Source organism: Pseudorasbora parva, chromosome 19 (genome assembly GCF_024679245.1).
Source record: "Pseudorasbora parva isolate DD20220531a chromosome 19, ASM2467924v1, whole genome shotgun sequence".
Taxonomy (NCBI): Eukaryota; Metazoa; Chordata; class Actinopteri; order Cypriniformes; family Gobionidae; genus Pseudorasbora; species Pseudorasbora parva.
This window is the reverse complement of record NC_090190.1, coordinates 9,936,455-10,008,543: the sequence shown is the minus strand read 5'-3', so window position 1 is coordinate 10,008,543 and position 72,089 is coordinate 9,936,455. Positions and strand designations below refer to the sequence as shown.

At 40.7% G+C, this 72,089-nt stretch overlaps 1 protein-coding gene across 1 annotated transcript; it reads left to right on the top strand.

The window, feature by feature from the left end:
• The first annotated feature begins 19,668 nt into the window (after positions 1-19,668).
• Positions 19,669-69,745, top strand: angpt2b (angiopoietin 2b). Its single transcript, XM_067426089.1, has 9 exons — positions 19,669-20,326; positions 39,420-39,566; positions 40,971-41,092; positions 46,956-47,188; positions 47,394-47,518; positions 51,439-51,540; positions 53,363-53,529; positions 65,448-65,578; positions 69,221-69,745. Exons 1-9 carry the CDS (start codon positions 20,045-20,047, stop codon positions 69,379-69,381), a joined length of 1,470 nt encoding a protein of 489 aa, XP_067282190.1. The 5' UTR covers positions 19,669-20,044; the 3' UTR covers positions 69,382-69,745.
• The last annotated feature ends 2,344 nt before the right edge of the window (positions 69,746-72,089 follow it).

The window sequence follows — 72,089 nt, the reverse complement described above, 5'->3', positions numbered from 1 at the left end:
GCCTTTGATCTAAGGCAATTCTAAATGGCAAAGCATTACAATGCTTCAACTCATAGCATAGTTCGTTTCGGACCAGTGCCCAAAGTTGACCGGCTGAAAATTTAGGGTGAGAAATCACAGAATAAACACAATATATTCCAGCGGGATGCTTGAAGAGAGGGTTTGGCCTTGTTTGGACAACTGGATAAGCGCTACAGCGCTGTGAACGCAGCCCACATGGTCTCTGAACCGTGGGAGTTCCAGAACCAAATGTCCTTAAAAACAGATTCATATATATTTATGGTTTACTTTATTGGCTAACTAAAACCAAATCTTAGTTTCATGTTCTAATAATTGTATTATAAGTGTTTTATAAGTGTTTTTACTCATGCACAAAAAAAAGGAATTTCAGCTGGATCCACAACAACATTGATCTGCCCAGACCTCAAGGGCTTTCCACACAACCACTCCTACAGCCATTTGTCATTCTTTACAAATGTATCCTTTTGTTGTCTTTTACATAGACTTAGATTAACGTTATTGCCTATTTTTATGTAGACGCCATTTAGTGCATTTCTATAAACTAATTCTTCTGTTTATTTGATAAGAAAACTAAGAAAAATCAGCTTTAATTTAGAAATTTAGCAAAATTTAGCACATTTAGCGAATGAGACCCAAGGAGTGGTGCAGAATTAGTTCAGGACACTGAGATGTTTGCAGATTGTTGAACACTTTATGATAGTGCTCAGTGTGTATCGCTATCTGTGACAGCACCCCACCGCTAAATATATTATCAGTCTGCCTCAATTCCTCCCATGTCTCCAAAACATGATTATCCCTTTGACTTGATAGAGCTATTAGATACATCACACACCTACCACTTCTCTACAAGTGCTTGTCATGTGTTTGATGAGAACCTCAGGAAATGGATGGATTTAAACAATGTTTGCAAATAGAAATCGATCTTGTAAATAATGTTTTCCCAAGAATTTAGAGGAAGCTGAATGCGCACATCAAACTAATCTAAGACTTTGCCTATACAATGTAATGAAAGCCGGGCTTTAAAATGAATAGTTCTGACCGACAGTTTATCATTGCAAAGCGCAGATTTTACATTTACTTTCCATGCACTGCTCGGACGTGAATGTGAACTCACTCATGCACACAAATTGACTTTCACATACAGCTTGAATGTAAATGAGGGGCTTTTCACGTGTTTTCACATCTGCTGAGTGGAATGTTTTCTGGGCAAACTCACTCAGAACCACAGTGCATTAACGGAACAACATCTGCATTCATTCAAGTAGGCATGCATATTAGCTATTACCAATTACATTTAATATTATTGCATTTTTTTGTTTGTTCTATTGTCCCCACTTGTAATGGATGGATGTATTTGTTGAAGGAGACATATAAGTTCAGTTTCCCCTTTGTTACCCAGTTGATGCAGTAAGGTAAAGGCTCCCTGTATTAAGTCCTGTCATGTTCGTGAGTGAGTAGCATGTATTGAGAAGAAAATATGTTGAGTGTGTGGTGACCCCTGACCTCTAAATATGTTTATGCAACCGCAAAGACCCTAATGAATGCCAGGGACCGGTCTGAAAGATGAAGGCAGAGGAAACATTTGGTTAAGTCACTTCTGAGCTTGGTCATTAGCCTCATCCTGTAAAGTATTACAAGAATCTTTGGAACAAGATTTTCAAACCTAAGCATGGCAAGAAACTAATTATTTATAATTAGTCATGTGAAAATGTTAGGACACCCTATTGAATTCCATGGTTTTCTGTATCAGGACATAATAAGAAAATCATCTCTTGGCAGGTCTTAATGTGGAAAATAAAATCCCAGATAAAAACAAATGACATATCACACCGTGTCATTATTTATTTAGCAAAATTAAAGCCAAAATGGAAAATCCAGGTTAGGACACCATTACTGTTAACATAGGAGTTAAGAGGGTAAGTAACGGTCGGACACCGCTAATCAAATGCCTTTGAATGACAGATCGCCAGTAAGTGTGATCCCCTATAAAAGCAGTTCTTGAAGTGGACGTTGCAGTAAATTCACCTCAAGATCAGACTGTGTAATGCTCATAAAAATTGCAGCCAACCCTAGAACTATACCTCTACAGGTTCATGACAGCACAATTAGAAATAGATAGGTCAGACATTTTTGCAAGGGTTGCAAGGGTTGCTCTTCTCTCTCTAAAAAAACCCCATGAAAGCATGGCATAGGTTTGCAAAGTTGCACCTGAACAAACCATAAGACTTCTGGAACAATGTCCTTTTGACAGACGAGACCGAAGTGGAGATGTTTGGCCGTAATGCACAGCACCAAGTTTGGTAAAAAGCAAAAGAGCAGATCAGACCAAAACCAAAGCACAAACATACCAAAAGTCAAGCTCGCTGGTGGAGGGGTGATTGATTTTGGGCTTGTTTTGTAGCCACAGGACCTGAGCAATCATTGAGTCGACCATGAACTCTGTATACCAAAGTATTCTAGAGTCAAATATGAGAAATCTGTTCGACAGCTAAAACTTGGCTAAAATTGGGTCATGCAATGGGACAATGGTCTGAAGATCACCAGCCAATCTACAATAGAGAAAGACTAAAAAAAGAAAATAACGAAGGTGTTGCAATGGCCCGGTCGAAGTCTAGATTTCATCCTGACTGAAATGCTGTGACAAGAGCTGTGCATTAACTAATGTCCACAAACCTCAATAAAATGAAGTAATGTTGTAAAGAGTGGACCAAAATTCATCCGGAATGATGCAAGACTGCTAATATACGCAGAAAATTATTACTTCAAGTTATTGCTGCTAAAAGTGGATGTAGAAGCAACTGAATGATAGGGTGTCTAACTTTGTCACCCAGAGTTTTTATTGTCTTTATTTTTGGTAAATTAATAATGACAGTGTAATATGTCACGTGTTGTTGTTCATCTAAGGTTTTATTTTCCACATTTTAAGACCTGCCAAGGACTAGATGATTTTTTTTATGTCCTGATACCCCCCCCCCCCCATGGAATTCAATAGGGAGTCCTTATATTTTCTTATTGAAACTGCTCCCTTATCTTTCTTACTGCATTCTCCTTTTCTGAGAATGAGTCTTATTTACAAATTAAATTAAAACACCCACCTGAAAATGTTAGATTATATACCTCCAAGCCAAGCGTTTTTAAATGAATAATTGCCATGAACTAACCCGTTTCATGTAAAGAGGTTAGTCATTCTTTCTGTGTACTTTTATTACAGGGTTATTTCAGACAAGAAGAGCGTGATATTTATTAGTCGGTTCATTTTTTTTTTAAGCCATAGTAAATCAATAACATTTTCAATTTTGGAGGCTACATGATTCGCTTGACGAAAACCAACAAATAATTTCACAGATATCAACAGCACATCGATTAAAGCAGCTGTTGGAATAAACAGACTCATTTTGTGCGCATTAAAATCACGGCGTTGTGTTCTTCTGCAAATATCTGCACCAGCCTGATGCCTAACCATAAAACATGCTCTCATATCTGGCAGAAATACCCAAATGAATGGCCTTTAAGGTGTATGATTTATGGTGTCGTACAAGCTGATGATAATGAACAGGCCTTGAATGAGTTTCTCTATTACTGGAAACCATTGTACTGAAGCCTAACCCAAAGATTTCTTTTGTTTCCTGAACTCTGGTCCAAACCATTAAACCAGCAGGACATGTTTCCTGGGAAGTGATAACACCCACGTATTACAATTAGAGAGATCTGCTCCTCTTTCATCATCATCAATCCGTCTAAATGATTTCTTGCTCATTTTCTCTCCGCCTCTCTCTCTCTCTCTCTCTCTCTCTCTCTCTGCCTGATGAAATCGTCTTGTGAGATTCCACAACATATTTGAGGAATGGGCTGTTTGCTCCAAATGGTACATTAAAAATGATAATTCACTGGGACATGATGTTCCCTAGAATTCACGGCAGAATTTTTTCTCTGTCAGAGCTTTGTGATTATTATAGAAATGTATACTTCTAATATCGTAGTCCATGAAAGAAACACCTTGGAACGTTTTGGTCCTCCAAACTTCCTTGAAACTACGAACTGAGATATTTTGTTCGTTTTTCAAATGACTTGGCCAATTAGTTCACATACATTCCTAATTAAAAATTAGAAAAGGTGTGGAGGTCTTGATTACAGATTTTTACTTACATTTCCAAAAGAGGTCCAGCTTTCTTTCCCAGCAGGTCCGGTCATACACTATGGGCCAGATTTACTAACAGCTTGTGCCAGTGCAAACCCTTATTTTGGTGCCAAAAAACAAATGTCAGACATTTTTTGTGGCTGACATTATTGCATGCGTATTTGCAGGAGTTTCACTTTTAGACTCAAAATTTATGAGAGGAAAGTATTAAATAAATCATGCAACATGATTTACTAAGGTTTACAGAAGTCAATTTACTGGTATTTGTGCCATTATTAACCCATTTTTCGCTTGACATGCTGCGATAGTTGCTGCTAAAAACAGAGAGCATGTGATAGATGGAGATCATTTTCTCCACTTATGTTCATTTATTTGGAATGCTAGAGATAGACGTCACATTATTCGAGCAAATCGTTTTCCAAGTCATGTATATATATATATCAGGCACTTTTTGTGTTTCTTCGCCTCTTTATGACGGATCGCTTTCTATACTCCTTAGTTGTATGTCACTTTGGATAAACGCATCTGCTAAATGCATAAATGTAAATGTACACGTCATTTTTCGACATGCGGGGTACTCCATTGATGAGAAACCTTTGATGTCATACACAGATGCCTTGGGCATGGGAATGTTATCATCATGGTGAAATTATATATAGGGTTATAATTTTGCCATCTTGACATGTTGGATTGTGATTCTCAATTTAATCAGCCAGCATAATTTTATTTACATTTATTTTATGCATTCTATTTAGACACGTTTGAACATGTAACCATACCCAACCCAACACTATCCCATCCCAGATTTCATAGTGAAATTGCATTGGCTCTTGTATATCTCATGACCAATTGTGTCATTACATCAGCTTTGATTGTAAAATGTCATTGGCTCTCGTGTGTCTCGTGACCGATTGTGTCATGCGCAAGAGTCAAACGAGTGTGTTCATTGAGCGGCGAGATCATCATTTTAGCTATTAAAACATTAAGATCAGCTATATCATAGGACTTTAAAAGACTTGGAATGCAACATGAGTTAATACTTTTAAACAGTTTTGGGTCAGTTTTTGCTATAAATACCTGTGTCTGCACTTCTATTTTCCTGTTACATGTTTTACATTGTTTAGAAGTGGGTAGGATTAGGGTAGGAGTTGGGCTAATTGTCCAAAATATAAAAGTAGCCTATAAATCACGTCTGCTTTTACAAATGCAAAGAATGATATGCGTCTTGAGCTGACGCATTGGGCAAACAACTGATAGACCTTAAGAGTATGTAATGTAAGTGAAAGTATGTATGTAAGGAAAAGGAGACATTTGCAAACAGAGACATTCTGTTTTACTATACGATTTCACTCAAATAGAGAATATTTGCATTTTATTAGACATTTTAAGGGGTGGCTGAGTTAAAAAACAGAGACTGAAGTGCTATGATTTATTGTAAATGTTAAGGTTGGCAGCCACAGTACCTTGTAAAAGTAAGAAATAATCAATTCAAGGGTTACTTCAGAGATTAGCATTTGGCTTTGTATCAGTAGAAACCCGGGAGTATAGTCGAATGGTCGTGCTTCCTTCCCTCATATCCCCCTGAGATGAGAGAATTATGTATTTTATTTCTGGAAAAAGTCATTCGAGGATTTTTTGGCCAGAGGTTAAAGACTTCAGCCAGTAGAGGGCGCTACTTCCGCATGTTTTCAACCTGCGCATGGGGAGTGGGATCGCACTCTCAGCACTCGGATTGGGCAGCCGCGGGCATTCATGTAAACGGAGTGGTGCGGAGTGAGTATTTCAACTTCTCAAATTAATTCCTATGAAGGTTAAGCTTCCAAAGGCATGAACTGAAAATGCGCCAGACTGAACACATGCCGAGAATGTATGCCGCGGCCGCGTTTACCTCAGCTCATATCATCTCATTCAACACTGTGAATGTAATCTGACTCCTGCTGCGTTTGTGCCGTGACACTCGCTCAGCGGTTCACTCACATTATATTGAACAGACACATTCAGTTTTAAATTTTAGTGTCTGTACTTTTAACTGAATTGATTTTATGAAAATGAATGAGGTGGGAAAGTGATCCAGTAATCAGCGGTGGCTTTGGGAGTGGCCTCGTAGGGCAGCGAAGCATTCTGGGAGTTGTTGTCTTTCATCCACATGAGACAAAAATACCTTTTCTGTCTTTTCTCAGTCTAGAAGGCACCAAATAAAAAATAATTTCACATACCTACTACATTAATGACCTAGAATACAAAACTTAATGCTAAATCACTGAAGTAACCCTTTAAAAATATCTCCGAATGCTGCTTTGTGCTAGCCTGACAAGCCAGACCCACATCAAGATGAAGTTGTGGGATAAACGGTTGTCTTTTAAAGTTCCTCTGCATGCAATAGGATAACGCTACAACCAACCACAGCAACGAAGAAGGTGAAGTGGAGCTAGTTGATATATTAAACTTTTGCCGTATACAGTCGGCAAAACTCAGGACACATCTTCCTTTTTTAAGAAGGACTTCAGTGCTGTTCTTTGTTCTTTTCTCAAAGAAAAGCTTAACTCCAAGTTTTCCAGAGCTGATTCGAAAGACCGCTGTTCGCCAGCGTCACAATGCGATTGGCCTGACCAGCTTGCTAGCCAAAAGAGAGTTGCTAGACGCCCTGGCTGCAAATTATATTTGCTGCTGCTATGGTGCGTCTAGATTTCTACGCCAGTTTTGTGCAGAGACTGTAAAAAATACTTTTATTCATAAATAGATGAAGCGGAATACAGATACTTTGATTTTATGTAAATGAAGTGTTGATTAAACCTTAAACTTTGTTTTTAAACTTTACCAAAAGTTTGCTAAAAAATTGTGCTTGAGATTTGTGTATACAGTATGTGTACCTGCTGCCTATGTGGCATGAAGTCTCTGCTATGGCATATACTGTATGTTGCTTCAGATGCCGCTTCTGTGTCGTTTTTGCAGTATGAAGTTTTGCCTTTTGTCTGTATGTAACACTTTCCCGGCAGCTTATACAGGATGGAAAAGAGAGAGCAGCTATGTGGGAACAGAGGCATCATGAAACAAACCCCAGCAGGATGCAAGACTGCACTTGCTCAGGAAGATACATTTGACACCATTAGAGGAAACTAAAAACACTTGTTAACATCAGAGTAAAAAAGCTGACTGGGAGCTTAGGAGTCTTTTCCCTCGGACCTGTAGACTTCCTTGGCTGTGAACTCCATGGCGCTTGATGTTGCGTGTTGCATGGTAAAGGAAAAGAGCGTGTTAATGTTTATTTTCAGAGCTGAATTCACATGTGTATTACACAAGAGTGTTATGTGTATTCAGTCACTGGAGAGCCTTGATAGGCTACCGCTAGTTGGTTTGATATTTATTTGAGACTGTGCTGCGCACATTTGCACTGGAATATTCCTGGAATCTGTGTTTAGAGATGTTTTGTTTAGTTTCATGTAAAAAAGTTGTTTTATACTTCAATTTTGTCACTAAACACCTACATAAAGGCTTAAGTGCCCAAGAGCTATTTTCCTAATTGAGTGTAATAACAAAGTAAATCTAATTGATGCAATTGATTGCAATTTATAGAGGAGTTACTTGTGCAAGATCTACAGTTATACATTAGGCAATTGAAGGTGTTTACTTATTTTTCTCTTAGCTAGCACAACTCATTATATCAAAGTGGAGGGGAAAGGATGATGTTTGTTATACAAGGTGAAAGATGGGAATGTATTACAGTATGGAGCCCCAATTCCTCCAGAGTACTCCAGACAATGTTGGCAAGATGCTATGGTCAAATGAGGCCAAGAAAATCATCCTTAAAGATTTGACCAACCCATAAGTCTTTTGAGAGTAAAATTAACAAATCTGATCAGCAAATTCTGCAGAATGGATTTGCAGAAATGGATAGTAGCCATTTATTCACACAATAGTAATAATCATTCTTATTCATAGTTTACAATGCATGTCTTTAGGCCACTATACATACAGTATGCAGCGTCCTCTTGTGATTGATGGAAACACAGAGGACAAAGTCTCACTATACAAAACTAGCTCTCAGTCTCTAAAGAGTTCTGATGGGAGTCTCATAAAAACAGTTGCAAACATTTCAGCCCCTCTTGAGCTGGACATTTTGGTCTGAAGGAATAAAACCCTGCTGTGTTGGACCCTCTTTGTGCTCCTGTCTATAGGGCAGGTGTTACAAACTGCAACCAGGCGCTTTGCTCGTAGTCAGAAAGAAAGTACTGATGAGAGGTCAAAGTACAAAAACACAAGGAGCAAAATGCTGAAGGCATGTATAAAAGTACATACAATTCTACCCGAAACAGAATGACACTAAATACTCTTATATAATACTTATATAATATTAAATACTCTAAGAGGTTTTGGTGTGACTACTGTACCCTATCTCAAAATCTCATTTTGCTAAATTGCAATTTCATAAATATTAATTATAAACCCTTACCCTATCACAGAAAAAAAAATTCTGCAGTTTTACTTTTTCAAAAAACATTACTTATTATAATTTATAAGCTGTTTTTCTCATGGAGTCTCTCTCTCTCTCTCTCTCTCTCTCTCTCTCTCTCTCTCTCTCTCTCTCTCTCTCTCTCATCTCTCTCTCTCTCTCTCTCTCTCTCTCTCTCTCTATATATATATATATATATATATATATATATATATATATATATATATACATATAGCGAGTTAGACAATGGCCAAATTATAATGGCTAGTCAGAGGATCTCCAAAACTGCAGCTCTTGTGGGGTGTTCCGGGTCTGCAGTGGTCAGTATCTATCAAAAGTGGTCCAAGGAAGGAACAGTGGTGAACCGGTCATGAGCTCATTGGTGTACGTGGGGAGAGATCAAACAGCGAGCGTCGCTTACCTGGGGAACACATGGCACCAGGATGCACTATGGGAAGAAGACATGCCGGCGTAGGCAGCGTGATGCTTTGGGCAATGTTCTGCTGGAAAACCTTGGGTCCTGCAATACATGTGGACATGGAGGCCTTAATTCACAACTTACAGGACTTAAATGATCTGCTGCTAACATCTTGAAGCCAGATACCACAGCACACCTTCAGGGGTCTAGTGGAGTCCATGCCTCGATGGGTTAAGGCTGTTTTGGCAGAAAAAGGGCAACCAACACAGTATTAGGATAACTTACATAATGTTATGCCTGATCGGTATATATAATGTCGTCATCCTCTTGCACGATATCACATTATATATGTACTTTAAATGTTTTATATTAAAGATGTAAAAATACATGTATGCATGAACTACTATGTATATATTTATATGTGTGTGTATATGTACAAAAAATACACATGGATGTGCATATATTGTATATTATAATATCATTATTATGAAATATTTTTTATATAAATTCATATATTCATACATTATAATATATAACATTCATATATTATACATATAAATAATATGATATAATACTTCTATAACACACACACACACACACACACACACACACACACACACACACACACACACACACACACACACACACACACACACACACACACACACACACACACACACACACACACACACACACACACACACACACACACACAAATGTGTTTTACCTGTTTTACAACCAGTAAATGTGTGAACGTATAGATATATACCTCTTCAAGCATCACCCCCTGGTTGAACATGTATGCTGTTGTCCCCTACGGGCACACACATCAAAATGAGATAGATCTTTGAACACACTCCAGGACATTGTGTAGGGAGGGTAAAGGCTATGAAGGTGGGGGGCTACAACTTCCTGATTCACACACAGTATAAAGAGAAAGACAGCTGGCTCTAATAAGCTCTCTATCCATAAAATGCTGCGTATTACCCAACCACCACTGCACCAACCATTCGTACAACATGTGAACCACATTAAAGTTCATTATGCCTTAAACATGACACATATGTCCAGGGCCACTGCAGGTCCTCAGCGGGAGGAATATCCAAAATAGATGAACATGCTACATGGTTTAGCATGACATGCAGTGTGATTATGTTTTACTGCCTACCTCCTCCAGTTACGACAGCATAATCGAATAGAATCACAACTATTTAAAAAAAGATTAGCAACATTAGCATTGACGACTCCTTTTAACTTCTTTAACCACCTGAATTAGAAATAGCATAATTTAAGTTAAATGGTTAGCATAGAGATTGTCTATGCAGATTAACACGTAAACACTAAAACATTACGACTACATTTCACTTATTACTTTAATTGCTTAGAAATCACTCTAAAATGGTTTGTGGGGGCAGTCTTTTACAAGCGGCTTGCTGTGACTAATGAGGATTTTAAAATGGAGCAAACAGCGATATTTTTACAACCCACCGATCAGAGCAGTTTTTGGTCGTAATATAAAAAAATGAAAAACAGATACGCTTACAGCATCTTGACAGGAGTATTGAATAAAGGAGTGTATGATATATGTCTAATATCAGCACTGGCCTCAGTTAAACCCCTTAGTTTCAACAAAAACAGAAACATTCAGTTTTGAGAGAGAGAAAAGATCACTGTCAATGTCTGGAAAATCTGGATCCCGTTTCAGTAATATCCTGTTTTATTGACACTATTAAACCTGTCTATTTGCTATTAGATGATGTAAACTTCAAGATAAGGGTGCATTTATCACTTTTTTAAATGCTCTTCTGGGGGTTCAAACAAGTTCAGGGGGCATTCACGTTATCTTGCTATAATTGAAGCAAATGCATTTTTTGGAGGAGAATCAAAGTTCTCTACAGGACTCTTTGTGTGGCAAGATTTTTAGATCCTGTAATTAAACACAATTTTTCACATTTCATTTTCAAAATTTTTTTTCCATAGACAAGAAAACGGATCACAGAGGTTTTTCCTAGTATGAACTGTCAGATGTGAAATTACCCTGGCTCTGGAAATCATAGCCTTTGTGTATGCGTTGTCCTGTCCCCATGGAAATAAGCGCCTGTTTGTGTAGAGACATTAGTGGGGTCAGAGGTTAAAGGCGTTGCATGACATCACCATTGCTATAGTTTAGAAATATGTTTTACATGTATTTTTTTTCCTGTAAATTGAGAACTGATGCTGAACATGCACTTCTCTCATGACATCATGGAATACTGTGATGATTTTAAAGCTTGTTTCATCGGGTCAGAACCATTTCAGTTCATTTTCCATAGAGGGCAATAAATGTTTACAATACCATGATTCACACTCACACGACTGGCTTTCATAAGAATAGTTTATATATATATATATATATATATATATATATATATATATATATATATATATATATATATATATATATATATATATATATATATATATATATATATATATATATATATACTGTCATTATTTGCTCACCCTCAAGTTTTTCAAAAACAATACAATTTTACAGAATTTACGGTCCGGTACATACCTCAGTTTTGTGGTCACTGTACCCCGATCAGCATAACATCATGACTACTTTCCTAATATTGTGTTGGTCCCCCTTTTGCTGCCAAAACTGACCAGTCAAGGCATGAACTCCACTAGACCCCTGAAGGTGTGCTGTGGTATCTGGCAACAAGATGTTAGCAGCAGATTCTTTAAGTCCTGTAAGTTGTTTTGGTGGGGCCTCCATGGATTGGACTTGTTTGTTCAACACATCCCACAGATGCTCGATTAGATTGAGATCTGGGGAATTTGGAGGCCAAGTCAACACCTCAAACTCATTGTTTTGCTCCTAAATGCTTCTAATGGCAATGACTGTTGCTCTGTTTTTGAAGTCCATAAAAAGTGCATATATCCATCAAAATGTGCTACACACGGCTCAGGGGGGCGGGGGGTTTAATAAAGGCCTTTTGAAGTGAATTGATGCATATGTTTAAAGCTGCAGTCCGTAACTTTTTGCACTCTAGTGGTTAATAAACAGAACTGCATGCATCTTGCGGAAGAACATTGCAGCCGGAGCAACTGTTTATGTCTATGGCGGATCACGCAGGGACTGTGCTCCTCGGCAGCGGTACCTACCAGTCTGGCCTGAAATAGTCCCAATATAAATATTTATTATAAGTGTACCGTAATGATTCAGGGTAAGACAAAAACACGGTTTGGAAAATGGATTCATGTTGTACATTCTCATTATTTTTGTAAACCTTGAACACAAAAGTTATGGACAGCAGCTTTAAGAAGAACATCCATATTAAAACTTTTTAAAGTAAAATATATAGCTTCTGGCCGAACGCTTCTGAGTTAAACCTACGGAAAAAGTGTAGCGCCCACGCCTCTTGCAGTTCAAAATGCTTACGCTATGTCTGACAACATTGCACACCAGTTATGCTCGTCAGATGTAGCGTAAGCATTTTGAACTGCAAGAGGTTCAAACACTTTCCGTAAGTTGAATCTGAAAGGTGATTAATTGAAATACTGAACAAACTATGTCTGTCTTTAAATTAAAAAAAGTAAATATTGCTCAAATATAAAAATACGTATCAGTTACACCCCTATATGTGGTATACAAATCAAGTTATTTAAAGTAGAATTTCTAAGCTGCTCTTTTCCACTGAAAATGACTGGTACTGTAGCCATTGCTGTCAAGTAAGAATAGCAACTTGTATTTGAGTCTTTAAAGCTATAAAAATGACTCTAATGCTTGAAGTGCTTTTGCGCTTTTTGTAACTTGACGATCCCTGGTCACCATCATCCACTTTTATTTTTTCAATTGTCTTTTTTCAAAAATCCCTTTGTGTTCAACTAAAGTAGTCATGCAGGTTTTGGAATGCTGAAAAGATTTTATACAACAATGGGGAAAGTGGGCAATAATGATTTGTTGCTCTTAAAAGGACTGTTTTCTGTCATCTTTTCATGCTGTGAGAGCTGGTTTGATTTGCTGTTCATAGAGTGACAAGTCGACTAAAAGAGACATTATATGGCGATTGGTATTGCCCTTGTTTCTTTTTTCCCGGCTAAAATAACACAGTTTTCCCCACTAGCCTGTGTTTTGACAGGCCCAAGAAAGAAGGCAAGCCCTTTTTGCCCTACTAGAGAGGCCGGCTTGTGTCACTTTGCAAAAGGACTACTTTGAATGATTTAGAAATGTTGGGGAGGTTAGTAAAATACTGGGCTGTTCTCTATACTTGCAATTCTCTTGCTCATCAAGACATTCTGCATGTTTTTTTTTTTTTTTTTTTTTGCTTATGGTTGACAAAGACTTTTATGGGGCTTTCTCATTGGCAGCTTAGTTCGAAACAAGTATACATGGAACACCTGTTCAATTTCTTATTAATGCATTATCCAATCAACCAATCACATGGAAGTTGCTTCAATGAATTTAGGGGTGTGGTCCTGGCCAAGATAATCTCCTGAACTGCAAACTGAATGTCAGAATGGGAAAGAAAGGTGATTTAAGCAATTTTGAGTGTGACTTGGTTGTTAGTGCCAGACAGGCCGTTCTGAGTATTTCACAATCTGCTCAATTACTGGGATTTTCACGCACAACCATTTCTAGGGTTTTTGCCCCGATTTCCCCCCGATTTAGAATCTGAACAAGTTGACACTAGTTGACAAAAGTCAGAGCCAGGGTTGAGATCTGGTGTTAATATATAAATGTTAAATGTTATATGTTACATACTGTATGTTAAAATCCATTTATAATAATGTTTTAACCCTTAAATGCATACCTCGGTTAGCGTCCCGAGACGTCATTCACTATACCCTGCTCCTCATTCATTTTTTAAAGTTAGACATCAACCTTTTCAATCAATCCATTTTAAACAATATAACAAGAAAAAAAATAATTGAATTATAATTGAATGCCTGTTTTTTCACCAGTTTTTTTGTCAAAATTGTATAGGGTCGCTAATGACCCGAGGTGTGTAGGATTGTACGTATATATTTTTTTTGCACAATGATAAATTAATCTATAATGGCGAAATAGGACGCAATTCACCTTTATTCCACAAGGTGGCAATGTCTGATAAGCGACGATGAAGTGACGTTTCACTCATAGTTACCTCTGACAGAAAACGAAACAATAATAATCATAATCTGCAAAACTTGAAATGGCTCAGTGATTTACTGCAGAGAGCAAGTACTGAACACAATCAAATATTAGTGTCACTGTCTCTTGATGATGGATGTGGTCAAGAAGCTGTCAGTGATCAAAATATTGATTTTGAAGACATTGAAAATGAGTTTGGAGAATATGCTCGAGATCGCGAATATGAGGCAGATGCTGATATACTGGTTAACAAACACTGATGAGGACAGATGATGATGGTATTAAAAATCTGCTCAAACTGAATCCTTCCAAGCTCCAAAAGGTAACGAAATATGTTTTATTTTATTCTTCTGTAGCTGTTACTCTAACGTCAGGAGTTTTATATTTTATCACGACAGGTAGAGGTCTATCCATGTTAAATATAGATCCGGGTCGCTAACGACCCGAATATGTAAGAATATTTGGTGAAACAGTCATGCATTTAAGGGTTAAATTAAATATGTCCATTTATGAACGCATGCACGCACACACTCTCACACGCACGCACGCACGCACACACGCACTCATGCCCTCACACACACGTAACTCATTATTATCATTTTTTTCAGTGCTAATTTCAACTTTGAGCACTTCGAGTCTTTACAGTGGCCATAAAACCATAATGTAGTAAAATCACTAGAAAAATGTAATATTAAATAATAATATTAATACCGGTAATAATTATTATTATTTAAATATGAAATTATTATTAGACCTCAACACATTAATTTAGTGTGATTCTTTGTAAAAGAAAAACATTTTCGATCATAAAAAAAATTATACTCTCTGATCTGTATGTACTAGTACTGTATGTTCTGTAATAATGAATTCAATCAATTCAAGCTCAATATAATGCCATGTTTGGCATAATGTCATTTTAAAGCTTTATGACATGAATTCAATGCTTTTGTCTGCCACAATAATGCAATGTCTTTGAATCTTATCCTTCATTTTTAATTTTTTTCCATGTTCATGATTCATTAAATATGAATATCAACTAAAAATATAGTATTTGTTCTGTCATTTTTAATATCAATCGCTACAGTATTAATGTTGTGATAATCACTTCATTTTTTACTCGAGCAAAGCATCAGAACATTGTTCGCAGTGTGAAAGTGAGTTTGGAAATTATGAAACAAGGCTATTTTCCCCAGACAGAGTTAAATGAGTGGTATGCTCTGTTACGATGAACTATTGAACCTAAACAGACCATATCATATTCTGAAGTTTCTCCACACACATCTGCACAATTGATCATAGCTTTTAGCTTTGGCTGTGACCCTGCCTGCCCCCTCACGCCGCTATGCATACTTTGATCACTTTCTATGATGGACTCTGTGACAATCTAGGCATTCAGAGAATTGCAAAACATCGCCCACTCAATCTTTAGAACACCCTGATCCATGAGGCATCACATCATTACCAGCAGACTGCTCTTATTTAGCTGCTGCGCTAAAGAATTTAGCAAGACAAATGAACCTGGTTCTGTTGGTACAGACGTGACAGCAGATAAGGAGAGGGAGGGAGAGGAGGAGACAAGCTCTTGTCGAAGAAGAGCCTTGTATAGACAATTAATTTCTGTTTGTGTTGGCAACTTAATCTCATTATATACCCACAGGATTTTTATAGCTACTAACTTTCCATTTAGTGTAAACCATTTTTGAATTATGGCAGGGAAAAGTGTAAAAGGAAACAGTTTAAGTGAATGGGATTGACTGTGCTAGATTTTGTCCTGTGTCTGGCAAAAGCAAATGAAAGGAGGGAGGAAGATTTAGGCTCTCAGATGTTCCCGAGAGCTTGTGCTATTCATACCAGTTGATGGCATGCAGTCTAAAATAAAATACCAAGCTGTAATAGTCAGTGGGAACTAGTAATGGAAAGATGACTTTAATAGAACACACAAAGTCTACATTGTAAACAATGAGAATAATGGGGGTTATGTTGGGTCAGAGCGATCTGGAGGTTCCATGTTTGATTCAAAGAAGAAGAAAAAAAGAACTTGCAGATTTTTGTCAATCAGTTCCTTTTCATATGCAGCGCAGATGTGGTTTGATTCACTACACGTCTTCCAACTTTGGAAATAACATTTTTACACAAAAGAACCCTCTTAAAATGAAATGGTTAACAGTAAGTTACCTTACCATATAGAGTAAACAACATAATTTAATTGTAAAATACTGGAAAATTTATGTTTTTTAACACATAAAAACTATGATTTATATAATTGATTTATATATTGATGGTGAAAAACAGCATAAGGGCATTCCCACATCAGATACAATTTTTATTTGATATAAATACTTTTGTTTTTGAATACATTCTTTCCTTTTTTGGTATGTTGTCAGTAATGCACATTAAGGTGTTTTGTGTTACAATTTCTGTAAAAATCTGATTTTGGTTCAGTTTTTGAGGTTTTTTTCCCCCAGAGTTTTTGTTTCAAGTTTGTTTTCATGTCTTTTATGTTGTATGTTGTATGCTTCTCACAGTCATGGTTCCTGTTTGTCATGATTCATTGCCCTCATGTGATCAGTGTCAAGCGCTCCCCCTGTTTATGTGTCATGTTACAAGCATATTAAAACTGCTCCATGTAACTTTTCCATCCGCTAGAGGGCGCCTATTCAAAACAAAGCGTAGTTTGATGATGCCAAGTTTGAGCGCAGAATCTTGGGACATGTGGTTTTCACTTTCAGTTGGAAAGAATCGGGCTAGTACTCGGGCAGAAATCATGTTCATAGAAGTGGTTATTGACGTTACTGTAGTATGAAGCAGAGCAGGACCGAGTATTAAGGGGGCTGAGCAAGGCCGCTGACGCGATTGTTACGTAACACATGGCTCGCAAGCAGCGGGACTTTTATTATGATGCCGCCATTTCTACTTTTCCGGTCATGAGTATGAGGTAACGCTGCTCTGAGCTGTAATCATATAATTTTTTACCTCAAATACAATGCTATATCCAGCAGCCTGGAAAGCGCGTCACTTCTAGTAAGGTCAATATCCACGCTCTGGCATATATCACATGTGATAGCGTATATCACATATCCAGAGTGTGGATATTAACCTTACCGGAAAAGACACATGTTCCAGGCTGTTGGATATAGCGTTGTATTTGAGGTAAAAATAATGTAAATATGGCTTGATTTCTCACACAAAGTGATCGTTTTGTGTCTTAAGATATCGGTGTGTCGTCCTGAGTCACAGGGCTCTGTGTTTTTTTATTTTGCTCTTATACAACTTTACCCATTCACATGATTATATGATTGCACACAGCAAATGTTGGAGTTAAAAATCTTCATTTGTGTTCTACTGAAGAAACAAAGACACCTACATGTTGGATGCACTGGGGGTAAGCAGATAAACATCAAATGTTCTTAGTTGGGTGAACTAACCCTTTAAGGCGTCCGACACACAGATGCGCGGGCGCACGGGCGCACGAGCACACACCCGCTCGCTGTCTTTGTAGTCTCTGTCATGTGTCTGTATAAGGACCCGAACGCATAAACCGTCACTTCATGAGAATTTACCGTTTCTTTTGAGAAAACTAGTGATATGAAATGAACACACTCAAAGTTCTTCCGTCATAATAAAAGTTCGGTTGAGAAAATTTTCAGAAAATATTAGGCTACGGTTGTACAGTAGATTTAACTTCGTCTGTATGTAACGTTAATAATATTTAGTCTCTACTACTAATAATAATTATGCCTATAGGTGGTTTATTTTTTTTACTTGATTTTTTTATAAACAATGTTTACTTTTAAACAGCATTCAGCCTTTGAATGTTAATGTAATATTTACTTATAATCATTATCATCATAATTAATAAACATACTTAATTGTATTGAATAAAAAAAAAAGTTAAGTAAAAAAAAATTGGTACACTGTAAAAAAATATTTAGAAAAAAGTTACCTGGTTGCCTTAAAATTTTGAGTTCATTGAAATTAAAATTTTGAGTTAATACAATGAATTTTTTTTGAGATTCGACAACCTTTATTAAAAGATTATTAAAAGATTTTGTAAGCATATTGGGTAATAATGTGTGTGTTATTTCTGATAACGCAGTGAAACATGCCAAATTGTGCTATTTTCATGATTTATCAAATTTTTTATGTGGTTCAGATACAATAATATTTTGAGTTTCTATTTATTAAACTAATTTCCTTCATTGTATCAACTCAAATTTTTAATTTCAATAAACTCAAAATTTTAAGGCAACCAGGTTACTTACTTTTTTAAGTTAAACCAACAAAAACCAACACACATTTTTTACAGTGTACGGAGTACCGCAAAATTTGAATAGTATTGGTACCAACTACTGGAATCGTGACATCCCTATTCCCTGATTCACAATATCCATTCCTTTATTAGCAAGACACCTGTTTTCATTTCATTAAGAGAACAAAATGTTTAAAACCAAATACGTTACTTTAGGCTGTTTATATTTTTATTTAAAGAAGGCCATTACACAAAAGGATTGTTTTGCCTAATACTGAAAGTATTGTCAGTACAGTGTGTGTTCCAGTTTTTCATGTTCTCTGCATCTTGGGTGGCATTTAAGAACCAATGACATTCAAGCTGAATTTTTCAGGAGGTTGTATTATAATTTATACAACGCAATATATATCGTTATCGCAAGAGGCTGCAATGTATATCAGAATATGGATTTTAGTCTATATCGCCCATCCCTATATAGGTTATTCTGTGTGTTTGCTCAAAATATTATTATATTCAGCATAACAATTAAAAAGTGTAAAGTTGAATTTCAGATTTAATGAAATAAAGTGCAGAATTTTAACTATTTCAATTTTAAAATAAAATTTTTTAAATAAAAAAAATAAAAATAATAATAAATGTTATTAATAAATATTGTACTATTACCATAATAAGAAAAAATACTGATCCCAGATTTTCTCAGACTTTGATCTCAGCCTTTTTACCTTAATGCATGTCTGTATTTTCAATCACAAAGCAGCTCAGATCAGATTAAATCCCCCAAACCAGTTTAACTCCTGATAATGTCTTACATCATCATGTTCATCCTTTTTTCCTGTGTAGCAGTGTAGGTGTGGATTCATAAACCATTGCTATGAAGAAGAGATGGTGGGGGGTAGAACGTGAGAGAAGGAGGGGGTTAATGAAAAGTGAATGTTCTCTGTTTGTTTTTTTGTGTGTGTGTTTTGGTTGCTGTGGGCATTTTTGCAGCTTCCATCTCAAAATGTTGAGACAACGAAGGGGGGAGTATGCAAGAGACAGTGAGAGAGTGAGAATGAAGGAGGGGGTGAGTGATTATGTGTCAAAAAAGGGATGTTAGACTCAGTCCTTAAAAAGCTCTGGCACTGAGTTCAGAAGTTCTCAAACTCCAAGCTTCCAACCCCGGACAGTCGCAACAGATAGATAGAGAGAGAGAGAGAGAGAGAGAGAGAGAGAGAGAGAGAGAGAGAGAGAGAGAGAGAGAGAGAGAGAGAGAGAGAGAGAGAGAGAGAGCAGGAAACTGAAAAACTGTTCAGAGGATAAATAAACAGAGAGGATGTTTCTGGTTCTGAACTGTCCAGAGCATAAAGTGAGCGAGGAATAGGAAACAATCTCCCCCCTCCAGGCTGTCGTCTGGATAGCGTTGCTTTTAAATCTACTGCATTTTTTTTTTGTTTGGCAAACACCACTACAAGTGTGCTGTTGTAGAGATCTCTCTGGAGCGATCCATCAAGCAAAGAAAAAGGAAAGAAGCTGAGAACAAAAACTCTGAACTTCAGAAAAGTTTGCTAATCCCTGCGAAGCTCTCTCATCCGACCTGCTTCCAGAGGAGTGCCCACACTATTTCATCCGTCTTTGGATTATATCTTTCCTACCGTCAGCGTTTTCCTGGGATGGGCTGGCTGCCGTGTCTGTGTTACCTGACAGCGGCAGTGGTTGTGGCGATTGGCTCGGAAAGACGGCAGCACCAGGTGCAGCATGGCCCCTGCCGCTACACTTTTATCCTTCCAGAGGTGGAGCAGTGCCGGCCTGCGGGGGACTTCCAGGTGACTAATTCCCTCCAGCGGGACTCGCCTTCAGCCCCGGAGTCACCACATGCTGAACCCACCTGGCAGGAAAGGAAGCTGGAGACCCTTGAGAGTGCCACAGAGAACAATACACAGTGGCTGCAGAAGGTAGTGAATTGGCTTCATCCACCTAAATCTCATTCTGTCTGTTTCTTATTCATCTTTTATAGCACCAGTGGTTCTCAAATTGGGTTGTGGGTTCATTATAATCAGGGAAAGCAGGGAACTAATATATAACTAATAATATGCTGGCAAAATAAATACATAGGCACTAGTGCTCTTAAAGCCAACTGCTTGGCCAGTCGATCTGTTCTATGTAACCTGTGGTGGAGCAAGTACAGATACCCTAATAAAATATTACTAGTTTTAAGTACACCTTTCCAATTTTACTTTAAATAAAATAAAAATACAAAAGTACTTAATTTATAATGTTAAAACTAAAAGTACAGATCAATAAATGTGTAATTTAATACATTTATATTACATACATTTTATTTATTTTTTGGGTCTAACATGATGAATTGTCAGAAGCCAGCACTAGTCATAAGAAAGATTACATCATATGTAATGTGTGTTGACAAACAATAAAACAGACGTCACATAGGGCTAAATGCATAACATTCTAAAATGAACAATATTCATACAGTACTCTTTTTAAATCATTTGAAACGGCAGAGAAGAATGCAAGTGCAATAATGTGTGTTATTTTTTATTATTATTTTTTTGTGTGCTTAAAATCTACCCCATTGAGATGATGATATGGACATGCCTCATGCATTCAAGCATTACAGAACACCCTTTTAAAACGGCAGATTTATTTCACAAACAACCGAAAGTCGTGACCTATATGGGATTTTCATTTACAATAATCAGTCCTAAAATTTAGCATTTGTAATTTATCCTTCGCATCATCGGGCACGCACACACTCGAACTCCAGGGATCTCGCGTTTTTTTGCTCACTATGAGTCAGAATTGTGAATTCAGTTCACTGGAGACTTGCTCTGAACAAATCATTGAATCAGTGAAGACTTCCAAGTGCGTCTGACTTTTTATTTATTTATTATTAAGCATTTTTGTCAGGCTCCTATGTATAGGTTTCTACCTAAGTACCAGTACTTCTGAATGGGCTGAGGCTGGGATTTAGTGGGTTTGAAGTGAAAGTTTGGTAACACTTTATTTTAAGGTTCAGATATTAACTATTAACTAGTTGCTTATTAGCATGCATATTACTAGGATATTGGCTGTTTATTAGAACTTATAAAGCACATATTAATGCCTTATTCTGCATGACCTTATTCTACATCCCTTAATCCTAGCCTAAAACCTAAACTTAAATGCTACAGTAAAACAGTACAAGAGTAAAGTAGGAGTTTATTGAGGCAAAAATCGTAGTTAATAGTGAATATGTGTTCCCCATACTAAAGTGTTACCCAATGTTTTTTATGAACGTATACTATATGCGGAGAGTATCGTTATCTTATTTTTGACTGAAGTGGCTTTTAGATGCTTTTGCATCTGAACTCTTCCGTTGTTGATTTGAGAACAGTCGAATTCGCAAATGAACCATTTTGGTGTGATTTGCAAATTGTTTTAACATTTACATTACATTCTTCTACTTATTTTTACTCTCATTGAAATTAGTGGAGTACCTAGAATGTCGAAAAATGACGTCTACATTTACATTTATGCATTTTGCAGAGGCTTTTATCCAAAGTGACTTACAACTGAGGAGTACAGGAAGCGATCTGTTATGAAGAGGCAAAGAAACGCAAAAAGTGCCCCAAATACAATGATTTGGATTTTACTCAGAGTAGTAGAAGCCAGAAAAGGGAGGGAAAGGAGAAAAAAGAGAAGGAAGGGTTACAATTATTTTATTTTTTATGATAAGATTAAGTGCTCATGGAAGAGATTAATTTTTACTTGTCTTTTGAATGAAGCAAGTGATTCTGTAGTGCGTATGGAGGACGGAAGATTGTTCCACCAGCCAGGAACAGTGAATGAAAAAGTTCTGGAGAGGGATTTTATGCCTTTTTGTGATGGTACCACAAGCCTTCATTCGTTAGCTGAGCGAAGGCTTCTGGTGGGGGTGTCGACTCGTAGGAGTGAGCCGAAGTATGCAGGTGCTGAGCTTGTGGTGGATCCATAAGTAATAGTCAGAGCTTTGAATTTGATGCGGGCAGCGGTAGCCAATGCAGAGAGATGAAGAGGGGTGTGACATGAGCCCTTTTGGGTTCATTGAAGACAAGACGTCCCGCAGCATTCTGGATCATTTGCAGTGGTTTGTTTGCACATGATGGAAGTCCAGCCAGAAGCGCATTGCAATAGTCAAGTCTAGAAATTACCAGGAAGACAACAAGAAGCTGTGTTGCATGCTCTGTAAGGAACGGTCTGATTTTCCTGATGTTGTGCAATGCAAACCTGCATGACCGAGCTGTCTTTGAGATGTGGTCTTTGAAGGACAGCTGGTCATCAAAGGTTACTCCAAGATTTCTGACCGATCCTGAATGGGTAATCAAAGATGAACCTAGCTGGATGGTGAAGTCGTGTTGTAGGGTTGGATTAGCAAGGAAGACAAGCAGCTCAGTCTTTGCTAAGTTGAACTGCAGGTGATGTCGTTTCATCCATGCCGAGATATCCCCCAGTTTCCGCCAATGCCGAGCAACTGCCAATTTCTTCAGTTCAAAATAACGAGTAGAAATGTAGTCGAGTAAAAAGAATATTATGCTGTGAAATAAATGTGTAAAAGTAAAAGTGAATGTTTCTCAAAATAAAAATACTCCAGTAAAGCACAGACACTTGAAACATTTTCTTACAGCAATGAAGTAAAAATACTTTCTGTGCACCACTATATGTAGCCTATTTATTTGGATCCCAAATTGGCTCAACTTTACCTAGCCCTTCCCCTTCCCCTTCCCCAGCACCACCTGCCTAGATCTGCAAGGGGTTTTCTTTTCAGCAGCTCGCATTCTATTCACTGTATTTATGTGCATAGCCCTTACTCATGCAGCAGCTGTAGGAGCATAGCAGATCTAGTCCACCAAAACGAAGCCTATGTGAATTCAATTCTTATCAACAAATGCTGTTTAAATCCATTCAGTTTTCATGATTGAAATAGACTTATTTCAATCATGACAACTCTATGAAACTAATGCAGAATAAAAAAAATTAAAAAACGAATTAAAAAAATCGCGTCTTGGTAGAAGCTATAGCCAAATTAGGCCGATGATAATGGGTTGTGTGACATCCTCGAAAACTATGAACAAAGTTGTGAAAGGATTTACAACCCAGACTAACATGGTTTCTATCGACCACCTCGTTTTAATCTGTTGAATTATAGGAGGCAGAGCATCAGAATTTTGACATTTAGAAACCAAATTGTAATTATTTGTCTGGTTCAGACTGTCATGGATAATTTGGGAGTTCATGGAAAATATATTTTATATTTTATATTTCAGAGTTTGATTATGAGGGGATTTTCTTTACTTCTCTATGATAAATAATTTTGATACTTTGTTGGGTCGCCACTTTGTTCTCAAGTGGTTTTGCTTCAGAATCCAGAATTTACATTGGACAAGTTTATGCACACTATTTATGTTTGTGCACTATATGTGTCCCAATCTGAATTACACATTGTCCTCATATGGTTATTGAATTTGGGAAGGAGACCAAGAGAGAGGTAAATCCTGAACATGTTTAAACAAGATTTTGGATGTGTAAATCCTTTAAGGCCGGTGGAGTTTGTCAGTATCTGAAAGTGTTTCAAAACAGAGAAGACAAGGATTTGAGCTCCATTAAGGGCCAGATCCATTTATCTCTGTCATATTTTTCAGAGAAAAAGCTCTAAAATAAAACATCAGCATTGATTCGGCACTGTAAAAAGTAGAAGAGTATCTGTTTCTACCTTATCTAAACCCTTTAAAAATGACCTTTGCTGATGTAATTGATTTTAGGTTGATACTTCATTTACATTTATTAGCAGGCCCTCTTATACAAAGCATGGATAAAAAACAATCTTGTCATATTAAGTAATATTTTGACTTTGATAAGTCCATTTAACTTAGATGTCACCATTTTTAGGTTCTCTGACAAACATTATTACAGTGTGTTTCGGACTAACATAATTCAGGCTTATCTCCAAAACATTCTGTTTAAAAGGGATATTGCTCTTTTTTAGAGATACCAACAGTTAAAACCTGCAGATTATTGTGTGGATGGTTGAGATAATAATGTTTTTGCAGTGAAGGTTATTTAAAGGCTGATAACATTATGGCACATTCATTTCCCACAGTAATTCAAATAAACTGTGTGTTTTGAGACGGTTTATCTCTGTGCCATTTGCGCCATGTTTCCACGAGAAGGTCATTACTTGTCACATCACTGCATATTCTGTTATTTAGGTCCTCTGAACAGCAAGAACACTTCTAATATATGCCTTGTCCTTTGCTAAAAGAAAATCACATAGCCTCTATGTTGCATATCGCAGCCAGGCTTTGGCCTGCTCTGTTTGTCACTCAGACTATGGGCCGTCTAGAAAGTCTGTCTGCTTTTTCAGACCTCCCATTGGGTCGCTCCATAAATATGGAGACAGAGGGGGCTTAGTATCGTACGTGCACACCAGAAATGCTCGTGCATGCCAAAGCAAGGGTCGAAAACACTTAGGAGTCGGCTCACTTTCAATTTTACCGACCCTACATCTGGCACAAGATGCATTTAACTGACAGTAGGAGGTAAAGCGACTACTATATCTCAGAAATAGCGGTCCAGACAGACTCTCTTGACATGCCTATATGCACGCTTTCACCAGCAGGCCAAATGTTGTATAAATTATTATTTCAATCCCTCTCCGGTCATTGAGTGCAGTGCACGGTAGAAGCAGCAGCTTCCTGAGCATTGGAGAGCGTTGACCTTTGGCCTGCTGCTGAGTGGATTGTACTGGGTTTTCAACACCACAGATGTTCTGCTTTGCATATGCATTACTAGACTTTCTGGCCAGAGGCCACACAGGAGACGGTGTATTCGTATCACACACCATACTCCCAAATGAATATCGGATCTTTGAGAACCCCCGTAAAGAAAACATGAGCTAATCCTGTATGTTCTTCAATGAAATTCTAATGAGGGAACAAGCATGCCGTATTACATGGGACAACTTGTATTTTTTTCAAAGGGTTTATTTTTGTTCAGCATCCTGACATGTGTTGAATTACATTCATCCTGTGGGTGGTCATTATTAGTTAGTTAGTAGTTTTCATAGTTCTACTTGTTAACTACATTAGACTTTATTGTAGTGTGTTACCAAGATTTATTTTAAGTTTTTTAAAGAACTCTCTTATGCTTACCAAGGATGCATTTCTTTGGTCAACATGACATTGAAAACAGTAATATTGTGAAATATTATTACAATTAAATATTTTTTAAATTTTTTTTACATAGTGTAATGTTAAAGCTGAATTTTCAGCATCATTACTCCAGTCTTTAGTATCATATGATCCTTCATAAATCATTCTAATATGTTGATTTGGTGCTCAAGATTTTGAGATTTTGTGTGGTATTTATGAGGATCTATTGACAGAAATGCAATATAATATGCATAACTATGTTTTCAGTGGTGTATAAAGACCTTACATAATGTACCGTTATGTTCCCTTTCAGTCGGTCACGTTCGACGTACGTCAGAACTGAACCGACGAATGGGATCTTACTTTAGAGACCAATCCTACTTCGAGCATCTAACAACGAGCCAATGAAATTTGGCATGCGATCACGCATTCCACGCTCCGCCCCGCAGCGCGGGTATAAATAGGAAGTGGAATGGTAGATCAGCGCTTTTTCTACTTCGGAGCCGAACAGTCTTCATTGCTGTTTCTACGAAGAGCTTTCTGACTACGAGTCGTGAATATCCTGTGAAAGAGTTTGCCAGTGCGGGTGATACGGCGCGTCAGCGAGAGACCGTCACTTCAGTGATAGAGTGTACAAAGAGCTTTGGTTCGCTGAGCGTTTCCTTACACACACACATTACAGTTGGTTCGCTGGGCGCTCACACATACATATCACTGAGAGCTCACGCAGGCTTGCACTATCGAACTGCGTGGAGCCGCGGTCATCTCCCTGAGTGCTTCAGCACTAAAAGAGCAAAACTTCCATTCACAAAAGAGCAACACGGTTTGACCCTGCGTCTTTTTCAAGATGTCATTCAAGCCGTGTGTTTCTGGGTGCGGTCGATTTCTGTCCCCGCTTGACGGACACGTTCGTTGTCTCTCGTGTCTGGGCGCACAGCACGCTGAGGCTGCGTTCGTGGATGAGACATGTTCCCATTGCGGGAATATGTCCATTGCAGTGTTGCGGTCCCGTCTCCAGTACCTCAGAAGAGGTGGAACACCATCGTCCATCCCCCGATCTAGTGGTCCTCCAGCTGCAAAGCAGAGGGCTACTACTTTGGCTGATGACCTTGGTGGGGACCTGAGGGTGTCGGTCAGGGTAAACCCGACGGGTCTCACGGCTCCTCGGGCCCCTCCCCCCTCCACTGTACCGGTGGAGCTTCCGGAAGGGCGCGCTGACCTCCCACGTGGAGCGCCAGTCGTCTCTTTTGGGGCTCCGGCGGAGGACCAGATGTCGGTTGCTGCATCGGGGGATGAGCTAATGGGTTCCGAGGATGAAGACTCGGCTGCGTTGCCCCCTTCGGGTGTGACAGCGTTGCCCGAGTCTGACCCGGAACTTACGGCTATGCTTGCCCGGGCCGCCGCAAGTGTCGGGCTTGAGTGGTACCCTCCACCACGTCCCGAACCTTCGCGGCTGGACGATTGGTTTCTCGGGACGGGTCGCGCTGGTTCTCAGCGTCCCGCCCCGGTGCCTTTCTTCCCGGAAGTGCATCAGGAGCTCACGAAGTCCTGGGTAGCGCCGTATAGCGTACGCCAGCGATCGACTGACTCCTCCATCCTCACCACTCTCGATGGTGGTGCAGCTAAGGGCTACGAGGGGATCCCTCCAGTCGAGCGGTCGGTTGCGATGCACCTGTGTCCTAAGACCGCTGCGGACTGGAGGCACGCCCCGCGTCTCCCCTCCCGGGCGTGTAAGTTCTCGTCCGGCTTGACGGGCAAGGCTTACACAGCCTGCGGAGAAGCTGCATCAGCTTTGCATGCCATGGCGCTCCTGCAGGTCCACCAGGCCAAAGCGCTCATGGAACTGCACGAGGGTGGTTCCGACCAGGCAGTTATGCAGGAACTGCGAGCCGCGACGGACCTCGCCCTCCGGGCGACGAAAGTCACGGCCCGCTCCCTGGGTCGGGCGATGTCCACCTTGGTGGTCCAGGAACGCCACCTGTGGCTGAACCTGACAGACATGCGGGACTCGGACAAGGTTCGGTTTCTAAACGCCCCTGTCTGTCAGGCCGGCCTCTTCGGCGACGCCATCGAGGACTTTGCCCAGCAGTTCTCGGTGGCCAAGAAGCAGACGGAGGCCATCAAAAACATCCTGCCCCGGCGGCCCGCTGCTGCCTCCACCCAGCCGCCCGGGGCAGCCCCCCAGTCTGCTCGTCGCCGAGGGCGTCCTCCAGCGTCCGCCTCCGCCCCTGCCAAGCCCAAGCAGCAGCCTCCACCCGCGAAGCAGGGCGCCGGACACAAGGGGGCCGCCCAACCCGTCCAAGGGCCCGCCAAACCTGCCGGCAAGCGTAAGGGGAAGCGGCCCTGAGACGGGCAGCCCAGGGAGAAGAGGAGCTGCTCTGAGGGAGATGATGTCCGCATCCCTCCCACCCCCCCGGAGGAGGACCGGGGGGGCAACACTGGTCACAACATCTCTGCCGCTGGCTCTCCGGAGTCCAGCGGTACCCACATTTTCACCAAAAGAGCAATTTCCTCTCTCTCTGGGCCCCAAGAGGGTCAGGTTGGCAGTGTGCGACGCCCACGGGCCTTGTCACTCCTTTCCTACCCTCCCGTCGCCAGGGGGCAGCTGTGTGGGCCTCGAGGACGCCCCCGGGCCTTCTCACCCACACACTGCCTCTCTTGTGAGCACTCAGTCAACACTCCGGGCCGCCCACGGGCCTTCCGGGTCGGGGCTGAGTGCTTCACTTCCCTGCCTCCGGGCAGTGGACAGCAGAGTGGGCTCCGAGGACGCCCCCGGGCCTTCTCACCCACTCTCTGTCCAAACCAGGAGTGCTCAGGCAACACTACGGGCCGCCTCCGGGCCTCCCGAGTCGGGCCAGAGTACTCCGCTTCGCTGCCCCACCCCGGGCACGTCTGTGGTGCCGTTGGTCCCGCTTGTACGGTCTCTGGGGGCCTGGCTAGGTCTCCCCAGGCCGTCTCGCTGGCTCATCCGTACCATCAGACTCGGCTACGCGATTCAGTTCGCACGCCGGCCACCCAAGTACAAGGGCATCCTCTTCACCTCCGTGCGAAGCAGCGATGCTCAAGTCTTGCGGTCAGAGATCGAGGTCCTACTGGCGAAGGACGCGATCGAGCCGGTTCCTCCAGCCGATATGAAGACGGGGTTTTACAGCCCCTACTTCATTGTGCCCAAGAAAGGGGGTGGGTTACGGCCAATCCTGGACCTGCGAGTTCTGAATCGGGCCCTGCACAAGCTCCCGTTCAGGATGTTGACGCAGAAACGCATTTTCCAATGCATCCGTCCCCAGGATTGGTTTGCAGCGATCGACCTGAAGGACGCGTACTTCCATGTGTCTATTCTCCCTCGACACAGACCGTTCCTACGCTTTGCGTTCGAGGGGAAAGCATATCAGTACAAGGTCCTGCCCTTCGGGCTGTCCCTGTCGCCCCGCGTCTTTACGAAGGTCGCGGAGGCAGCCATTGTTCCACTCAGAGAACGCGGCGTTCGGATTCTCAACTACCTCGACGATTGGCTGATCCTAGCCCAGTCGAAGGACCAGTTGTGCGAACACAGGGACCTGGTGCTCAGTCACCTCAGCCAGTTGGGCCTTCGGGTCAACCGAGAGAAGAGCAAACTCTGTCCCACACAGAGGATCTCTTATCTCGGTATGGAGCTGGACTCGGTCAACCGGACGGCGCGCCTCACCGAGGAGCGAGTCCAGTCGGTGTTGAACTGCTTGAATATGTTCAAGAGCAGGACAGCGGTCCCACTGAAATTCTTTCAGAGGCTCCTGGGGCATATGGCATCTGCAGCCGCGGTCACGCCGCTCGGATTGCTTCATATGAGACCGCTTCAACGCTGGCTCAATGGCCGAGTCCCGAGGTGGGCGTGGCAGAGCGGTCAGTACCGGGTCCCAGTGACTCCTTACTGCCGCCAAACCTTCAGCCCGTGGTCCAGCACTTCGTTTCTCCGGGCCGGGGTGCCCCTAGAACAAGTGTCCAGGCATGCTGTGCTATTCACGGATGCCTCCACCACGGGCTGGGGGGCCACGTACAACGGGCATGCAGTTGCTGGTCTGTGGACGGGGCCGCAATTGCATTGGCATATCAATTGCCTCGAGTTACTGGCAGTACATCTGGCACTCCGCCGCCTCAAGGGGCCGCTGCGTGGCAAGCATGTACTGGTCCGTACGGACAGCACCACGGCCGTTGCGTACATCAACCGTCAGGGTGGTCTACGCTCCCGTCGTCTGCTCCAACTCGCCCGCCACCTCCTCCTGTGGAGTCAGAAGCAGCTGAGGTCGCTTCGGGCCATTCATGTCCCTGGTGTGCTGAACCAGACAGCCGACGAGCTCTCTCGTCAGCCGACACCTCCGGGAGAGTGGCGACTCCACCCCCAGGCGGTCCAGCTGATATGGGACCAGTTCGGAGCCGCACAGGTCGACCTGTTTGCCTCTCCGGACTCGACCCATTGCCAGTGGTACTATTCCCTGACCGGGGGTACCCTCGGCACAGATGCACTGGCGCACAGCTGGCCCCGGGACCTACGCAAGTATGCGTTTCCCCCAGTGAGCCTTCTTGCACAGACTCTGTGCAAGGTCAGGGAGGACGAGGAGCAGGTCTTGTTAGTTGCGCCGTATTGGCCCAACCGGACCTGGTTCCCAGAACTCACACTCCTCGCGACAGCCCCTCCTTGGCCGATTCCCCTGAGGAAGGACCTTCTTTCTCAGGGACGGGGCACGCTATGGCACCCGCGTCCAGACCTCTGGAATCTTCATGTCTGGTCCCTGGACGGGACGCGGAGGTTCTAGATGGACTACCACAAGCTGTCGTAGATACCATCGCTTCAGCTAGAGCCCCCTCTACGAGGCGCCTCTATGCTCTGAAGTGGAACCTGTTCGTTGAGTGGTGCGCTTCCCGCCGGGAAGACCCCCGAAGGTGTTCGATCAGTGTCGTGCTTTCCTTCCTGCAAGATGGGTTGGAGAGAAGGCTGTCTCCCTCCACCCTCAAGGTATATGCTGCAGCAATAGCAGCGTACCATGATGTAGTAGAAGGTAAGTCCGTGGGGAAGCACGACCTAATCGTCAGGTTCCTCAGAGGTGCGAGGAGACTAAATCCTCCTCGTCCATCCTCGATACCCTCTTGGGACTTAGCTCTAGTGCTCCGAGCACTTCAGAGCCCTCCCTTCGAGCCCTTGGCGTCTTGTGAGTTGAAAATCTTGTCAATGAAGACAGTGCTCCTGACGGCATTGGCCTCGATCAAGAGGGTAGGGGACCTGCATGCACTTTCGGTCAACGAATCGTGCCTAGAGTTCGGGCCAGGTAACTCTCACGTCGTCCTGAGACCCCGGCCCGGATATGTGCCCAAGGTTCCTACCACTCCCTTCCGGGATCAGGTGGTGAACCTGCAAGCGCTGCCTTCGGAGGAGGCAGACCCAGCCCTGGCTTTGCTGTGTCCGGTCCGCGCTCTTCGCGCTTACGTTGACCGGACCCAAAGCCTTCGGACCTCAGAGCAACTCTTCGTCTGTTACGGAGGCCAGCAGAAGGGAAAGGCTGTCTCCAAGCAGAGGTTAGCCCACTGGATAGTGGATGCTATAGTCTTGGCCTACCAGTCCCAAGACGTGCCTTGCCCGTTCGGTGTAAGAGCTCACTCCACTCGGAGTGTTGCTTCTTCCTGGGCGCTGGCGCAAGGCGCCTCGCTGACAGACATATGTAGAGCTGCGGGCTGGGCGACACCTAACACGTTTGCTAGATTCTATAGCTTACGTGTAGAGCCGGTATCTTCCCGCATCCTCGCCCCCAGTGGCCAGGAGCGCTAAGTGCCCGTTCTAAGTGTCGGCTTGCGAAACGCCACTCCCGCCCTCTGGGCCGGATACGTGCGTCTATTGTCTCCAGTTGTGTTCCCCGGGAAACCGGCTAACCCTGTCGAGCTCCTCCGTCACCCCTCCGGTGTCAGACGTTGCGGACCGTCTGACGCCAGGCCTGCACCCGTATGCTTGTGAAACGTGGCTGTAGGCTGGGTTCCATATGTAGCGGTTCCCTCACGGCAACCCCATATGTGTATTCTTCCACGGTATCAGCTACCCTTCGGGCTAGCCCCGTGTCTTTCCCTCGACAGAGCCCGCTCTGTCGTCTCTGGGCGTGTTCTTTCCCCCCTTCAATCAGGCTGGAACCACCCCAGAGACTGCCATATGTTGCACTACCCTGCCAGGTTAGTCCTTATGTGTATTCTGCCACCTCTCCTTCCCTGAAGGACGTGGCCCCGCAGCGTACCCTCTCTCTCAAGTACGAGGTAGGCACGCTTTCCCAGCGTTATCCAATAGTCATTCTGAGTGGGTCTTGCAGAAACAGCAGTGACTGTACTCCCTGCTTGGAGCCCTGACTTCCGTACCATACTAGACGGTGCAGTGCGCTCAAGCAGGACGCTGGAAGGGCCAGCATCCTGGCGTTTTCCATAGGGATCCCATTCGTCGGTTCAGTTCTGACGTACGTCGAACGTGACCGACTGAAAGGGAACGTCTCGGTTACGTATGTAACCCTCGTTCCCTGAAGGAGGGAACGGAGACGTGCGTCCCGTCGCCAGATGCTGTGCTTCCGCTGGGAGTCCGGTCACCTTTCGGCTCCTCAGTAGGAAAAGCGCTGATCTACCATTCCACTTCCTATTTATACCCGCGCTGCGGGGCGGAGCGTGGAATGCGTGATCGCATGCCAAATTTCATTGGCTCGTTGTTAGATGCTCGAAGTAGGATTGGTCTCTAAAGTAAGATCCCATTCGTCGGTTCAGTTCTGACGTACGTCTCCGTTCCCTCCTTCAGGGAACGAGGGTTACATACGTAACCGAGACGTTTTTATTACATTAGAATGAAGCATTTCTATCTGCATACACAGCAGTCCCCTACAATGTAATTGCCATAATGCAACGCCATGTCTTATTTTTTTCTCTCACATAATTGCATGATATTAAGTTAATTCTGACTTTATAATTTGCAATTGTAACTTTATATTGAGCAATTCTGACATTATAACTTGTGACTGCGACTCTATATCATGTAATTCTCACTTTATAGCATGCAATTGTAACTATATTTCGCAATTCTAACATAACTCATGATTGTGAAAAGAAGTCAGAACTGTGAGATATAAATTTGCAATCGTGAGAAAAAAGTCAGAATTGCTGGTTTATATCCCTCACAATTGTGACTTTATATTACACAATTCTTATAATAAATAACATGCAATTCTTCAAAGGAAAAAAAGGCAGAATTACACAATTATGAGCATTTTTTAGAAACAACCTTCCATAGAAATATATAGTTAGTAGTGTCTCTACTTTAGTTAGTAAATCCCCATTTCTGATTTTCACTCACAATCAGATGTCACACATTATTTCCCATTCATATTCAGTGATTATGACATGCAACTCATGCCTGTGTAAAACTTAACAAATCTCTTATGTCATTTGTTACATTTGTTTTATAAACATTTTTTGTTATACTGGTTGAAACTCTCTTCACATCCTTTTAGAAATCAATAATAGAAGTGGTATATTATATTAAAACATGTACATCTTCTGTGGAAGTCTAAGGACAAAAAAATGTTCGTCCAATCATTGCATTCAGTCCATCATGATGTCTGACCTGCCTGTCAATGTATTTCCATACCTCCGCGCACTTGCTCGCGCAGACTTGATCTCACAGTTTACACTTCTTCCTGAACCAAAACAATGAGCTTAAGCTGCGTTCACATAATGTCATAACCGTAATTACGAGATGGCAACCCGTGACGTTCTTTCCAGAGTTTTCACATCCTCAGCCTCGGAATTATTTTGCTAGGCTATCACCAGACCAAGCTCAATTTAAGATTAAAGATTAAAGTGATCAAAGGCAACGACCCATCACTTCTCTATCCGTCATTGCGTTAAACCCGCCAAAAGCGCGCCAGGTGGATAAGCCAGTCTGCGATTGGTTCCCACAAAAGTGTAACAGAAGCTGTAAAAATGAATGTACAGGTTTCCAGACTGAGTTGCCGAGTGAAATCAAATCGCCGGCAAATCAGTCTGGGTTTACCCAGTCTAGGATTTATGTGTTTCTATGTCAACACTTTCAATGCTGAAATGAATCTGCAGCTGTCAGGTGGTACAGCTAGAGCTCTTTAAGTTGTTTACATTCATTATTGTTGTAATGTTATATGTGCTTTGAGACATGAGGTAATTTAATGCTGTCTTTGTGACACTTTGCAGACTCTACTATTATCTTTAGTATTTTGAAGGAGGCTTGGCTTGGGATCTTATGCTTTCAATGCTAACTTGCTATTGCTAACTGCTCTGAAATTGCTACCCTACCTTTTATAAAAATCTTCTTGACCTGAAACATTTATCCAGGCTCTATTCAGAAAAGAGAGAAAAGCAAATATGAAAAATCACAAGCTTATTGTGTCATAGTAGCCTACTGACACACACACACACACACACACACACACACACACACACACACACACACACACACACACACACACACACACACACACACACACACACACACACACACACACACACACACACACACACACACACACACACACACACACACACAAATCTTTTGTATTTGTTGTTTCAGAGGTGAAAATCACCTCTCTTTAAGGCAAGAACACGTCTCTACATGGAATACAGGCAGTAGCTGTAACAGTTTCTTGGCTCCTCAACATCCTTTCTTAACACTGCATTCTAATCCAAAAATAATCTCCTACGATAGATCTTCTGCCTGCTTACGCAGCCTCTGTCTCTCAGTTTAAAACAGCCAAGATGCACTGACGCATCCTGCTAAAAAAGGATAGGAAAAGAAAAAGACTGAGAGATAGAAAAGTAGTGACTTGAAGAAATACTTCAAACCAAAATGAAAAGTCTGTCATTATTTACGAACCCTCATGCATAACCGACAGTATCTTGCTATCTGGTATTAACCAAAGGCTGCCAATCTCCAAAAAGGACAAAATAGGAGCATAAAAGTCATCCATATAACTGCTAAATGCTAAATATGCCGTCTATAGCACATGTTGTAAGTCAGTAACATCAAACTTCATGTCAAAAGTGTCTCATAACCAAACGTCATAATGCCAAAAACATGCTTTTACAGTTAATTTCTGGATCTTGACAGCATGTGGTCACCATGAAATGTCTTTGTACAGAAAAGATGTATGTGAATGTTCTCTACAAAACCTTTTTTGTGTTCCATAGGGATTAAAAAAATAACACCATACAGGTTTTGAATGTCAAGAGGATGAGTAGATAATATTTTTCTTTTAACTTTAAAGAAGTCAAAGATTGCTCAATAAAATGATTCTTGCTCAACTGTCCTTGACTAGGCTGATCTATTGTTTTCAGTAAAGTTTCACAAAGAGCTTGAGTCTTCATGTTTGGCCCCGTTTAATAATAAATCTCATTTTCCAGGAAATGGGAAAATACAAATGGACTTGACCGGTTTTTAATTCACTTCCTTTTTTTATGCCTCATTATTTAACTCAATTATAACCCTTTGAATGTTCATTACTGAAAGTGGCGGAACGGTGAGATTAAAGGTACTTTAATCAATGCCACATTAGTTTGCTGCAAAAGCTCACCTACTTAGGGACTGGCAAAAATTATCCTTGGAAAAACTATAAAATTGCATGGTACAGTGATGATTTGACAGGATTTCTTGTTCTTTTTGTCATTTTTAAAAGGCCACGTCAATCTGAGATCTGTTTATTACTCTCAGATGCTTGGTGGCTCGATTTTATAGCTTGCATAAATGGTCATTATGATCTTTTAGTTATTTTTGCCTCCCTTCATATCAAAACCAATTATGAATTAAACTGAGCAAACAAAACATATTTACCCAAGGGTGCTCACACCATTTTACCAGCAGGGTGGTACAGTAGCCATGGCTAAGAGATGCGTTTGTTGTGCATAAGGCATGAAGTACATTGTGCCTCTGTGTGCAGATGTCATTTGGTTGCGGACAATGGCCTTGGAGATGGATGAGGGCATATTTGTATTGCCTCATTAGAACTGTACAGTGTACACTGAAGTCCATTTGTCCGAAGGGAGTCAAGTACTGTCAGCAAGATTGATTGCACAGCACTTGTTTTTGCGTTGATTTCAGACCATGAATTTCATATTGATTGTTTTTGTGCTGTTTTGGCCTGTTGGCAAACTTTTCAGGCACTTTTCAATATTATATATAATTTCACTAAAGGCCACCCCACACTGCACCAACAAACGACAGCGAAAACAGACAGACATGTTCTTTTTGTCCATTTTGCCAAGTTTTTATCAGATCAGTGTTCCCCTGTTGGCATCTGTTGACATTGCCCCCCCCCCCCCAATTCTCGTGATTAACTAGTTGCTTATTAGCATGCATATTACTAGGATATTGGCTGTTTATGAGTACTTAGAAAGCAAATATTAATGTATTATTCTGCATTATCTTATTCTACATCCTAAAATCCTACCCAATACCTAAACTTAAATGCTACAAAAACTATTAATAAGCAGTAAATTATATGTTTATTAAGGCAAAAGTCATGTGAATATGTGTTTATCTGAGTTGGAGATGGATGAAAGGAGCGAGGACTCAATTGCAGGAGGAATGCGCTTTTTATTTAAAAGTAAAATAAAACAAAAACAAACAGAAACAGAAACCACCCTGAGGGGGTAATCAAGACTTGACTTAACTTAACAAGACTTGAACTCGACTTGATTCAACTCAAAGAGCAGGAAAACAAGCACATACGATGGGTAACAGATGACCACAATCCAGCAAAGGACTGCAAACACAAGGAGAATAAATAGGGAGCAAACAAGACAGGTAATGAGGGAAGACAGTTGGGGCAAATAAACCAATAATCAGATAAGATGGGTAGGGTTAGACGATAGACATGAGAGCACATGGCACAAGGAAATACATGACAAGCCATGTACTTACACCAAACTTCACAAACACAAGCACATGGCCAGCAAAGACCAATTACAAGCCATGTTCTCAACACAAAATAAGATTAACACGTAGCCAATGAGCACGCTCACAGACCACGCGTTCACACAAAGACAAGACAAATACAGGGGTGTCAGGGCTCTGTCACAAAACCAAGAATAAATTAGCCCAAAGTGACAGAACCCTGACAGTGCTCCCCCAATAAAATTGTTACCCAAAACACATGAAAGAATCCTGAAAGAAATGTATCATGGTTTCCACAAAAATATCAAATATCAAAAACTGTTTTCAACATTGATAATAAGTACCATTATCTAAGGGAACACCAAAAATAACTGATAATCATTTATCAGGATATTAGAATGATTTCTGAAGGATTGTGTGACATTGAAGACGGGAGTAATGATGCTGAAAATTCAGCTTTGCCGTCACAAGAATAAATTATATTTCTGTCATGCCAACCTGTCTCACAGAATTCCATGAAATGAACACAGACCCTTAACTCAAAAATCCGTGGTAGTTTCACGGAATCGCCAAAAATTCTGTGATGGGTCCACGGAAGTGATGCCTATGTAAGTCAATGACAGGCAGCATCCGTGGTCCACACACAGATTCCCAACACACATTTAATTATTTTCATTTGTATAAGTAGACATGATTTTATGAATATTTATAGCCTACTTTTATATTTCGGAGCAACTCACTCCACTCATACCGTAAACCTACCCACTCAACAATATAAAACACATAACAGGCAAATAAATGTACAGTCACAGTTATTTATTGCAAAAACGGTCCAGAAACAGTATAGAAGTATTAACTCATGTTGTATTCCAAGTCTTCTGAAGTCATACGATATCTTCATGTGAAGAACAGAGTTGATCTTAAAGGGAAGGTGAAACACTCAGTTTCAGTCAATCTCATGTCAATCTTGAGTACCTATAGAGCAGTATTGCATCCTTCATATCTCCAAAAAGTCTTTAGTTTTCTTATATTTATAAAATAAATATGGGCTGTACCGAGTCTTTCCGGAAAAAAACGAGCACCTGGAGGCGTATCGTGTGGGCGGAGCTAAAGAATGACGAGCGCAAAGCGGTGACGTCCTCAAGCGTGGAGAAACCCATGGCTATCGATCTCAGCTAATACAGATAATGATCCAGAATCATTCGGAGGCTGAAATAAATTGAACAGGAGAAACAGCAACAGCAGGACGTCCGTCTTTGTGGTATGCACTGTATTTAGTGGCCTGTCAACATTTGTGTGTCTTTACTCGCAGTTTATGAGGACATGATTCGGTTTATGGACTATTGTATGCGACTAAACCTTAGCAGTAGCAAGCAAAACGGTTTTGCACGTCAGACTAGTGTAACGTTATACATAGAACAATAATGGAGTAACCGTTAGCGCATTTGAATGACGAAGCACGTGATCGTGTCGTATACTGATGTTTACTCACGCGACGATAGCCAACAGCACAGACATTTGAAGCAGTTTCACTCACCGGCTGCTTCCAAAGCAGGACCGAACCTTTATCGCTGGGGCCGCTCCGTCAAAAACACACTTCTTTGGTATGATTTGGTAAAGCCCTGACAGCAGTGAATGGTGGAGATCCACTTTGCGATTCGACTGAAGCGATGTTTTGAAGCTTCCAGTCATTTCTGCGTTCAAATGCAGCGCTGCCTTCCCGGAATGCTGTGCTGAAGCGTTGAAGTCGCTCGCGGCGCGACAGAAGTGTTCACGGATGACTGGATCTGCACCTTGAAAGAGTGTTTATGAGCGTGCATTTCCTCTCTCGCTCTAGTCATGCGCGCGCGCACTCTACCGGGAGAAGAGCCCGTACGGCCCATACAAGGACCTTCCGATCTAGTAACGTCAAGCCGAGCCAAACTCGAAATAAACTCTCTGAAACTTGTGAGAAACCGGAAGGAGTATTTTTGACACAGAAATACTCCATCAAATGTCCACCATTAGTTTTTGAAACTTTGTCGATGTTTAGGATGAGAATCCAAGTCTTTAACAGTGTAAAAAGCTCAGTATGCATGAAACAGCATTTCACCCCCCCTTTAAGGTTTTCATGGTTGAAATGATGATCGCGCTCCACACACGCACTCGTTATGATACAGACGACTCTTCAGCATGACGCGATCGGTCACGAGACACACAAGAGCCAATGGCATTTTACAATCAAAGCTGACGTAATGACGTAATTAGTCACGCGACATACAACAGCCAATGCTGTCAAACCTGACCTGATGTTTCTTCCGGCGGCAATATTTGAAATGTATTAATATTCGGCAGATGGACTCGACGTTACTGATTGTTTTTGGGGATTTTCTTCAAACAAATCAATCGTTTGCCCTCGGAACATTTGGAATGTTAGTAGTTTCTGAATAAATTGTGCCTGCACTATCTGTGTATCTGCCTGTTATATCATGTTTTTTTATAATACACAAATGGTTAGGTTTAGGGAAAACGTCTAAAAAAAGAAAATAAATGTAAACAAATTATGCTGACTGAATCAAACTGATGAATATAAGGTGTTGGAACAGGGAATCCATGTGTGGATCACGGATGCTGCCTGTCATTGACATACATGGGCATCACTTCCGTGAACTATCACGGATTTTTGAGTTAAGGGTCTGTGTTCATTTCATGGAAATCTGTGAGATCAGGTTGGTCATGCATGAGAGATGAAACATTAAAAACAAAATCCTAATTTTTCCTATCTTTCCATTACACACTTTATTGTTCAACAATTTGTAATAATTCAAAAAACATTTTTTTTAATGTTTTTAATAGGTTTTGATTTCGAATGGGTAGCCTGTTTTTATGCCTCTCCATGCTGAAAGTTTTGGCTTATGTAAGAATATGATGTTGGAGTAGGTTTGTTGATGTCTCTTGTCATGTTTACAGCTGGAGAGCTATATTCAGGAGAATGTGAGATCAGAGATGGAACGGAATGTCATTCACACCCAGACAGCCACCATGCTGGAGATCGGAACCAATCTTCTAAGCCAATCAGCGGAGAACACACGCAAACTGACAGATGTGGAGACACAGGTGAGGCTGATCAAATGAGACTGACAGCATCCAGAAAAATAAACAGCACCCCTTCTAACTGCATCAAGCTTCTGTCTGTCTTTGCAGTGAAATGCTTTTTCTCTAATTACTTAAACCACTTTTTGAAGACAAGCAGCCACGTGGGCACCTCTCATGCACTCATTTGTTAAAATTCTATATTAAAGTATGCAATAATTTGTATTGGAGACTCACAATCAAACTAAATTCTTGGAGCTCAATGGCTGATAATATTTAACACTTCCACTCAAAGCACTGTTGCCTATTCTGAATAGTGTGTGCATGGTTTTTCACTTATCTGAATTCATGGCCAACAGAAGCAGGGTTAAGTGGCCATGCAGAGTAGTTTTGAAAAATAATCAGAGAAGCAGTGAAAATAGCCCAACTAAAACAGCCGTACTGTTTACACTCTCAAAGAGTGATTGTTTCACACTGCTATGTTTTTGCTTTCATTTTGTCGCAGTCAGCAGTTCATTGAACATCATAGAACAGCCTGAAAAAATATTGGGCTTTTTAGGGCTTACAGTATGTTTACTGTGTTACAGCTGCTTGGAAAAACATGTACTTTAGCTGTTTGAATGAACAGGCATAATGGGATAATCTACTGAAAAATATGTGACTTTTTGAAGTGTTTGGACCACTTGATTATGGTCTCAAAAACAGAAGTAGGTCACCCATTATTTTCTGATCTAGCCTCATGTTGTTCTAAATCCATAACTTTCTTTCTTCCATGGAGCACAAAAGCAGACATTTTGAAGACTTTTTCATACACATACAATGAATGAGAACTGTCCAGTCTGTGAACAATCTTTCAAGTTTCAGTGAATCAAATGATTTGATCACAGCGGTTTACAGATTTTTGGAGGGAAGATTATAAGCACATATAAACATGTAGATGTTCCTCACAAGAACAATTTTGACTTTGAAGTTAGTGCATAAGCCTTTTATGAAGTTTTACGGTGCTTTTGCTTCCTTTTTAAAGCTTGAAAGCTTCAGTTCCCATATTGTAATCGAATGGAAAAGCGCAATCAGCACCGTTTTTGGATTATTATTTTTTTGTGTTCTGTAGAAGAAGGAAAGTCATACAGATTTGGAATGACTTAAAGGCAAAGACAGATTTTTTTTTTTTTGGGGGGGGGGGGGGGGGGGGGTAAACTATTCCCTTTTCCTTGATTAAAACTCATTAACATACTGTATTTGTTTCCAACAATGCTAAACATTCTTGGATGAAGTTGACAGCCTTAATGATGCAGGGAAACATCTGGTTCTACCTTCAACATTCAAGTAGATAGAAATACATAGTAAGAGCCATCACTCTCTCATGTCTTTAAATATTTTAAAGGTAATCTCTCTTTCCGCTTGTCTGTCATATGGGCCTGTTTGCAGGTGCTGAACCAAACCAGTCGTTTGGAGATCCAGCTGCTGGAGTACTCTCTGAGCACCAACCGGCTGGAGAAGCAGCTCTTAGAGCAAACCCAGGAGGTCTCTCGCCTCAATGACAAAAACAGGTGAGTCCTCTGCAAACGTGCAGCATCTCATGCATGTGAGCTCTGTCTCTAAAGGTATTACAAATGCCAAAGCACATCCATGTGTGTTTTTGAAACAGGATACAAAAGAAAACGGCTCGCAAAATGCTAATGACCCGTGATAGTGAGATGCTCATACACATGCACATTTTTTTGGGCCCCATTTCAACCTGCATTTATCTTTGATATTAAACACTGATACATTGAGCAAATCAAAAATGGAAGAGCCAGTGAGGTGAGGTTTGTTATCGTAAGAATCCAAAATAATCAAAGAAATTGAACAAAGACATTTGTTTTACTGTTTTCCACCCCCCTCTCTCTTATCAGTGGGGCCGTTTGGGATTCCTAAAGACAAAGAGATGTTGAGGGCCTGTAGGCCAAATGTGTGCCACAACTGTAGTACAGTGGGGGAAGTTTGGTCTGATTGGTCAGTTTGAATGTCTCAGGGTTTCAGTCACATGGTCAAGGGATAGATAAAACAAGATTGCAATAGTTGCTCTGGCTCTTTTTTTGTGTGTGTGTGTGTGTGTTTGTATGTGTGTGTGTTCAAGATTACCATTAAGTGGGAGATTTAGTAGTGTTTAATGTTGTATTACACTTATTTAGAAGAGTTTCTGTTATGCTTTTTGTCTTTCTTTTTTTTTACACAGTGTGTGTGTGTGTGTGTGTGTGTGTGTGTGTGTGTGTGTGTGTGTGTGTGTGTGTGTGTGTGTGTGTGTGTGTGTGTGTGTGTGTGTGTGTGTGTGTGTGTGTGTGTGTTCAAGATTACCATTAAGTGGGATATTTAGTAGTGTTTAATGTTTTATTATGCTTATTTAGAAGAGTTTCTGTTATGTTTTTTTTTATTTTATTTTTTATGGTTACCATCATGGTGATGAGTGGAGCATGAGCTTAGTTTGAGAACAGATAAACAGTATGGTAAATGTATTACATTGCTGTCCTCATTCAGCAAGTGTGGTGCTATGCTAATGTCACCAAAGTATTGTGTAACCAATTAACAAGGTGGTGTTTATTGAATTAGCTAGTTAAAGCTAGTCAAGTTTCCACTGCTAAACATGTGAGATTACATGTTATTTTTAAGCTAAATGTATGCTTTAGCTCACTCAAATATTTAAAGTTAAGAGCAATTCAAACTGCAAGTTCTGCTTACTGAAACTTTACATTTCTTAAATAAGAAAATGTAGGCAACTTATTCAGGTTTACAGAGTGAAGTAAATTAAATGTGTTTATCATATAAAGGGAGCTCTTTGGTACACTTTAATTAAACTGCTTAATTCATATTAAGCAGTTTATTTTTTATGATAACTTGGTGGAATAAAATTTCAATGGAGGGAGATAAATCTCTCGGGTTTCTTTAAAAATATATATTTAGAAGATGAATGAGGGTGAGTAAATGATGAAATAATTTTCATTTTTAGGTGAACTAACAGTTTACTCACCCTCATGTCATCCCATTTTTCTTCTGCAGAACAGAGTGATAATCATGTTGGCAGCCAAACTTGGTTTCCATTGACTTCCATTATATTTCGTGTCCATCTGGAAGTCAATGGGAACTGAAACTGTTTGGTTACCAACATTCTTCAAAATATCTGCTTTATGTTCCAAAGAAGAAAGGAAACTATCCCTTTGATATCAGGTATAATCAAAGGTCCAAAGACATCTCATCAATAATTTACGAGAGATATTTCTAATTTTCCCTGTTTATTCCAGGTCTTTACTTTCTCATACACTAAAAATAAATATAAAAGATCACCTGTTTCAGAGCTCTTTTATGACTTTTTAATTGTGTTCAAATAAACAAAGATGCTGCAAGCACCTTTCACACACACACACACACACACACACACACACACACACACACACACACACACACACACACACACACACACACACACACACACACACACACACACACACACACACACACACACACACACACACACACACACACACACACACACACACACACACACACACACACACACACACACAGCACTCGGTTACAGTAAATTGTCTGCTGAGCTCCAGTAATAAAGGAAATGCATTTTCATCTTTCTCCGTTGGTCTTTCGGGACATTTGGCTCAGTGATTATGCATCTTTCTGCTAACTCAAATTAAAATATGCAAGCATTCTGTGGAAAGTTAAACTTTCTCTCTAAAAATGGGACAGTAAGATAATCTATTCAGGAATGAAATACAGTGAACGGGATTTTTTTTTTTTTTTTTTTTTTTTTTTACAATATACAGGATTACTTTACAATATAGCTGCAGCTTAACAACAATGTGATGACTAAAAAACTAATCATAAACTATTTGAAAAGGTATACACAAGTGCATAGCTCCTTGAAAGGATGCATGCTGGAAGAACAGAAACAGCAAGCGAAGAAAGATTTAGAGAATGTTTCTTTCGACTAGCTGAAAGTAGCTTGTTCAATCTGTGTGGGTGGATTGTTTCAATAAAAAACTGCTGCAAAGTCATTAGTCGGACTCATAAAGATCAGGCCTGTGGGATTTATTGTCTTTATTTGGAGCTTGGTACGGTGCCAGCTCACACAGCCTGTCAGAGTGTTGTTGATTTTGATTGTGATAGAGAAGCCCGGCAACAACACCATCTGTGAATGGCAGCGGTTTCCAGGTGTTTACAGGTCTACCAGCCTCTCAGGCTCACAGAGGTGTGTGATGTGGAATCTGAGAGGCTTTTTCAAGGGTGTCATCTCTGCCGAGAGCAGCGGGAATTAACAAACAGCAATTCATTGAGTGAAGTATAATTTGATATGACAGTTATTATAAGCCAAACTGGTTGTCTATTGGCACAATTCATGTACTTTTAGGGGAGGGTTTCATACCTTTCATACTGTGAGTAATATTTCAATATGAACACTTGGATTGAAGCAGCTTGTGTGATCTTGATTATCCATACATCACTTTCTTAGAAAAAACATATATCAAATATGATACATCAAGCTTTTGGGGAATCTTTATCTCTCAATCATCATTGTATTGCATTTCATTATACGTTTTGCTCCCTCAAAATAAAATACAGAGCTTTGAAAAAAAAAAAAGAAAAAAAAAAAAGGACATTAGTATGACATATCACTGGGATATACTGTATAGTGATAACTGATATTTATCCTATATATTTATTTTATTTAGGTAGTCTGCTATACAGATCTCATTGATTTACATTACAGGCAGAACACAGCCTTTACTGCACCTTTAAGACTAAAATTGTGTTGACAGGGGAGAGCGCTGCACAACCTAATGCAAGGTTAGTTGTAACACACATGGTTTAAAACTTTCCACAGATGATGAAACTTTTTTTTGTATTTACTAGTTGCCGCATCAACATTATTTAGAGAAACAATTATGCCAAAAAAAAAAAACATTCATAGTAGTGTTTTGTGTTTATTTAAAATAAGACAAATCTGATATTATTTTAATCTTATATCTGTTATTTAACCAGCAGAAGACACAAGCCAGGTTTAAATCCCAGTTGTGCAGATGGGGTGTGTTGAACTATGCTATTCTGTTCTATACTTTTATGAATTCTTTAGAGAAACGAAGCGAAAGAGGTAAATAAAGACTTAGTCACTGTTAGTCAATGAATCAATGTTCAGAAATGATTAATTAATTATTGTTATGCTTTTGCTGTATAGCTGTATTTAGCAATGTGCTTGTTTATTTTTAATGATGAAAAAATGCCATTATTTTATTTAAAAAAAGTTAATAATTATATTTTATTGACAAAATATTTTCATTTGTCTTGGATTTCTTCCCCCCCCCCCCCATTATATCAGATAACATTTTAAGCCATTATTTGGTTATGTTACAATGTAGGGGGCAGGGGCGTAGCCATCTTTTCAGAAGTGAGGGGGACAGAAATTATTTGTATTTTTTTGGACCAATATAATTTATCGCATCTCTTGCTTTTAATTGGGCAAGATATCAAATACACTGCTGAACAATAACCACTAAATAATATTTATAATATTATTCTCCTATTTTTTGTGCCAATTTTATGATTGGTTTATATACTAGCCATACAAACACTTGTAATAATAATAATAATAATAATAATAATAATAAATTTTATTTGTAAAGCCCTTTTCATAGTTAAAAACAATCCCAAAGTGCTAAAACTTTAAGTACTTGTGCATTAAGACTCCATAGATTTTATGCAATGTAAAAAAATATATATTCTAATGTAAACCATGCTGTTCTCTATGTGAAGATATAGTAAAGTGTGATTTATTCCTGTGATCAAAGCTGAATTTATCATCATTACTCCAGTCTTCAGTGTCACATGATCCTTCACTAATCATTCTCAGATGAGGATCTGATGATCAACACACATTTATGATTATTATCAGTTGTGCTGCTCATGGTGATGCTTAATTTTTGTGGAAACCATCTAAACATTTGTGGTAAAATTAAAAAAGAGAGAAATTAATGCTTTTGTTGATCAGACATGCATTAAATTGATCACAAGTGATATTTTTAATATTACAAAAGATAATAATTTATTTAATGAATGCAAATAAATGCTATCCATTGAACTTTCTATTCATTAAAGAATCCTGAAAAATAACATGTATTACATGCGGCTATCATGGTTTCCACAACATTTTTAAGCAGCACAACTGTTTTCAACACAGATAATAATCATAAATGTTTCTTGATTATAAAATCATCATATGAGAATGAATAGTGAAGGATCATGTGACACTGAAGACTGGAGTAATGATAAATTCAGCTTTGATCACAGGAATAAATTACTACATATTCACATAGAAAAAAAGGTGTTTTAATTTGTAATAATATTTCAAAATATTACTGTTTGAACTATTTTTGATTACATAAATGCAGCCTTGGTGAGCAGAATATACTTAACATTAAAAACGGAATTATTCATATGATGGCCTATACTTTATTGCCAATAAATAGCCTACATTGAGATGACTTGAAAAACACACATAAAGCATATATTGTCGCAATCGTCTGATTGTCGTCGTCACGTTTCATCACTCATAACGATTGTTTTCCTTCAGCTGTAGCTCCAGCGTGACTGGATATTACCTCTACGAATCCACGTTTGACATTCTGTTAGAGCGCCCTCCTCATATTTAGATGCGAATAAAATGACAGGTCATGCATAGATTATTTTTTGTCTCTGAATTTAAATCTTGATGTATTCACATTGGTTTCTATGTAAATACACTTGCCCGTGACCTCAAGAAGCGCGCAATCAACCCAGATTAAAGAAAGCTGTTTTTAGCGTCCCTGTTAACTTGCCCGCCCCCGCGCAGGTAACGCCGGTTCGGATCCCGCTCGGAGCGGGTCGACAAGGATCGGTGAGACCCAGTAAAAGTGCGGGGGACGAAAATACATTTTATTAAAAGTGAGGGGGACACGTCCCCCGCGTCCCCCGCGTAATCTACGCCCATGGTAGGGGGCATGTTCTCACATTTCACTTCCATTCTTTCAGGGTAAATCAAGAAAAAAGTATACACTGTATTAATGAAACAAAACCCACATAACTGTACTAGACGTTTGAAATAAATGTGGTAAAAAATAAATACTCTAAACCCCGAATGGATTTACACAAACCGAGAAAGTTAAAAAGTGTTAGGTTGCGCCCCGCTCTCCCCTAGCCTTCAGACAAAATGCCCACAAATAATGCACAGACTGACAGTCTGGAGTGCACGAAGTGGAGTGATAAAAACAGTAAAAGTCCCAGTGCGGTTGGTCTATTATATCAGCAACAATGCATCAATTGATTTCTAAAAAGCTTATGTAATGCAAATAGTAAGACTGTATATAAACCAGCCAGTTTGTTTCTTCTCAGCTACCTGGAAGAGCGCTTCGCTGCCATGGAGGCCAAGCACAGCAGAGAGCTTCAGGCCATCCAGCAGGAAAAACAGCAGCTGCTGGAGCTGCTGGATAGACAGAATCACCTGGTCAGCCTGCTGGAGGGAGAACTGGCCAGCTCTACTCGTAACAGCACACTGCTCCAACGGCAGCAGGCCACACTCACTGACACAGTGCAGCAGCTACTGGCTATGGTCACTCACTCTAACGGTTAGTGCCAACTTCATATTATCAGGCTAAGCTGCACATGACCAGCTAAGTGGGAACAAAAGGGTCCCTCTGAACAGAGCAATTCCCAGTGGGGGTCCGTCAGGCAATTTTCCAGTAAGATTGAGATTTAAATCGGTATTGCTCAAACCAATCAACCCACACTTTTATTTCTTTTCACACTCGTAAAAATGTCCTATATTTCCAGATATTTCAACTCCAATTGAAAAGGAGATGTCAAAGTTCAGAGACTGTGCTGAGATATTCAAATCTGGAGTTACAGAAAATGGGATATACAGCGTTCATCTTCCTAACTCCACCCAGAAATCTAAGGTTAGTAGATTTGAACAATTTTCAAGCGGACAAGAGAAAGAAAAAAGATTACATATTGCATGCAATACAAAATCATTTTGTAAAGCATGCATCTTGGCATGTATCTTGATTGCTGAAGAAACTGAGCTCTGCTGACATTTAGTTCTATGTGTTGTTTTTGAGGACTACATTATATTCTGGAAGGACAACATGTTTTAGTTTAATGCAATTTCAGTACGTCTTTGGAAAAAAAGATGAAAATGTCATGTTGATCAGAAAACCAAATCAAGAAGTCAGAGAAGCATTTCCTTCAGGCCATGTCTCGGTGCGCCTAACTGTGAATATGCAACAGTATCTGTTTCAAAATCTTGCCCTACTGAACCATAAGCAAACCACTCAAGGGTTGTGTTTTGCCTTTGACTTCCAGAGTCAAATCTAATTTCTGGCTGGCTCTTGGGGTGATGAACATTTTAAAAATGTGGCTAACATTGTTTTTGTTATTCATTATTTTCCTGTGCTCTCATTCATCTTCCCCCCATTTCCTGTGGGCATAGGCGCCAGGTGTTTGGCAAAGATTCGTGAGCTTCCTGCCAACACAGGGTTTAATGCAGTGAGTGAGAGCGAGCTGGTATATGTAGTATTAACACCCTTTCATACTGTGCCACCCCTCAGAGCAGCACGCTGGGTGGCTACTTTCATTTGGAGAGTTTTAGATTGCTCCTTTTTCTGCTTCACTTTGTTTCCTTAATTATACAAATTAAGATATTTTGAAGGGATATTGATCAGTGCAGATACAAGATTATTGATATTTTCACTTAATATTTTATCACTATATTTTTTAGTCACACTTCCTCATATATTTTTAAATACATTTTCAAATGGAATATATTTATTTAAAAAATATATTTACCAGCTATTTTAAATATATTGATATAAGTATGGGAGTCACTGACCAGCCCTAAATGAGTTTGAAATGTCTTTTTAAATGTGCACTATGTAGTATTTTTGCAGTAAAATATCCAAAAATCATTAGGCCAGTGTTATATATTTTGTTCAGTTGAGTACTTACAATATCCCAGATGTTTCCCAAATGTTGCAAATTGTGAGAAAATTGCTATTTTAACTAATGAACCGGGACGTGTCATCATAGCGTTTAAGGGAGTCGCCTGCCAATTGTGTCATATCTGCGTTACCCTCAGTTTTATTTTGCAGAAGCACTTTTCTCTTAGCAGTGTGAACATGTCACAGCAGCGGCGAGCGAATGCACAGAGTAACATCATAACATCATTTTTAACACACTTAAATGTATCTAATATGATAAACAGAGCTGCTTTACCTTATAATCATAGCCGGAAACGCAGAATAAAAGTCCCGGTGCTCGCGAGCCGTGTGCTTGTGTAACAATCGCTCCAGCGGCCGTGCTCAGCTCCACAACACTCGGTCCTGCTCTGCTTCATACTACAGTAACGTTAATAACCGCATCCATCAACATGATTTCTGCCCGTGTCCTATTTTCCACCGGCTGTGAGGTGAGACCACATGTCCCAAGATACTGCGCTCAAACTTGGCGTCATCAAACTACACCTTTGTTTAGAATAGGCGCTCTCCAGTGGACGGAAAGTTGCATAGTGCACCTTTAAATTCAGGCAGCATGTTCGTACAGTGTAATACAAAAGTATTTTGGTATAAATTACATCTGTATAAATTTGTCTGTGATCATAAATACGCAGTCTAAAGAGATAAAGTAAATGTGGCTCAAGTTAAGGACTGTCATCTTGATGTGGATAGCTCAGAAGCAGAAAACAAAGAGCATCTCGCATCTGTTATGCGAATAGAAAGATATGTTGTACTGAATAAGAATGAAATCAGTTCATACTCCCCACAAGCAACCTCTCCACAGATGTCATTATTGTAAGTGCTTTCTCTTTAAACCTTGATTAGCTGTTTAAAGTTTCACAATGGACGGTCATAAGACCAGCTAAATGAGTTGGTCCTGCCAAGGGATGGAAAGGTACGTTATCCCACTTTTTGTTTTTGCCAAGAACTTATTGCTTTCCGCCTTCTCCTTAAGCCTACTTATTCCCAGAAACAGCTGGAAAAATTGGAGAATTTTTTTTTAGGGGATATTTACTTGGAATGTTTTTACTTGACACCCACAGGCTAGAAATATTTAATATTTGTGAAGAAAATCCTTTATGGGATTTGCTTTAATTTGTTTTGATGGATTTGGATGATGGAATTCAATGAACTGCCCTTTTATTATTTTATTTTGCTGCTTATAGCAACTAATTTGTTATTTTCCCCACGAAACAATAAATTGTTAAGTTGTATTGAGTTCAATACTAAATCAATGGATAGTAAAAGTTTTAGTGAAAGAGCACTGAGTACAATCAAGCGTTTAAACTGCACTGAGACCAATGTGCTCATGTCCCAAAAATGTCTCCATGAGACCTATGGTTCAAATTGGGACAATTCATCATTAGTATGGCAAGTTTATTGCACAGTGGTTAACCAAATTATCTAAATACAAACCCAACAGTGTACTCATAGATCTTGTTGTGGACAGGAATAGAATGTCCTGCATCAGAAGTCCAAATGTGGTGGTTTATGATCCAGTCTCGCTCCCGATGTGCGTTTAAAAAGGATTGTGGGACACAATTTAAAAAATGCCTCATTATTGACTTTGAGACATCCTTATTTAAAAAATCTGGAAAATTACTGTAGTTTGACCAATCAAATTTCTAAACTGCTGAATTGTATGCGAGTGTTCACCAAATTCAGACTAAAAAACGCTGAAATAAAGAGAAAAAAGCAATGGGTCTCTCAGCATTTCATACCAATTAAAAACCATGGTTTTGTCACATATTAGATCAAAAGAAAAGGAATTTTGGTAATACATTTTGATTTTGATTTTGGAGATTTTGTTAACTATAATTAACTACATGCAACTACTAACTCATTAATATGCAACTATACTTGTCAAGTAGCTTGTATTGGTGTATCAGACTGTTTAATTATAGGTTAAGGGTTAGTACAATAAATTACTTTCTATTAAATTACAATAAATTAAATTGTACAGTACTCAAAAAGTTACTCTGTTAACTTTTCAGACCTTCAGATAGTCAGTTGATTATCTGTTGGGGGAACATCAAATTAAATATATTAAGCAGTCAGTCTACTAATAATTTAATGTAGTAGTTAGTAAATGCACAATATGTACGGTTTATGGATTAAAATATCCAAAATTCATTAGAACAGTGTTATATATTTAGTTGACTTGTGTAATTAAATTGTTCCAAATGTTTCCAAGAATTTTAACCAGGACATGGAGTGTGTCCTTGCATTGCCTATCAATGACATTGTACCCGCGTTATCCTCAATTTCAGTGAAAACCATGGAAACACCAAAGATGCTTTAATATATTATGTGATTTATCAAACAGGTGAGCAACTGTTTGGATACATTCATCGACAGAAAATGTATCGATATAGCTTACTCCAGTGTTTCAGCAATTGGTTCAGAGTAGCCGTCGAGCACACAGAGTAGCATTATAACATAACTTTCAACACACTAAAATGTATCTAATAAAAGCTCCGCTGCTCTCAAATGTGTGTTTCGGTTGTCTCTCATTAGCAATCGCTCCAGTGGCCTCGTTCCGCCCCAAAGGCTTTCAACCCCACCCTGCTTCATATTACTAAATGTGAATGTTACATATTGTGCCTTTAATTAATCCAAATGATCTCTCTCTCTCTCTCTCTCTCTCTCTCTCTCTCTCTCTCTCTCTCTCTCTCTCTCTCTCTCTCTCTCTCTCTCTCTCTCTCTCTCTCTCTCTCTCTCTCTCTCTCTTAGTAAAACAAAAAATATATAAATTAAAAAAAAAGTTTATTTGTATAATTATGACATGAATTTATATGTGTTTCTGTATGTTTGTTTCTTATCAGGTATTCTGTGACATGAAAACTAGAGGGGGTGGCTGGACTGTCTTTCAGCACCGTTATGATGGATCAGTGGATTTTAACCGTGGCTGGAATGACTACAAACTGGTAGGATTCAATGTCAATTAGAGCCTTCTCCAAATCTCAATTTTAATTGTATTACATAGGCTATAGATTTAGAAGGAATTGTGAGTATTTTTCCACAGGTTGGCTTCAAAATAAATATAAAGCACAATTCTCTATTGTAAAGTACCTAGTTGCAATAATTAGATTTTGTGCCATCATTAAAGATAGCTAAAAATTAAATTTTCTTGATTTTGTTTTAAAGTCTAACTCATATGTGGCATCTGATGCATATAGCCTATAGCATACTGATGCATTGGTGACCCTGTTGGCCTTTCGTCGAGGAAGAGAATTCAGATAGGCCGTCTCTGTATTCCCATGTCTCCCTCTGTTGTCACACCTGCATTCCCTCCCTATCTGGGAGGATGATTATATAATAATTCGGTCACAGGGTCATTTAAAGTCTTGAGAAGTAAAAGAGATAAGAAAAGACAGTTTGAATGTGAATAGGATGCCATTATTCACACTTAGCATCCATCATTTAAAACTTAATTTCGCTAGGACATTGTTAGTAATGCTTGCTTTAAAATCAGTGTCTACTTATAAATGCAACATCTCCCTGAAGAGCTGAGTTTTTCGGAAACTACTGTTATTGAGTTTTAAATGCAAAAAACAGTGGTAATTCATCTCACCTGGGTTACTTCAACTGATAAATTGCTATGGCTGCTCCGGGAGTGCTTTAGAAAAGTGCAGGTTTTGTTTTCTCTTTTCCTTGTTTTCTAAGAAAAATGTTTTTACAAGTGAATGATAAATATTTGGCCCCAGATGGAGTGTGGGAGTCGGGAGCCCCTGTAGATTGTTGATAATGTGTGGATTGAAACATTTGAATGCCCAATTGCACTACCACATCTCACAGTGATCAAAAGTGCTGTCTCATTTGCTGGTTCAAGCAGATGGAAATGCAACGTTTTCCTGTGGTTAAAGGGGGTCTTTTAAATGTTTAATGGTATGTGATATGGAACTCCAGGATTCAGGATTCTTCTGAAGCAGTCTTTCCTCTATCTCTGACATGATTTCACCTCTTAATGGCAGTCACACTTTCAAAATGGCCTCAGAGCACCCGCTATCTTTTGCTTATTCACTATGGTAAAATGAATTCATAATCAAAAAATATATCCACACAAATAAAAGGATTGTTGATACCTTTGAAAATCAATTTAAATAATTAAAGTTAAGTCACCTTCATTTATATATTGCTTTTTACAATACAGATTGTTTCAAAGATTACAGTTTTACAGTGATGATAGGAAATGAATGCAACAAAGCTAAACCATTTAATGCTTAATAAGTTATTAGCAAGATATCAAAATTGAACTAATGCAGTGTTGACAGAACTGGGCTAATATGGTCATATCTCCTGGTTCTAACTAACTGTTCCGCAGTTTTTCATTGCATATTGTAACTTAGATATATTTTTAAGATGGAAAAATTATGTTTTACAGCTGCTAGAAACGTAGCACACCCAGGTTCCTAACTGACGATGAAGACTTGACAAAACATCCAAGCTTTTATTTCGGACAGAATTATTCATAACCGCATACACGGCATTACAGAAATAGTATTTAAAGATACATTTTTAATACAGAAATATTGGTAATTCACACCTTGCATTATTAATTTATAGCCGCAAAATGTAAACAAATTATTTCAACACACCTGAAGCTAAAATCAAATATGAACATTTTGCATATGTAAATAATTGGAAGTTCTCCATTAGTAATGAATGACTCCATTAGTTTTTTGTCAGAGGTTGTGAAAAGAAGAGTGTTTGTCAATAGATTCTTTTTTTTTTATTGCTATGTGACAGGGATTTGGAGATCCGTCAGGAGAACACTGGTTAGGAAATGATGCCATCCACCTGCTTACCACATCAAAAGACTATATTCTACAGGTCCACCTCAAAGATGCAGAGGGACAACAGGCTTATTCTCAATATGACCATTTCTACATTGATGGAGAGGATAAGAAGTACAGGTACCAAAATATTTTTATGTTCTCTTGCCTCTAGATGTTCATGAACTCTTGTGATACATACAAATGGACATCACTTTATTTTCAAAAGTTTTGGGGGGAAGTTTTTTTTGGTGCCAGTGCAGATTTGCAATGTAAAATGCTTAGTCTCGCATAGCCAGACCTTCAGACTGATGGCCTACATAGCAGCTTTCATTAGCCAAGAACTACAAAAGGATGTCTCTAAACTGGGGCGGCAGTGGCTCAGTGGTTTATGTAGGTTGTCTACAAACCAGAAGGTTGGTGGTTCAATCCCCGGTTCCACCTGACCAAGTGTCGAGGTGTCCATGAGCAAGACACCTAACCCCAGCTGCTCCTGATGAGCTGGATGTCACCTTACATGGCTGACATTGCCGTCGGTGTATGAATGGGTGAATGTGAGGCAAAATGTAAAGCGCTTTGGATGGCCATAGGGTCTGTTAAAAGCGCTATATAAATGCAGTCCATTTAAACCAAAAGGATGTCTGTAAACATGTAAGCCAACCAAATACAGTTTGTTTTGTTCGTTGTCATGTTAAGGGACATGTAAGGTCAATGTCCCCACAATAACAGACCGCTGTGTAACTTAGTTGATCCTGACAGTTGTAAACATGACGGCTTTCTTCTTCCATTAGGGGATTTACCTGAGAGGAGCTGTTCATGTAGTGACATCATGTCAGATTCGCATGTAATAAAAAATCTAACTTTATCAGTATGAATATAAACAAATAAGATGTCTTTTAGTACTCACTATCAAGCTAGAATACCGATACTGGCAAAGTTTAAAATACATTTTTGTTTAATTCAGTAACGAGCAAGTTATATTTCTAAGGCAAAGCTAAAAACGGGTAGCATTGATAAAAAAAATGTTTTCCCAATAACATCAGTATACTGTGATGAAGATCAATTTCGTGTAAGATTCATAACATATACTGTGTTTTGCATGTAAGAGATTCCACGATGAAAGCATTGTTGATTAGTAGAAGCTAAAGCTAACTTAGTTCTAAAAAAAGTTTCTGGATGCGTTTTACTAGCTTTTACACATGCATTTTGTTATCTAAAGTTAAATTTCACAAAATTCCACACGACAGCGATCAACTTGAGCTAAGCATATTGAGCATTTATCATCTCTACTAATGGCTAAGTGTAAAATATAGTAACTTTATGCCAAGTAATGTTATGCTATATTAGGCAGCTATATGTGCTAGTGATACATGCTTCACAAAAACATAAACCGAAAAAATGTATAATCAAAATGAAAGATAACCTATCCAGCATAAATACAGCCAGCAATGAGTCGTTTTTCAGCCCCTTGAGGTCCCTCAGTTCTCGACATCGTTAGAAAGCCACGCTGATATTTACTCACGTTTGATTTCTTTGTTTATCCAAAGACTTTTTGTGCATTGCCTTTACATGTAGGCCTACTGTCTTCCTTTTTTTGCATTGTTTGCCTTCGCTGACTGCAAAACCCGGCACCGTGCATTTTAAATGATTTTGCTCTTCCACACGCATGTGTGGGCAGATCCTGTAGCGAAAGCGGTGGTCGCCATGGTAGCGAGAGAGAGTGACAGTCGCCCAAGCCAATCACTTGTTTCGTCCCGAACGAAAATAATGAGCGGTGTTTATTGCAGATTAAAAAGTCTAGAGTCACTTGATTTTTATACTCTCTTTTTCAGAGTACTTACATTTTAATTATGTATTGACATATAAAGAAAGTTTAAACAAATTTGGACAAAAGTGTCCTTACCTACATTACCTTTAAGCTGGCAGGGCAACCACCCAATAGAGCATTACAATAATCTAGCTTTGAGTTCATGAATATTTTTAAGATGGAAGAATGAATTATATTTGTATATATATATATATATATATATATATATATATATATATATATATAATATGGATATTTTTCTTACACAAATGCGCCACTTCACTTCAGAAGGCCTTTATTAACTCCCCTGAGCCACGTGGAGCAGTTGTATGATGGATAGATACACTTTTATGGACTTCATAAGTGAGACAACAATTCACTGCCATTATAAAGCTTGGATTAACCTCGACTGGTTTTAATATAACTCTGATTTTATTTGTCTGAAAAAACAATGTCATATAAATCTAGGATGATTTGAGGGTGAGTAAATCAGGGGCTAATTTTTATTTTTTTGTGAACTAACCCTTTAACTCCAGAAGTATTTCCCATTTTGTGTGCCATATGCATCAGACTTTCAGCCAAAGTGGGCTGAGACTAGACAATGCTTGGCTAATGAATATGAATTAGGTTATGCACAAACAATTTCATGTTTTTTTATTTAACTTTTTTGATAAGTAGTTTCAGTGATGAATTGATTTTGGAGATCAGATCTGTAAAAGAGGATTGTCCCATATCCAAGTCTATGCCAAAAAAGTAAACATAGAAAAAAATCTAGTTTTAATAGCACATCGAGTTTTTGTTTTTGATTTTTCATTGCACAATGATTTGGTGGACCAATCATTTTTTTCCAGAACATTTCAGTTCCCTTTCGAAAGGGAACTCGCGCTGCGTCAGCTGACGCTACGGGGAACGCCTTCAGCGTGACAGGTGTCTGAAATTGCTATCAAATCACAATCCTACTGACCGTCGGCAGCTGGTGATGTCATCACCGTGCGACCAGGAAGTATAAAAAGGCACCGTGCCAACATGACAACATCCTTTCGTCTTCAGGGACTGTTTTGTCTGGTTCGCTGGAAAGTCAGAATGAAGTGCACACGCAAAGTGAAGGGAGCGTACAGGAAGTGCGCTGATCCGTGTCCCAGGTTTCTTACGCCTGAGGACACACACACCCTTTGTGTGCTCTGCCTGGGGGAAGAGCACGCGCGGGAGATTCTCGAGGGGGCCTCCTGCGCGAACTGCGAGCGTTTTCCGTTGAGGACGCTCCGCTCTCGCCTGGCCTTCTTCTCGAGGGAAGAAGAGCCAGCATCTGGGAGCGGTCCCGCTCAAGCTGAGGCTGAGCGGCACCGTCTGTCCTGGGGCTCCCAGATGGACCTGGCTCATCGTCTGGAGAGTACAGTTCTCGCGGATGATCAGCCAGGTCGCGAGAGCAGGCTGACGGAGGAGGAGTCGGATGGAGACTCCTCCTCGTCGTCAGCCCATGCTCTTCCGGTCGATCAGAGGATGGCTGTGGATGAGGGGGAAAATGAAGCTGAGGCTGAATCCTCCCAGCCATCCTGCCCCGTGTATGGGGAGCTGTACGATGTGATGGGGCGCGCGGCGCTGAGACTTCAGCTGCCGTGGCAGAGAGCCAGGGGAGAGGCCGCCCGCCCTGACAGATTGGGCGATCGGTTTCTCCCCGACCATAGCCGCCCAGCTCCCGGGAGCCTTCCATTCCTCCCCGACCTTCACGAGCAGGTCGTGGGGGCATGGAAGAAACCCTACTCGGCGCGAATCCATCGGCATCAGCGGTTTAACTTCGCTGATGTCGAGGGATTGGCCGAGGCAGGGTATGTGTCGATGCCGCCCATCGATGAGACGTTCGCGAACTATACAGAAAGATAAAGATACATTTGCAATACAGAAATTTTGGTAATTCACACCTTGCATTATTAATTTATAGCCGCAAAATGTAAACAAATTATTTCAACACACCTGAAGCTAAAATCAAATATGAACATTTTGCATATGTAAATATTTGGAAGTTCTCCATTAGTAATGAATGACTTTTGTCATGTTTTTTGTCAGAGGTTGTGAAAAGAAGAGTGTTTGTCAATAGATTCTTTTTTTTTTTTTATTGCTATGCGACAGGGATTTGGAGAGCCAGGGGAGAGGCCGCCCGCCCTGACAGATTGGGCGATCGGTTTCTCCCCGACCATAGCCGCCCAGCTCCCGGGAGCCTTCCATTCCTCCCCGACCTTCACGAGCAGGTCGTGGGGGCATGGAAGAAACCCTACTCGGCGCGAATCCATCGGCATCAGCGGTTTAACTTCGCTGATGTCGAGGGATTGGCCGAGGCAGGGTATGTGTCGATGCCGCCCATCGATGAGACGTTCGCGAACTATCTCGCGTCCGGGCGGCCATCGACACTAAGAGCTCCAGCCCTGCCGTCTAAACCATTAAAGACGACCTCGCGTCTTAACGGCAGGGCATACACGTCGGCGGGTCAGGCGGCGGCGGCCTTGCACACAATGGCAGTGTTGCAGGCCTATCAGGCCGATCTGCTGAGGGACCTCGATCAGGGGGAGGGCCTACCCCCTGATGCGATGGCTGAGTTGCGCCGCACCACGGATCTCTCTCTCCGGGCGGCCAAACACACAGCAGTCGCCATCGGACGGTCGATGGCGGCTATGGTCGCCACGGAGAGGCATCTGTGGCTGAACCTGGCGGACATCGGGGGGAAAGAAAAGGCTTTTCTCCTTGATGCCCCGGTCTCGCCCTCTGAGCTTTTCGGCACCTCCGTCGAGGCGGTGGTGGGAAAGTTCAGAGAGGCGAGGGCGCGCTCAGCGGCATATAGAACGTGTATTCCGCTGAGGTCCGGGGCGGCGCCCAGGCAGGAGGGTGTCCCTGGCCCTTCGAGGTCCGAGGATCATCGATTGGGCCAACGCAGCAGCGTAGCCTCTCGGGCGCCCCCTCCGTGGAGGAGTAGGACGCAGAAGAGGCGGGACACCCGCAACAGGAGGAGGGACATCGGGGAGAAGAGCCGCTTCCAGCGCCGGAAGCGGGGTGGTGAGTCTCCGCCCCCGAGGGCGCGGAAGTGATGTAAATGTGTCCCCTCCTTTGTTTTTCTGTTATGTTCTTTTCTCTCCCCGGGCGCCATTCACACCAGGCCGCGCGGGCCGATGATGAGCGGATGTGAGACTCTGACGGCCTGCCAGGCCGGTGTGTGCTCTGCCCGCACACAGTGCATCGTCTCTGGGAATAGCGGGATTTCGCGGCCGCCTCCAAAAACGGCCTTGTTTGAGAATGAAGCGCCCCACCCTCAGGTTAGTGCGCCGAAGCATGCATGTTACATGAAGCGATGAGGCACTGAAGACAGCGGGTGAGTCCCCTTTTAGGGCAAACATTCTTCTTTTTAATGCCGTATGTTTGGACTCTATGCTTCCCTGAGGGATATTTTGTCTACAAAAGATGAAGAAAAGTGTAACAGTGGGCCTGTAGTTCCCCTGTAAAGGTGGCTAGAACGATGTTTTGTATAAACACAGTGTGTTTATGTAGGCTGTATGTTTGCTAGTGTAGCAACAGTAGTTTATAAGGCTGTTGCTCTTCTGGATATGTGTAATATGAGCAGTTGAGGCCACCGCACATGCCGCGGGCATGTAGCGGCGATATAAACTGACGTATGTTCTCCTGGCGAACGTTTTTAGCTGTAGCCACCTCTGGGTAGCGTTGGCACCTCTGCTAGTGAAATATCTAGATGAATTTGTGAGGTTAGGCTAGCGCATGAACTACAGTAAGGTCTGTCCCAGCCCTGTTTAGGGCCGTTGTGTGTGGGATTATCAGACCGATGCTAGTGCATCAAGTTGGCCTAGGCTGTTAATGGGATGACGGTGGCGTCTCGCGGTGGCATATCGCCCTGGCAGTTGCCCCGGGCTCCTGTCGGTAGTCCCGCAGGAGCTTTATATCCCTACCCGGCCTCCCCGCAGTAGGGTCGTCCGGCCAATGCCCACCCCCTTCTGCATTTGGGGGTTATTATTAATGCATAAAGGTGTGTAGCAGAATGAATCGCGACTCAGCCAGTGGTCGTGGGGACGGGGTAGGCGTCTCTTCGCGGTGCGCAGTTAGACTGGTTTTGCTAGCCCCGCCCCCCAGAGCTAGTGCGGCCGCCACTTCTGGGCGGCCCCCCGGCTTGGTTCAGGAAATGGCCGGTTATGTGTGTGTGTGTTCAATATCTTTCACTTTTTGCTCTGTGTCTTCTGCTTCACCTTTTAGGCTCGGGTCGAGCTGTACTTCGCAACCATCTGAAAGCATCGGTTGGTAGGATGCTCCCCTGGAGTCGAAACACTGTCACAGCTGATGCCCTTGCGCGGACGGCGGACCGCTGGACTACCAGACGGCCGCCCTGGAGGCAGGTGGCGTAAGTTGTACTCCCCTCGCTTTAGAGGGTTCAAGGCGCTTTATGCTGAGTGCACTGCTGTGGGCATTGTGTTTTAGGTCCACGCTGGTAGGCGCTGCCTGAGAGACTGCGCCGTCGCAGAAGGCTGCTATGGGCCGCTGGGGCGGACCGACTATAGAAGGCTGGCTGGCGGGAGACGCCAGCCGAGGCAGTCCGGGCAGTTAACTCTGGGTCAGGTGGTAGGCCTCAGTAGGCCTCCCTGCGGGTGAGTTCCGAGTGTCGTGGCCCATGTGAGCGGGGAGGGTTCTCCCCAACGATGTCGGTTGCAGTAGAAACCTCGTCATAAGTAGGCCCCTAACGGCCTCCCTGGGGATGAGTCCCCAGGTAGTGACTGGATACCCAGTCCTCATCAGCCAGCAGACAGCCACTGTCAGCCCGACTTTAAGGGCTCGCTGAGTTTCAGCACGCCTCACATGGCGTCCCCTGAGGGGGTGACCTAGGGTTCCGACCATTGGTTGACAGGATCTAGGCCGCTTGAGGCCGCCTGTAGGGTGAGCCCTGGTTCCCAGGTCTTGCAACAGTGTGCGCGGGTGCTAGCCAGGCGGCTAGCATAGTCTGCTATCAGGGACGGGCCGCTTCAGGCCGTCCTATGATCGTTTCCCGGCCCTGCGGGGTTTCCGGTGGGATTTGCCATCGGATAAGCACCGTATGTCACCAATCTAATAGGGAACTGCCATTCGGCAATAGGCCTCTCCGGGCCGCCCTAAAAAGACCGGACTGTACGTAGGCATCAAACAGGCCTCCCTGGAGGCGAGCCCCGGGAACACAACAGCTCCCAACAGTTTGCACGTTGGCTGACAGGAAGTAGGCCGCTCTAGGCCGCCTGAGGGTGAGCCCCCGAGCTGGGACGCTCGGTAGGCCAGTGTATTATGCTGTCAGGCCTCTTTTGGCCTTTTTGGGAGGGATTCCCGGACCAAGGTCTCGGTGACACGCTAGCCATTAGCGTGGGTGGCTTTTGGCGTTATAGCCTCATGAGCCCCCTGAGGAACCAGTAAAGCCACCTTCCTGCAGGCCGCCTGAGGGTGAGCCCCGAGCTGGGACGCTCGTTAGGCCAGTGTATTATGCTGTCAGGCCTCTTTGGGCCTTTTTGGGAGAGGATTCCCGGACCAAGGTCTCGGTGACACGCTAGCCATTAGCGTGGGTGGCTTCTGGCGTTATAGCCTCATGAGCCCCCTGAGGAACCAGTAAAGCCACCTTCCTGCGGCTTTTAACAGCAAACAGCTAACACTAACGGTGCTGGGTGGAGGCGCCTCATGGCCTCCCTGGAGGGGAAACGGTTCCTTGGAACAGGAACGTATAACTGGCTTTGGGCTGACAGCTAGCGGCTGCCCGCCGGTGGGTCCCGGCCTGCGCCGGTATAACTCAAGGGCGGGCTTATGCCCTAGCACAACGAGACTCCGTTTCTGCTGCGCAGTCCCTTCAGGACAGGGACTGACTAGCCTACAGCATGGGTTACCTACCAAGCTGGCTTAAGAGCTCCCCTCATTGAGGGTCGTCTGCGAGCTTACGGCCGCTTGAGCCTGATCAGATGGGCAGGCCCCCCTCGGGGCCTCCCGGGTAGATCAGTCCATAGGCCTTTTTTAGGCCTCCTGAGCACCCCTGTAATAAATGTGCTCAGTAGATCCTAGGATCGAGCAGAAGAGACTCCCCTCGATGGCAAGGGTAAGAAGCACTAAGCTGAGTACTGCTCTCCAGGATTCCCGTCTCCGAGTTCCGGTCTGAGGAGGACACTGCCACTTTGCAGTCCCTCAGTCTGGATGCTCATAAGTAGAGCGATGTCCGGAGGCTCTGTTTTGACAGACAGGGTTGGCCAAGCTGGGGTGTCCCACAGAAGTGATGCCAGGTGAGGCCTCCCTGGTGGCATTCGGTGAAGGGTTTTCCCGAATTAGTGACGGCTGGTGGCGCCCTCGGGTCCCCTAGCCACATTCCCTTAAGGGACTCCTTCCTTCGAAAGTAGTAGGTCCCAGGCCCTCGAGCAAGCCGAGAGTAGGAAACCTCAGTTAAAACTTGTTTAGGTTCTCTCTTAGGCATATAGCTTGGGCTATGACCGTAGGGAATGATGTCACTGGCAGCCTGTGTGGCTACAGGGGGAGTGGTTCAGACTTTCCGCGAACACTCGTCCAGGCAGTTCTCACTGCCAGTAAGGGGCGTGCACTCCCCTCAGCATGGCGGCGTGGGTATATCGTTCCCCGTAGCGTCAGCTGACGCAGCGCGAGTTCCCTTTCGAAAGGGAACGTCCCCGGTTACGTATGTAACCTTAGTTCCCTGAGAACAGGGAACGAGACGCTGCGTCACATGGCCATGCTTCAAGGTGTGCCTGCCCACAGTCCCTTCAGACGAAGCGGATGTTGTCATGTTGGCACGGTGCCTTTTTATACTTCCTGGTCGCACGGTGATGACATCACCAGCTGCCGACGGTCAGTAGGATTGTGATTTGATAGCGATTTCAGACACCTGTCACGCTGAAGGCGTTCCCCGTAGCGTCAGCTGACGCAGCGTCTCGTTCCCTGTTCTCAGGGAACTAAGGTTACATACGTAACCGGGGACGTTTATTATCAACGTGGGGTAAGATATGATCAGATATGTTTGGGCTGGTGGCAGTGTTTTTGCTTTAAGCACGAGGGGATCCCTAATATAACCTTTTATTTGAATAAACCACAATTGCAGCTGTACATCAGTAGATGTTTATCAGCAGCAGGAACACATTTGGTTGCATTTTGTTTTGTGATTTAACTGGAATGGATAGCAAGCTGTGGAACAGTGAAAGGGAGGTGGGAGAGCTGTGTGCGATAAAGAGCAATCCTGCCATCTCTTTCCTCAAATGCAACATTAAACATTATGAATTCCAGCACAAGACTCATTATAATACCCACTCACAAAATGAAAACTCCTGCTTAACATCTGAAGATGCTTCCTATGTATTAACATCCCAGAAATTGTTTCTTCACCTAAATTAAAAAAAAATAAAAATAAAAAAAGATCAATCATATTTTTCCATCCTGTTTTATTCACTGTATTAGTCAAAGTTTACCTGGTCTGGTGGGAGTGCTGTTTATTTGTATATTTACTACTGGGCTGCTGAATATTTGATTCTGATTGGCTGATGAATGTTTTTTAAGTGTGCTATTATTTTAAATGCACCAGGCAGGTCTTGACTACATCACTTCACCAAATTATTTAATTGATTTCAGGTTCTTAGAGCAATTTATATAGCATTGATATAACAATATGGTTGTAAAAAGAGACAAAACATTTCTGTGCAATTACGTTTTATTATCTATGGAAGCATGTTGTATTCCCTTGCTCTGCCACCCATACAAACACACGCACACAAACACACACCACCAGAAACTTGTCAGCATTTTCTATGACTCTAAAATAATAAAATTAAAAGTTATATCTTTCTCAGTTGTGCGGTAGTAATGTTTTTGAAGCCTTTAAATTTACAGCTTCACTATTAGTAGAGAAATGGCCGCTATTGAGATATAATTCAATTTCTAATAATTAAATGGTCCACCGTGAATTGTGTTGTGTGTCATTTAATTAGAATATTTTCAATATCTAACTGTCCAGAGTTATTTTGTCATGTTGATGTGTTCAGAATTAGTTTAAGGCTTTTATTTGCATTTAGATTTACAATGCGAGTTACATATTCACTTAAAATCCTCATTGACACATTTAATTTTTTTTTCATATGTTTAGTTTTTTTTAGGCTTGTCTTTTTGAGATAAGAAACACTTGCATGATTATGTCCTTAAGTCCTACCTTAAGGGTAAACTACCAGTTCTTACAGCATCCCATTACTTCTGGTCTGATCCCAGGAGCAAATCTGCAGCGAGAAACAGGGCAAACAATTTCAAGCATGAAGCTTTTCCAGAAAACTGCCGAGTTAAACAATCTCACACCTCTCTAAAGGGATGCAATTAAACATGCTGTACTGCTTGTGGGCATACTTATACAGTGAATGAACCTGAACCAGAAATATTACATTTAACTGAAAATAAATGATTTGGAATACTATGGGTGAGTGTTTTAGCATTGTATCAGATGGAAACACCAATGTGTTTTTGTGCGCATGTAAACAGGTAGGGAAAATGCTGAACAAACACTTGCCAAATCCCACCATGTTTGTTTTCTAGTTTACCTCATATGGTAAGTGTGCATTTTATTAGCGTGCTGAGGATCCTGGCATCCTATCGAGGGTGTTGAGCCCGTTTGGGATTACCCAGCCAAGCAACCTATGGTGAAAGGATGTTTTCCTGCCAAAACAATCTCCTGCAGTCCCTAGCTGTGTGGTCCTCTCTCTAACACCATGTGTGCTCGCAATCCTTCCTGGTGAGACATCATCAACAATGGATTGAGGATAATGGAGGCTGAATATCTTTGGAATGCACATTAATGTGTCTTAGAGCCTTCTGAACCCTTATGAAACAAAAATCTATTGCAGTATATTGGAAAATACCATGCAATACATTAGACAATATATTCACATATATGGGATTTAATATTTATATTTTCCAATATATTGAAATATATGAAAGCGGCAATCATTTGTATATTTTGCAATATATTTCAGGAATATATAATATATTGTATAATACCATCAATATATTATTCCATGTATTTACAATATATTATAATATATTTCAAGTAATATGTTGGTACATATATTTTCCTTTCGTAAGGGAAATAAGAAAGAGTAAAAGATAAATCACTTTAAATATCTTGTACAGGCTCGCAGCTGGTCCAATTACTGGGGTTAACATTGGATGTAGCTAATAGATAGAGACACTTTCGTCCGATTATATAAAAATGGAGTAAAAAACAATATATCTTAAAGTGATGATATGTGTCTGAACTGACTAAAAAGGCTAATGGTGGAACTCGACAAACAAGGAGTGGCAAAGAAAAAAAGAAAGTTGTAGCAACACACTTTCCTTGCACACCTTTAGCCGTACTACCATTCACTTTTCTGGTTGATCGAAATGTTGATTAACATGCCTTCTGTAAGTATTGATGTGCTCATATTACTATTCAGGATATGGGGCCATGAAGGTGTGTTATAGGGGCTCAAAGAAAAGTTTTGTGGATAATAATAATAATAATAATAATAATAATAATAATAATAATAATAATAATAATAATAATAATAATAATAATAATAATAATAATACTTGTTAAATGTGACTGAATTACAGTATATTTAATATTTTTTTAAATGTAATTTATTCAGGTGATAGCAAAGCAGCTAGTCAGTGTCACATGATCATTCATACTGTAAAAAAAACTTTTGTTTATCTAATGATAAACTAATGAACTTAAAAATTCTTGTCAACGCAACTAAAAAAAACAAGCTAAGTCAACATGAATAATTCTAACGTGCTGATGTTGTGCTCAGGAAACATTTATTTTTTGATATCAATACTTAAGTTTGTGGAAACCATGATGCATTTTTTTCACAACTCTAAAATGTTCAAAAGAGCGGTATTTATTTAAAATATCTTTTGTAACATTATATTTGTCTTTGCGGTCACTTTTTAAACAATGTAATGCTTCTTTTGTGTATAAAAGTATTTTTTAATAATAATAATAATAATAATAATAATAATAATAATAATAATAATAATAATAAAAATAAACCTGAATCTTTCTAACCACAAACTTTTGAATGGTAGTTGTATAAGTGATGCCTTTATATTGGGGGTCCCTCACAAGAGGATTACTATATTTGGAAGTCTATGCCATCAAAAAGTTTGAAAAATGCGTATTTTGTATCTATCCATATGTTGAAATATTCAGTATGTGTCTGTTTCTCACCAGTCTCCATGCAAGGGGTTTCAGTGGTACAGCTGGACGCACCAGTAGTCTTACCCACTCAGGAACCCCGTTCAGCACTAAGGATCACGACAATGACCAGTGCAGCTGCAAGTGTGCGCAGATGGCCACTGGAGGTATCTGCCCTTATATGTATTATTTCTAACTTTTTAAAATCTGATTGCATATAATGGAAATCAATTTTTCAACAACACCCATTACCGTATCAAGTATTTTCATTGCAACTGAGGAAGTATAGGTATGTCTACTTCAGAGTTTTTCTGTCAACATTTCAAAGGGGTCATATCAATTTTTTATTTTTTTTTACCATTTAATTTTTTTCTTAAGGTCCACTAGTGTTAGTCAAATAGATTTGCTGTCAGGTTCAATACACTTGGCGGTGACTTGTCTTTTGACAGCAACCTTTTTCCAAAGCCTGCATTACAGTGACAGAACCACAAAACAATCTGCACTGAAATGTGCTGTGCAAACTCTGAAGGCTGGGCTGATGTAATCAGGGACCTTGTTAAAAACAAACTTTAGACACTCTTTACAAAAGTTAAACTGAGCCACAGATCAGATATGCTAGAACCAAGCTCCCTCCTCCATCATGTAAAGGTAACATCCCAGAATCCATCCCTTGAGTACTGCTCACAACAAATAAAAAACGTAGAAGGTTTTGTAAAAAATATTTTATCAAACATGAGCATATTTTCTATTTTATCTCAATGCCAAGTCGGAGTGATACTCTTTAAAAATCCTATATGCAGGGTTTTATTAACTAAACTAAAACTATTGAAAATCATTTTTGTTAAGTAAAAGAAAAGCTGAAATAAAATAATATTTGAATAATATGAATATCAGATGAAAAACCTTTACATTAAAAATAAAATAAAAAAATAAACCTTGGCTGCTAATTGAAATAATATAGGTTTAAGCTGAATGACTAAAATAAAAATAAAACTGAAATAAAAATATAGCTAAATAGAAATATTTACTCGTAACAAAATCAACTTACAATTAAAATGAATAAGCTTTTAGTTAAATGTTTTATTTTTCAAAATATGATCTAATATAAATAAATATAAAGTACAAACCCGATTCCAAAAAAGTTGTGACACTTTACAAATTGTGAATAAAAACAAAATACAATGATGTGAAAGTTTCAAATTCCATATTTTATTCAGAATACAACATAGATAACATATAAAATGTTTAAACTGAGAAAATGTATCATTTTAAGGGAAAAATAAGTTGATTTTAAATTTCATGGCATCAACACATCTCAAAAAAGTTGGGACAAGGCCATGTTTACTACTGTGTGGCATCCCTTCTTCTTTTTATAACAGTCTGCAAACATTTGGGGACTGAGGAGACAAGTTGCTCAAGTTTAGGAACAGGAATGTTGACACATTCTTGTCTATCTCAGGCTTCTAGTTGCTCAACTGTCTTAGGTCTTCTTTGTCGCATCTCCCTCTTTATGATGTGCCGAATGTTTTCTATGGATGAAAGATCTGGACTGCAGGCTGGCCATTTCAGTACCCGGATCCTTCTTCTACGCAGCCATGATGTTGGAATTGATGCAGTATGTGATTTGGCATTGTCATGTTGGAAAATGCAAGGTCTTTCCTGAAAGGGACAATTTCTGGATGGGAGCATATGTTGTTCTAGAACTTATGTACCTTTCAGCATTGATTGAAAGATATACCTTTCAGCATTGATGGTGATTTTGCAGGTATGCAAGCTGCCCATGCCACACACATTCCTGCAATCATACCATCAGAAATGCAGGCTTCTGAACAGAGCGCTGATAATATCTTGGGTTGTCCTTGTCCTCTTTAGTCCTGATGACATGGTGTCCCAGTTTTCCAAAAAAAAAAAACCTTTATATTTTGATACGTCTGACCACAGAACAGTGTTCCACTTTGCCACAGTCCCTTTTAAATGAGCCCTGGCCCAGAGAAAATGCCTGCGCTTCTGGATCATGTTTAGATATGGCTTCTTTTTTTGACCTATAGAGTTTTAGCCGGCACCAGCGAATGGCACGGTGGATTGTGTTCACTGACAAAGTTTTCTGGAAGTATTTCTGAGCCAATGTTGTGGTTTCCATTAAAGAAAAATTTCTGTATGTGATGCAGTGTGTCTAAGGGCCTGAAGATCACGGGCATCCAGTATGGTTTTCCAGCCTTGGCCCTTATGCAGAGATTGTTCCAGATTCTCTGAATCTTTGGATGATATTATGCACTGTAGATGATGATAACTTCAAACTATTTGCATTTTTTTTCTGAGAAACTCCTTTCTGATATTGCTCCACTATTTTTTGCTGCAGCATTGGGGGAATTGGTGATCTTCTGCCCATCTTGACTTCTGAGAGACACTGCCACTCTGAGAAGCTCTTTTTATAGCCAATCATGTTGCCAATTGACCTAATAAGTTGGAAATTGGTCCTCCAGCTGTTCCTTATACATTTAACTTTTCCGGCCTCTTATTGCTACCTGTCCCAACTTTTTTGGAATGTGTAGCTCTCATGAAATCCAAAATGAGCCAATATTTGGCATGACATTTCAAAATGTCCACTTTTAACATTTGTTATCTATATTCTACTTTGGAATTGGAATTAAATTTTGGAATTGGAATTTAAAATTTTAAATAAATACTATACTATAGTAAATAACTAATGAATATTAATTTGATTATGCAAATAGCCATTCCAAGGGGGTATTCCAGAAAGCATACCTATAGGTAATGTGACATACCCAGGTATGTTAAGAGTAAGTTAGCGGTTATGCTCAACTTTCAGTTCCAAAAACAGGTAACTTTCAGAGTATGTAAGTAGCCATGGCAGCTCATGATCCAGGGTAGGTTTGCTTAAGAGGTACTCAGATGTGCGTTAAACTAAATAACAAAATGTGTTACATTTGTACAGTTATGGTCTACAATATTCTATATTAATTCTAAAGCACTATTATAACAAGGTACTGTTTAAATGTTAATTAAATTTAAATATATGTATTGTTTGTTTTATTGTCATCTCACGTATGGATCTGCATTCAATGAATTAGCATCAAACAAACAATATAATCCTTGTGCTCAATGAATAAAGATTTCTTATTAAACAAAGAGTTTAAAAAAATTATTGCACAACCACCAAATAGATGGCAATGTGCATTAAGTTGGTTATGTAAATCGCCATTAAACAAAAGAAGAAGAGGAAGTAGAATGGTATGCTGTGTCCCAATTTGCAGACTTATACTACAAATACTTTTGAATGTGTAGCAAAAGAGTATGCAAGCTTTGAAACATACTACGTTGTCATTTATAATGTACTCTGTCTTAGTTACATGCGTCCCGTCACCGTTAAAACTGCCCTGTCAATCATCTTCACAGTTAAAATCCTTCACATTCAGTTTAGTTTCCTACCGTATCTGAGAGAAATGTAGCCGCACGTTGATCTGCCATTCGTGGGTCTTTAATTCAGAGACTATCCTCATGTGTTTGCAGTTTAAATACAATGATGCATTTTAAAAAGTTAATGGCCAAACGTATCATTACACAAGTTCATAGTGCTGCTCAGGTGAAATATAATGTGGACAACACTGACTACCTATCATCAGTGTGTAAATAATATTCATGAGCTAAGCTGTGGTCATGCTGTGATGTCACAACACTTTGACAGCAATTCCCACTTCAAAATGATCAATATGGCCTCTTTAATATTAATGAAGGAAAATTGACCCAATGAAGCAATAGCTGAAATCGTTTGCTCTCTGTCACTGCAGGGTGGTGGTTTGAAGCTTGCGGGCCTTCCAATCTCAATGGGATATACTATTCTGGAAACTCCAATGTGATACGCTATAACAGTATAAAGTGGTACTACTGGAAAGGGCCGAGCTGGATGGCGACCATGACCACTATGATGATACGGCCTGTGGACTTCTAAAAGAAGGAAGGGACTGTCACAAATGGGTCATTTGACTTTACTGACAGCCAAATAATCCAAACAAGCTGGTGACATCAATGAAAATTATGGACAACTTGAGCACTGGACAGCTTGTGCCCATGTCATAGTACCCATTCAATCTGTCTCAATTTTGTTTGTTTAGTCTGGCGAAGCAGACACAAATTGCACCATAAATGTTTTATCTGCCTGTATAGCAAAGCTCTTCCAATGTAAAATGCAATGAACTGGAATGGCTGATCTGCATTCACGTTTGTACATGGTAAGGGATGTCTGTGTGGTAAAACACTAACCTATCCTCCTCCTTTCAGATCAACCTTGGATCTGATGAAATTTCTTCTCCCATTTTAGTGTTAATAAAGGTTTAAGAGAGAATACCTTCATTATAAAATATATATTTGTAATAAAACAACAGACATCAAATCAGGCTTTCCTACAGAATTATTTTGTACTTTATATACACAAATCCGGTCCTGGATGGCCACTGCCCTGCAGCGTTTACTTCCAACCCTAATAAAACACACCAGATCAAGTTAGACCCTGTCCCAAATGTCACACTTCATGTGCACTTTCGGTCTTGTGGACTTACGATGGCCATTGTATGCGCTTGTCACAAGACCGTAGGGTGTCCCATTCGTCATTTAAGCTTTAAAAAGGGTGCTTGTGAGCACCCCCTTTGCGGCTGCTATGCGCCCTCGATGCGCACTTCAGCTGAGCCCACAAGTTTGCGAGCTACGCAGAGGTGTTCTACCCGGCAGTCAAAGTGGCATTACGTCATGAAAGTGCGGACTCAGAGGAAGACCGTGAGGGTTTAGGGTGCCATCTGGGAAAGGGCCATAGTCTTCTAGGTCTTTAGAGTTACTATATTGCAGGTAGTTGAGTTTGATCAGGGTTTGAGCTAAATCCAGGGCTGGATTTGAGGAACCGTGACACACACACACACACACACACACACACACACACACACACACACACACACACACACACACACACACACACACACACACACACACACACACACACACACACACAAAGTGAGACAGATGTGGATTCGGTTACTGCTTTGGGCTGTGTTTCTCAAGCCATGCAGCCTTGTTTGATTTAATTCAGTGAAGGATTCATCGACTGATTCAAACAGGTAAGTCATCTTTTCGAACTCTTTATTAAAAGAACCATCCATTTGGGAGTCATATCGTTTTTAATTTAACAAAAAAAGAACTGGCTCACAAGTGTTTTGGTTAAAAGAAATGGCTCAGGAAAAAAAAAAATTGATCTGGAATTATATTAGAATGTCAGAGATCGTGTAATCTTTTGAGTAGGTACTTATTTTGAATGACTTTCTGACCCTTAAAAAGTGTTCAATATGTGTTTTAGTATAAATTTAATCCAGACATGCTACATTTGGCATGTTGTCATTATCATGTGACCTACCAGCATTAGTTGCGTTGCTTCAATGCCATTTAAAAATCTTCTCCCGTGGCCTCATGACATAGTAAAGTTTCCATTGTATGCTCACATCAGAATGTAACCAGAAGTAGAAGGTCATCCGGGTACTTTTTGTCTACCCTTTAATGAGTACAGTGAATTCGGACAGACTTCTTTTGTCACATACATACTGTTTTACATCTACTATACATTAAGGAAGTATACAATTTCGGATGCAGCAAATGTTTAATTTGTAGGATTTTGATTCACTAACAGCAGCTAGGTGATAAGTCATTCGTTTTTTGCCAATACGGAATTACAAAGATTATTATTTTTTGGATTCACTTAGTTATTTGTTTAGGAGTCCAAATACACTGGTCACGTTGTATGTTTTTTAATCACTCCCAGACAGCAGCATGGTGTTGGCCCAGATCTGGCCCATATCTGGTACACATTGAATTCACATGTACAAGATATGGCCTGGATCTGGGCCGCAACTATGCTGCTGTCTGGGTTGAACCAGTTCATAAGATTAATATCAGGTTCAGGAATCAGACTGTTTCTGCTGTATGCTTCTCATTAAATATTAAAAAGAGTCACTTGTTTGGGAATCCAATTACATTGGCCACATTAAATGTTTCTGATTCCCTAAGAAGAACTGGCTCATAAAAGTCATTTGTTCGGGAATCTCACTGGTCGAACTATGTTCTTGATTCACTAAAAAAACAAAAAACAAACAAAAAAAAACTAGACGATTCATGTGTTTGTGAGGATGTGCTGTATTATCATTTTCACATGCAGGACGTGACACCAACTCAATGAAAAGAAAGATGTTTCTTGGTATCATTTTACCAGTATCCTTATGCATTGCATTGAAAACAGAATGCTTGGTAACTCACATTCACAACTAAGGTATAATATGGTTAATTTTTGCTATGGTACTGAATATTCAGCAGCAGGGGAAGCAGCACTGCTGGAGAGCGGTGCACAAAACGTATCGTATCCACTATGAGGTAAATAACGTGTTGTTTATGCTTGCACTCTGCCATTTTCATAATTGCAAAAGCAGCAGGTTTGGTTTAAAGTGGCTGTGGTACACTGACCATCCATGCAGCGTGTTAAGAGTCTATATTAGCCCTGCTTCTATGCCAATCGCTTGATGAATCATTCAATGAAGGCCTTTCCTGCTGTTACTATAAAACACTTCTCAGAGGCTGGCTCTCTTGGCCTGCTGACCTGTGTTCACACTCAGCACTTAGCCATGC

Excerpts from the sequence above, each read along its gene's own strand:
- angpt2b (XM_067426089.1), top strand. The coding sequence starts at position 20,045 with ATGGGCTGGCTGCCGTGTCTGTGTTACCTGACAGCGGCAGTGGTTGTG. Across the intron at positions 41,093-46,955 it reads CGCCTCAATGACAAAAACAG|CTACCTGGAAGAGCGCTTCG; the intron begins GTGAGTCCTCTG and ends GTTTCTTCTCAG. Across the intron at positions 47,519-51,438 it reads ACTCCACCCAGAAATCTAAG|GTATTCTGTGACATGAAAAC; the intron begins GTTAGTAGATTT and ends GTTTCTTATCAG.